This window comes from Bos taurus, chromosome 7 (assembly GCF_002263795.3).
Source record: "Bos taurus isolate L1 Dominette 01449 registration number 42190680 breed Hereford chromosome 7, ARS-UCD2.0, whole genome shotgun sequence".
NCBI lineage: Eukaryota > Metazoa > Chordata > Mammalia > Artiodactyla > Bovidae > Bos > Bos taurus.
Window position 1 is genome coordinate 27,120,167 of NC_037334.1, and position 72,089 is coordinate 27,192,255.

Consider the following 72,089-nt stretch of genomic DNA (forward strand, 5'->3'; position numbering starts at 1 on the left):
AGGCTGAGAGAAATCCCAAAAGGGAAGAACAGCAAAAGGGGATGAACTAATACTCAATGAAATATGAGCATCCAGAATTTTCTTGGTCAAAAACTCTGAGGTGAGAAGAAAATAAATCTGTATCTAAACACAGTAGTGAAACCAGACCACTGAAGACAAGATAAAAGGGGGAAATTCCACCTCGTTATGAAACAGTTCAATAATGCAGCCCTAACCGCCACTGAGGCTAAGTCGCATCTACTGCACAGAGAGGCAGCCCCTGAGTCTCTGTCCCCATGACGCTCTGTGGGAACAGCCGTAGGTGCAGCTCACGTTCAGGAAACTTCTCTTTGGTATAAAGTCTGTCATTTTAAATAGACCCCAAAGTCTCCTGCCACATATTCAGTGGCACCCAACTACGTATTAACTGAGTCCTGGATTTTCAGTCTAAATTTCACGAGCATATATAATACTCCTCTGTATTAAAACTACCCTTCTTAATGCCTATTAAAGTGATTTCTATAACCTAATTTATCCAGCAGTAAAGTACCTAGGTTGGATCCTGATGACGAGAACCCCATCTTGTGGCAACTTTTCACAACCAAGTTGGGCCACACACAGCACTGCCATTCCCGTTCTGAAGACAAATCTGTGTGGAAAAGTTACCATTTTATCTGCTTCACCAGACAGGATTTCTAACCCAGCATTTATCTTGTGTCTGAGACAGCACCAGAGTGTGCAGTAAATCTGCAGAGCACAGAAATTCTGAGACTTCGTGAGTTATTTTCAAGTGTAAGCTGCTAATCTTTGCACAGCTTACTGCAGGAATATTTTAAGAGAAAGGCAAACACTGACTCTGGATTAGCTTCTGAATTGTTATCATCAGCTCAGTCTAGGGAGAATTTGGATATTCTACTTTCTACAAGATGAACTCACTGAGCTAAAGCAATCCCAAGATAAAAATCCCCCAAATGCATAACAAATGACACCCTAGTTATCACCATATAGAACTACCTCACACAGCACACACCTCCCTGCATTCATACCATATTTTAATCAGTGTTGTTCAGTCACTCAGGCGCGCCCAACTCTTTTCGACCTCTTTGTAGCACTCCAGGCTTCCATGTCCTTCACCATCTCCTGGAGCTTGCTCAACTCACGTCCATTGAGTTGGTGATGCCATCCAACCGTCTCATTCTCTGTCGACCACTTCTCCTCCTGCCTTAAATCTTTCTTAGCATCAGGGTCTTTCCCAATGAGTCAGCTCTTCACATCAGGTGGCCAAAGTACTGGAGCTTCAGTTCAGCATCAGTCCTTCCAACGAATATTCAGGGTTGATTTCCTTAAGGATTGACTTATTTGATCTCCATGCAGTCCAAGGTACTCTCAAGAGCCTTCCCCAACACCACAGTTCAAAAGCATCAATTCTTTGGCACTCAGCCTTGTTTATGGTCCAACTCTCATATATATAAACGACTACTGGAAAAATCATAGCTTTGCCTAGATGGACCTTTGTCAGCAAAGTAATGTCTCTGCTTTTTAATATGCTATCTAGGTTTGTCATAGCTCTTCTTCTAAGGAGCAAGCATCTTTTAATTTCATGGCTGAGTCACCATCCACAGTGATTTTGGAGTGCAAGAAAATAAAGTCTTTCACTGTTTCCATTGTTTCCCCATCTATTTGTCATGAATTGATGGGACCAGATGCCATGATTCATTTTTTGAATGTTGAATTTTAAGCCACCCTTTTCACTCTCCTCTTTGCCTTTCATCGAGAGGTTCTTTAGTTCCTGTTTGCTTTCTGCAACAAGGGTGGTGTGTCATCTGTGTATCTGAGGTTATTGATATTTTTCCCAGCTATCTTGATTCCAGCTTGTGATTCCTCCAGCCTGGCATTTTGCATGATGTACTCTGCATATATGTTTAATAAATAGGGTGACAATATACGGCCTTGATGTACTCCTTTCCCAATTTTGAACCGGTCTGTTGTTCCACATTCAGTTCTAATTGTTGCTTCTTGACTTGCATATGGGTTTCTCAGGAGGCAGGTAAGGTGGTCTGTTATTTCCATCTCTTTCAGAATTTTCCAGTTTATTGTGATCCACACAGTCAAAGGCTTTAGCATAGTCAACGAAGCAGATCTTTTTCTAGACTTCTCTAGCTTTTTCTATGATCCAATGGATGTTGGCAATTTGATCTCTGATTCCTGTTTTTTCTAAATCCAGCTTATACATCTGGAAGTTCTTGGTTCATGTACTGTTGAAGCCTAGCTTGGAGGATTTTGAGTATTACCTTGCTAGCATGTGAAATGAGTGCAACTGTGTGATATTTTGAACATTCTTTGGCATTGCCCTTCTTTGGGATTGGAATGAAAACTGACATTTTCCAGTCCTGTGGCCACTGCTGAATATTTCTTCCATATTTTAAGACAGTAAAACTAGATTCTAGAAATATTATCTCCATCTTTTTCCTTTAAAAGGAATATCTTCCCCAATTTCTCCCATAGTCCCTACGTTCCCACATGGCTTTCTTAAAGAGATTTTAAAAGGTCTTACTGTTAATAAGCTAAAAAATATAAATGATAACTGGGCTCCAAAAAAATTAGCTATTATTATTGCTTTTATTTTAAGTGCTATTATTAATGACAGTAGGGTACTGAAAACAGGGGAGACCCCAAAAGAGTCTGTGTGTTTATCTTCCCATTGTCAGAGCCTTAAAGAAAAACCTAGTTCAAACAAGAAGCCAAATTATTTTTATCCCCTCAAAATGTCTTTAAAGTTAAAACAAACAGCAGGTTAATATTAAAACAGCCTTTTATTGTTAATGTCATGTAAGAAATTTAAGCAAGTTACACTATCTTAAAAAACACAACTAATGCGTTTTAGGAGAAACCCTTCCCTTCCCTCTCCTCCCCCTCCCCCCATTCCCCTTGCGAATTAAGAATCTAAGAGAAGAAGTAACCATAAAACAAAGTTTTGTGGAATCCTTCATCCAGAGTGCTTACATGATGATTAGGTTATATTGCCTTCTTACAAAATTTCTCTTTTCTAGTTAAAAAAAATTTTTGTAGCCTTGATTGTTTATTACAAAAAAATTCAGTACAAAAGTTCAATATATTGAAAAATGCCTTTCCCCTCCCTCACAGCACCATTATATATAGCAGAGGATAATCAAGAGCAGATTGCTAATCTAGATGGAGCAATCTTCAAATTAAACCCAGACACACAGTGGTTTATTTACCCTCCCCCTCCGCCTCCTAAGAACTTAAAAAAAAAACACACACATACAAAAAAATGTCAAAAAATTTGAGGGAACCTTTCCAAACAGTACAGTTAATTCAGTGTCAATAATTCACATCTTGCAACAAAGTGTATGGATATGATTTCTTTTACAAAACTTTCAGTGTCAAAAAAGGAAATTAAGGCCATCAGATTCGCAGCTTAAAAATTCACATAAAGGAATATAAAAATATTCTGTGCTTCTGAGAAGGCTCTGCACTGCATGTAGGTAAGGATTACCATACTTCTTTATTCTGAGGAAGACAGTTGACTTGAGTTTACATAATTGCACAGCTTCTGTTGGAACCTCTTGGGGCTCCCTGGTGAGGAAAACAGAAAGAAAACTCTTAGCGCTAAGACAATGGATCACAGTATTTTAAAATAAGGAAGAGATACTACAAATTCATTATCACTTACCTCCAAATGGACCTTTATTACTTCTCACCCTTTCTAACCTTCTCTTATGGACTGCCCCCTAGGATACTGAAACAAACTCCAAAACACTGATTCTCAACTTTAGCTGCATGTACAAATCCTGAGGAGCTTTTAAAGAAAAAGCTGATCTAGGCCTCTAGATTAAATGAGAATTTCTCACTTACCTGGGGAATAGTATCTATTTATAAGTCATTTTAAAGTTCCTGAAGTAGTTCTAATATGCAGCTGAAGCTGAAAACCACTGTTCAATAACATCCTTTTGTAACTTGGTAAACAAGAAATCAGTGGACAGGATTTCTGAACACAGAGAATACGGCTGGCTGGACCCTCAGCTTTCAGATCCTGAAGCATCTGCACTGTATTGATCTTCAAATGAGAAGTCAAAATGGCTCCATCTACCCATTTCTTTCTCACTCACTAATTCCTTAAAATCTCACAACATGACTGTGACTCACCACTTGACTAAACAGAAACTGGTTTCTTAAAGGTCAAACAAAAAGACTTCAAATCAACTCAAAAGGCCACTGGACTTTCTCTAACGTGAAGTGAAAATAGCTGATCCGTCCTTCCATCTTCCTTCTTTTGAACCTCGGTATCATTATTTCTTCTGATCACAGAAGCTAAAAAACCTTGCACATCTTTCTTTTTCCTTCTTGCCCTCAAGTTAGTCACTATGCCTTAATGACATATCCCCTGTGATGAATTAAAAATCCTCATAAATTCACTGCCATTCCTCCCATTATGAGATACCCAGGGTTTACCGCTCCCCCGCCCCTGCCCCGGAACTGGAGATGGCCTATGACTTACTCTGACTGAGAGAATATGGGCTTTTAAGAAATCTAGTGCTCTCTGTTTTTACCTTCTTGGAAACCAGCTGCCATGTTGTAAAGAAGGCTGGGTTAAACCACCAAATGATAAGAAACTGCATGGAAAGAGACATGAAGAGCATTTCAGCCCCAGCCAAGCTTCCAGCTGAATGCAACTGCAAGACTCACTTCATTCTCCATTGTGTTAATCAAAAAAATGCCCAGTTAAGCCCAGTCATAGGAATTAAGAAATCACTGTTTTAACCCACTGAGTTTTAAGGTGGTTTCTTAATGTAGCAACAACAGATAATCTAAACCCCCATAGAACAGCACTGGGTGTGTGTTAGTCACTCAGTTGTGTCTGACTCTTTCTGACCCCATCGACTGTAACTCGTCAGGTTCCTCCGTCCATGGAATTCTCCAGGCAATACTGGAATGGGTTGCCATTCCCTTCTCCAGAAGAGCTTCCCGAGCCAGGGATCAAACCCAGGTCTCCTACATTTCGGGGTAGAGTCTTTACTGTCTGAGCCACCAGGGAAGCCCACAACTCCACTGTCTGACTTTTCATACTCAAATAACTGCCTATCCTTCAAAATACTGGACAGAACCTATTTTCCAGAGATCTTCTCAATTGTTCTGGTGGCTTAAAGAGCCTTCTCCAGCATTTGACCTGCTGTAACTCAAGCTCTGAACCCCTAGTCTCTTATATTATTCTACTACCAGTCATTATAATGCTTCCCATAAGGGCAGGAAATGGATCTCGTGTCTGTTTCTTGTTAAATCTGAGTATAAAATACCTGTTCTTAACACATTACTCACCAGAGATGTATTAATACTATACACCTTAATTTCCACAACCTCCAGACCCCCAGGGCAATAATGTGCTAAATATTCTCCCAAAATGTATGAGGAAGTATCCAGGCCAAAAACCCATCCTACCGTAGCCTAGCTCAAGTGGTTCTCACTCTAGAGAGCAAGCTCCTAACTCCTGACTCTGGAGGCTGAATACATAACAGGATGTTTATTTGGAGCAGGACTGGGGCTAATTAAGGCCAATGAACAGATTTATAAATCTAGAGACATGGTGATAAAGTCTTATAAGGATAAGAGTAGGAATTTTGATTAATGATCAGACTTGAACAGCTTGAGAATATAAACTGAAGGCTTATTACTTATTAATAATTCCAATTTAATTAATTAAAATCAAATTTGGAGTTCCTTTATTTCAAGGGCTCTCAAAAGTCCAAGCATCAGCTAAAATCTAGCTTGCAATTAAATGATTAAAACTTAAGACAGCAAGAATTTTGCTTCACATTGAAATTGAATATTACTCTTTTTTTAAAGTTTATATGTAGATACCTACTCTAACTTAGCCGTCTAAACTCAAAGAACCCTTCAATAAATAATTCTGAGCATGCATTCCAATCCATATATACTTATGCGGCACACATGTCCTGCTATAACATATGACATACATTATAAAACAAAAGACAAAACTGAAATTCAATATAAGAAATAATTTTTTAAAAAGAAGGGCTAACATTTTCTTCCAGTACTCAAACGTACTATATCTTGAACATCCCCTCAGGAAAAACAAACCCCACTTGGTAGATCACTGATTTGGTTCATCAAGTAATAGGGGAAAAGGAAAAAAAAAAAAAAAAAACCAAGCCCCACTATTGGTTTTTGGTCTTCATGTAACTATGTTAATAAAATTTAAAAAGAACTATATTGAAGTAATACCTGCTGGTGGAAAAGTTCCTCCTCGACAGCCACTTCGGCTGCTTCTTCCTCCTCCTCTTCCTCTTCGGGTATGGTTGTTTTGAAGACTGTACTTCTCTGAGCAACCTCCTAAACAAGAGTTTGATTTTAAGTTAAAACACTATACTTAAAACCACCAAGTCTGTGGGAGGACATCCTTTCTTTGCATAAATTTAAGAAACTGTATTCCTACATCAGGGACTTTTTTTTAAGTGGTTCATCAGTACTTCAACTACTAAACAGGAATTTTTGCATAATTAGTAGCAGTTCTTAGATCTTCAATATTCCTTGCAGGGAAGCTACTGGGATCCAATTTGAAATACCCACTGAGAAGTTTCCACGACTTTTTATCCCATTCTGTTACTAAGAATTCTGTAAATGATTTGGCACACTAAATTCTTTATAATACTCAACATGAATTCAGCTTAAAGAGCGTGGCTCCTAGAAAAGAGAGGGTACTAAATAAATGCTGAATAAAATGAAGTCAGAGGCCAACTGCTGTGCTCTCAGGGATCCTGGTAGCAAGAAGACCTCCTGAGACTGAAAAGGACACGCTTTCATCCCTTCAGCAACTAGTTCCTCTTAAAAGAAATGGAATCAAAACACAGGAACAGTATTTATTCATAACATGCTAGTGAAGTCCCAATGAACTCTGCACAAAAAAACTGACTTGTCATTCACTGGTGTAACAGAAAGTAGGCGCAAATACAGATGACTTTCCTATAGAGAATGCTGACTTGCACAAATGCAGCAGCGTTTTTGTTTAAGCACAAGGCTAACCTGATGATCTAGCAGCAAGTAATGGGTCCTAGAGTGCTACAGAGCTTCTAATTTTACTCTGTATTGTGTCTTAAGGTCACTCAAGAAAGGTAAGTCCAGATGAAGATGCAAAAATCATGTGAGTAAAAGCTTATCTGAAACTTAAAACATGGACCAACTAGTTTAAACTGGCAAAGGAAGAAAATCAGAGAACAATGTCAGAAACATGAGACTTCAATTTAAAGTATATCCATGGATATAGTTTATAAATGAAGCTGAGGTAGCACAGTAATGTTTTGTATAGACTTTTGATTTTTGCTGCATGGCCAAGGAAGATAGACCATTTTGAGTCTCAATTAGCCAGAAACTTCTATTCTGTGAGATCAGTCTGTGTCAGATTGCTTAAACCAAATGAGTACTAATAAAAAAGCATGTGAATCCTTAGATCAGTTACAGCTCTTTGAACTAAGATATACACTGAGGTATGGTGGCACACAAAACAGAAAAAGGACTCTCTAAAAGTTTTCAGAGTATCTAGCTTCCCTCAAGTCATCTTAAAATAAGAAAAGTCACACAAAATCAGTTACAGAATTCTCAGACTTCCTGGTTGTCCATCAGTTGAGAATCTGCCTGCCAGTGCAGGGGACACAAGTTCAATCCCTTGTCTGGGAAGATTCCACAGGCCTTGGGGCAACTAAGCCCATGCACCACAGCCACTGAGTCTGTGCGCCCTAGAACCCGTGCTCTGCAACAAAAGGAGCCACTGCCATGAGAAGCCCATGCACAACTAGAGTAGCCCCAGCAAGCTGCAACTAGAGAAAACCCACGCACAGCAACAAAGACCCAACACAGCTGGAAGGAAAGAAGGAAGGTTTTTTTAAAAAAAGATGGTTAAAAAAAAAAGTGTTACAGAATTCTCACATTTCAGCTTCTAGCAGCTCATGACAATGTACACATCCCATATGGAAACACTGGCTCTTAGAGCTTGTGATAAAACACCAGACTATGAGCCTCAAATGAGAAGCTTAGAAAATAGCAATTTGCCCAACTTCATTAATTATGAATTACTTCAGCACAACTGCCTTTAATTTAAGCCTGCTGTTAAGCACTTTTCATTTGACAACATTTAAAAACCAATTAATCTAATGCAGAAAGCCTGTATGGAATATAAGTGAGCTAAATGTCTACAGATTTAAATAAAAAAATAATAAAATTCAGAATCAAAACTTGTTGGGAGGTTTAGGCCCCAAAAGGTACTAAAGATAAATGTCTTTACCAAAAAAATTCCTCTTAGAAGGACACTGAACCGTATCAGTGATCTGAAAGGCACACACAGATGGTTTGCTTCTCTATCAACACGTCACGGGTCTGTCCAGATAAAGCCTGGGTACGTACAGGTACACCATCTACCCAGCAGTGCAGCAGGGCTAGCTCCCATGCTGTCTCTCCAACTCCGCACTCAGTCATGCCATGTGGGTAGCCTGGAATCACCAGTGTGAGTATTCACACCACAGAAACCAGCAATTACCACAAATCAAGGTGGTTTTTATTGATAAAGAGGCTGGCTGTTAAACTATGGGGTCTCAGGACACACAAGTAGTATCTACATGTACAAAAGTTTCAGGGACGCCTGTATTTTAGAGGTACAGAGAGACCGCTTTATTATTTTCCTCATTAAAAAAAAAATAATAATAATCCATGTTTTCTGTGGTGACACTTACTGCTTTTAACCCACCAGCATTCCACCCCACTCATTTCTCATTAAGAATGCAGTTTTACCTGGGTACCCTCTCTCACATGGAGATGTGACGTGTGTGTCACAAGGAGCGGAGTGTGATCTAGCCGTGGAGGTGGAGGAGGGCTCAAGCTCAAATTCTGTCCTCCCAACTCCAGGAACTAGCTAAGAGATGGGCATATGATCCAGGCTGGTAAAACAAGAGTGAAGCCCAGGCGAGGACCTGACCGGGACCATGCTCCTGCCCACAAGAAGTCAATCTGGAATGACGGCACCTCCAGCCAGCAGCTGTCTTGCATCCATGAGGGAGACACTCAGGAAACAGACTGCAGACAGATCCCAGGAAACAGACCGCGGAAAGATCCCAGGAAACAGACCGCGGACAGATCCCAGGAAACAGACCGCGGACAGATCCCAGGAAACAGACCGCGGAAAGATCCCAGGAAACAGACCGCGGACAGATCCCAGGAAACAGACCGCGGACAGATCCCAGGAAACAGACCGCGGACAGATCCCAGGAAACAGACCGCGGACAGATCCCAGGAAACAGACCGCGGACAGATCCCAGGAAACAGACCGCGGACAGATCCCAGGAAACAGACCGCGGACAGATCCCAGGAAACAGACCGCAGAAAGATCCCTGGGGACGCTGGGTGAGCCAGTGGATCAAGTCCACTCTCCCTGGATTGTTGCATTGTGAGCTCACATATCCCCATTACTTTAAAGCCAGTTTAATTGGGTTTCCTGATATCTCCAATGCCTCAGCAAGAAAACATGCATTGAAAAATTAAGTTGACTTAGTAAGTCAGTTACCTACAATGTTATAGAAAAAATGGTCTTTACAGGTGGTAATTATGAATTATGATAAATACAGTCTGGAACCTACTAATGAACATGGCCTTACAGAATGAAATATATAAATGCCAAAAGTACTTGTCTGACAATCACAGAAATAAGAATCGTATTCATACTACTTTGCTCATTTCTGACAGAAGTCACTTTACAGAGTCTAGCAAGCAGAAGACGGAAGTTTGTTAAAAGAACAGGCAAACAAACTCAACAATCTAATATTCAGTGGTTTGGATTATGAAGGGAAACCTAAGCTTCAGTCAGCTATATTGCTACGTCATCAGTAACACTACCTCTAGACATACCCCATGTCATGGTATCTACTTTGTTCACTTGTCCTTGAACCTATTTTGTGGGCTTTTAAACCTCCTGCATCCTGAATTATCTTCCTATAAGATCGTTTCTAAGTTGGAACATGTTTTCACACACAAAAAAGATGGGACTAGATTCCATGGCTCATAAAAACCTATTTCATCTACCATGGCCCCTTATTAACAGCACTTTTCAATCTGTGTGAATCGTCACTCATAACATTTTGAAAAACACATGCGCTCCTCCAGTTTCAGACCTTGCAGAAACTACCAATTTAGAAGCTGCAGTAATTTCAGCACTCGGGCAGCACCAGCTACAGCTGGGAAGAGTTCCAAAGTGCTAAAGGCAATAAGTAAGCAGGGCTCCATGCTGAGAAGAGGAGGAAGATTCGGTTCCTTGAAGTTTGTCAATTACTGAAGGCATTTTTAAACACCCTCCAACCCTGAGAACCTAGGAGGTATTTGGAGGTGAACTGTACTGAGGTCTACAGTGAAAAAAAATCAGATGCCCTTTCATTTTCAGCCTCAGTCTGAGATCAAGGGCATTCTTCTTTCAGCAGACAGTGAGTTCAGTTCCATACGAAGAGAGGTCTAAACACCAGCAGATGTTCACAGTGAAGGACGGGTGGGAAGATGGCTGGGAATAAGGTGCCTCATACGCAAACACCTCAGAACCCATCGTGAATGCAGTTAATAACTTTATTTCTCTGTACTTAAGTGAAGGTCTATGTTTGATTTTTCTAAAATTTTATCTATTAATTCTTACTGAATATGTGCCAGGAAAACTCAGAACAGCTCCTTATCCCTGTGTGCTTATTACTCTAATGAGACACGACAACCTGACAAGCAAGGCAAGGGCTGTAACCTGGCACTATGGGAGCAGAGAAGAACTCCTGACCTGTAACCATGCCTTCCTTTGCAGACACTCTGATCTCTTAGTATGTGTGTGTGGCTGGGGGAACTTAGAGGCGTCTTTATGTGACAACAGGGGTAGGTTAGGTTCTTTGACAAGAATTCTATGACTGATATGTTAAACATACTCATCAAGCAAAGGTACACTCCTCAATCTTTAAACTCAGTTTCACAGGCATGTGGAAAGCTAGTAACAAGGTTAATAATATAAGCATTTACCAGAGGCCAGATACCATTCTGAGCACTTCCCAAGGACTGTTGCATTTATATTACTCTTATTATATTATCATCTCATTTATCGTACTTTGTTATTACCATCTTCACTTTAAAATGATAAAACTAAGAGAGCTGAAGGAACTCACCTAAAGTCACAAGGTCACTGGGCAGTGGAGACAGAAACTGAAAACAGACTGAATTCTGGAATCTGTGCTAACAATCAAAACTACGACAAACTCGTATTTCATTCCTAAAATCTAAAACCTAAAATCTAAAACTACGACAAACTCATATTTCATTCCTAAAATCTAAAACCTGCACTTAGCTTTACTTTGACTGACTCAGCAGCCTTGGTCTGATTTAAGCAATCAGTTACTTCACATTTGATTTCATCCTTGAAAAGAAATCACATTTGCACGATGAACTCTCAAATGAAATTGACACCGTGGTGGGGACATAGATAACAGACTTTTGGTTGTCAAGGGGGAGGGGTTTGGGGGAGGGATGGAATGGGAGGTTGGGGTTAGCAGAAGTACGCTTTTACAGATTGAATGGATAAATAAGGCCCTACTTTATAATAGCACAGAGAAACAATACATTCAATATCCTATGATAAACCATAACGGAAAAGAATATTTTTTTTACAAATATACATATGTGTATAACTGAATCACTTTGTTGTACAGCAGTAATTAACACAACACTATAAATCAACTATACTTCAATTAAAAAAAAAATGACACTTTGGTAAAACCGATACATACTTCTCCCTGAGAATTTTTCAATATAACCTTCACATCTTCGCCAGTGCCCCAAGAGTTCTGGTTCTTCCAGATGAGGTCGGTGGGAGGACTGGCTGTGACACCGGCATTCGCAGCCCAGATCTGGGAAAGAGAAAGGAAATCAAATCAGTCTATGCACAGCCCTGCTCTCCCACGTGCCAATAACATAATGATGAGACTTTTTAACATCTTGTAAGAGGAGTGATTCTAGAATTTCCAGGACTATGGCCTAGCTTCAGCCTTGCTATATTAACCAGTTATGCTTCCAAGAGCCACAGAGCTCATCCAGACCTCAGCTTCCCCATCTAATAAGTAAAAATGCTGCTACAAGGACTAGATTCATATCCTAGCTCTCCTAACGTGTCAGCTCACCTTGATCAAGCTACCTTACTTTTACCCTCCAATGGGACAGAAATGGTCCTGTTAATACATGGGACTACTGTGAAGGAAAATGATGACCCAGAAAGAGGAGCTGAAGCTGAAACCCCAATACTTGGGCCACCTGATGCAAAGAGCTGACTCATTTGAAAAGACCCTGATGCTGGGAAAGATTGAGGGCAGGAGGAGAAGGGGACGACAGATGATGAGATGGTTGGATGGCATCACCGACTCAATGGATATGGGTTTGGGTAGACTCCGGGAGTTGGTGATGGACAGGGAGGCCTGGTCTGCTGCGGTTCATGGGGTCGCAAAGAATCACACACGACTGAGCAACTGAACTGATAAAGAGGAGGTGGCTGACTCAATGAATATAAGCTCTCACTGCCAGCACTCTATTATTCTACGGGTCTTATGAGCCATCCTTCCATGTAGAGCCTTCTGCCCTGCTCCAGTGGGATTCTCTAGCTGCCTACAGCAGGAACTGAGGAGATGACTAACTTCTCTAGCAATCTCTGCAGCAGACAGCCTATCTAGAATACGGTAATGGAAAGTGGTACATACCCAACTAGGGACACTGTCATAATATCCCAGAATGTCTGAGACTGAATTCCAAAAAGAAGTCAGGAAACAGAAAATCACTCATTATTCAATGGAAAACATGACTGCTATCGAAACAGACAAAACAAACAAAAGAAATATTTCCCTTTTCCTAAACAAGGAAATTCTGCAATATTTTAATGTATTTACTGGCAGAAGAGTACTGGTAGAATAGAGAAAACTTGAAAGTTAGAAAACCTGGGTTTGAATTATGGACATATATGTGTGATATGTGATGTGATAGTCCCTCAATCATGTCTGACTCTTTGCGACCCCATGGATTGTAGCCTGCCAGGCTCCTCTGTCCATGGAATTCTCCAGGCAAGAATACTGGAGTAGGTAGCCATTGCCTTCTCCATGGGATCTTTTGACCCAGGGATCAAACCCAGGTCTCCTATGTCTCCTGCATTGCAGGCAGATTCTTTACCAGTGAGCATAACACTACACCTCTACAAACCTCTGTAGGGACACTATGACCAGTCCTGATCTTTCCAAAAGACCATATGAAAACAGATAGCAAAGTTTTGTACTCCATACATTGTTTAGGAACATAAAGGGCCATACAATGGCAAAATGAAGACTGGAGATGGTATAAGCTGGTATCTTTTTAAATGGGGAGAAAACTTTATCAACTACTAATTAGGAGAAACCCCTTTCCTCTTTAGCTCCTTTGAAGCTTCCAAATCTTCCATCAGCTTTATAAATGGAAAAGGGCAGAGAGCATTTACTAGGATAAAACTGAAAAAAAGAACTGGATCCAGGCTGACCTTCGGGTTTTGTGGAATATTAATCTAACCTCAAGCTATACTTTTCACTATTCCATATGGAATCATACACTTGATCTAGTGTTAATAATAATAATAACACATCAGTAACCTTACTGGGTAATTTAACCTAAAACTAATATGTCCTAGAGCTGTACTGTTCAACATGGTAGTCATATGAAGCTTTTGAGCACTTGAAACATGGCTAGTAAGTATAAAGATTTAGTAAAAAAAAAAAGTAAAATATCTAGTAATTTTTTCTATTGATTATGATATAATAATGAATTGGTGAAATGATAATATTTTAGACACTGAGTTAAATAAAAGATAGTTCTAAAATTAATTTCACCTTTCTTTTTCACTTGTTTTAAATGTGGCTACATGAAAATTTCAAATTACGTATGTAGTTCCCTTACTTCGGGTCTAGAGTTTTAAACTGATCTTTGCTATTGCCTTGTCTTGTACAATTTTACAGGAAGATTACTTATCACTACCATGTTCCACAGAGCTTAGTAACACATTTAATGCCAGTTAACAAATGAAAAAAAAAGAAGTATTACTTTTTTATGTGAAAACTGATTTCTCCCCTAGATCCACAGAATATATATATATATATATATATATATATATATATATATATTTAGTCACTGAGGAACTACATTCAGTGGAAAAAGCAGATGACTGGCCTAACGGTTTTATACTACTTTAAAGAGATAAAGAGCACACTCAAAATCTGAAAATTCTGAATTAAAATGTCAGATTCTTTCCAACACATTATGCAGCTTCCACATGACACACAATAGGACTGAGCAATTTTGTCTCACTATAGTAATCACAGAAGAGAAGAAAAGACAGTGTGGTTAGGGTATGTTCCCATTTTCACCAATTATTACAAAATTAGCATCTGATATTTTCATAATGTGGTGGCAAGTTCTATGAATACATTTTTTAAAAGAGAAGTTCTAACCTATTTGAAGCTTTGATATTCAACACTAAGTAAGGTTTGCATCAATCATAAAATATTAAACATTTAATATTTTTTAAAAAGAACTGATAAAAGGACAGCCACTTCAACATTCTTTACAGATGAAAACAGTGACTTCTTTAAAATCTGTATCAAACTTAACATATTTTGTTTGCTAAGTCTCCTTACTGAGTAAAAACAAAGGAATTGTGTGTTTGCTCAAGGGAAAATATTTCTCTAAAAAGTGAGTCAGTAATACTTAGTAATGATTACATACGTGCAACTGCAGAACACAACCACAAAGCACCATTTAGAATTCAAAGCAGAGTCAGAAGGACACGAAGCCCGTCGCCCTCTAAATCTTGACAGCTTAGATAATCTGAAAGACCACGCTGATCTTGCTAAAATATTATGTCTAGAGAATGATACTTAACAGTACCTATCACCTAGCTGTGTTCAGTCGCTAAGTGGTGTCCAACTCTTTGTGACCCTGTGAACCGCAGCATGCCAAGCTTCCTGTCCTTCACTATCTCCTGGAGTTTGCTCAAACTCATATCCACTGAGTCAGTGATGTTATCCAACCATCTCATCCTCTGTTGCCCCCTTCTCTTGCCCTCAATCTTTCCCAACATCAGAGTCTTTTCCAATGAGTCCACTCTTCTTTGGCGCTGAAGTGCCAAAGTATTGGAGCTTCAGCACCAGACCTTCCAATGAATATTCAGGGTTGATTTCCTTTGGGATTGACTGGTTTGATCTCCTTGGAGTCTCCAAGGGACTCTCAAGAATCTTCTCCAACACCACAGTTTGAAAGCATCAATTCCTTGGCGTTCAGCCTTCTTTATGATCCAACTCTCACATTCATACATGACAATGGAAAAACCATAGCTTTGACTAAACAGACCTTTGTGGGCAAAGTGAAGTCTCTGCTTTTTAATACACTGCCTAGGTTTGACATAGCTATTCTTCCAAGGAGCAGGCACCTTTTAATTTCATGGCTACAGTCACCATCCACACTGATCTTGGAGCCCTAGTAACTTTTGTTAAAACAAGTCCGTACACCAACCTCAGAGATGGTAACTAAGAGTGAGGTAGACACCACCAGTCTAGACACCAAAACACTATCCAGATGATACTGATCCTCACCTAAGGCTAAAGACTGCTGATTTAAGGCATACCTCAGCATTAATAGATCACCTCCTAACAGTTCTTTATGCCAAGTAGTATCTCCTGCATTACACTGGGCTACCAGGTAACACTCAAGAAGCAACAGTTTTTTTTGTTTTGTTTTTCTTTCGTGGGGAGACAAGCAGGGAGGGGTGGGGGGAATCAGCTGGTAATATCTGCTAGAGTAGATAAAACTATTTCAGAGGCCAATTCTTTCACTTTTAACAGTCAATTACCATCTCAAAAACACAGAATTTTTTAAATCTTTGGTAGCACTTGTAATTTCCTAATAATGTCAAAAACGTTTTAATGCCCATATCTAAACTGTCTCTTTAAACCAAAATGGTTTCAATTACTTTAATTATTGGTTAAGATAATGAAATTAAGTGATGACTAAATTAACTTACTGTAACAGTCTGGCCTGCCTTCAGCACATATCTTGAGGTATATTTGTAACTCACTGATGTGTCTCCAATTTTTCTGATCATCTCCCAGCCTCCCATTGGTTGGTCCTATTGAAAAAAAAAAAAACCAAGGTCACCTCAAATATACAAAAAGTTAGGGAATAATCAAATAAATCAATCCATAGGCAGTTAAACTAAGACAACTTTATGACTGTCTTCCCATGGTTCCTATTTTCCCTCCTATAAAAAGAAAACATGGTTTTGTCATTCAGCAAAACAGAAACTTTGACAATGCTGCAATCTTAATTATTAAGGTGTGTGATCTTAAAGAGGGCAAAACTGGAAGAAAAGAGATGTAAACCAAACTAAATGCTCATATTCAATGCTAGATTAGGTGCATAATTTAAATTTACAACATCATCTCGCTGAATAACTACCATTTCACACATCGAATTTTTGACCACCATAAGCTTTTATTTATTTATTTATTTTTAAAAATCACTTATTTATTTGGCTGTGCCGGATGTTAGTTGCATGTAGGATCTTTAGTTGTGGCATGTGAGCTATTAGATGTAGCATATGGGATCTAGTTCCTTGATGAGGGATTGAACCTGGGCCCCCTGCATTGGGAACACAGAGTCTTAGCCACTAGACCACCAGGGAAGTCCCTGCCATAAGTTTTTAAAATATAGACACATAAAGCCTAGAAAGAGAAGGAAGAAAATACACCCTTTTTCTTCCACATCTGTACCACTTGTGCCCATATTTAACACTTATCTTAAAGCATAAGAGGCTCAAAAAGAGTTAATAACATAATGAGCCAGTCCCAAGCGCTGGCTTTCAATGTTAGCCCGTAGGCTGCCCAGAGCTGCCTGACTCCTAAGGAGCAGTTCAGGGTATTAAAGCAATTAGCTGCACTAATTTATTTATATCCATCTCTTACTCAAAGACAGGAATAAACGAGGCTCAGAGCCAGCTCCAGAACAGCTCCAAAAAGGGCGGCGATGCCTCCTGTAACACAGCCAAACTACTACAATGGAGCAGCAGAGGCTCCCCCGTCCTTCAGTTTCTAAAGTCGTGACTGAGAGGGCCTAGAGCCTGTGCTGCTCTGTATCAGAACCACTAAAGCTCCTTTGCCCATCCCAAGTATGTATTCATCCACACACAAGACAGTTTTAATAGCTTTGAGGAGAAAAGAAGTCATTTCACAGACATTTTACAAATCCTGAACGTGCTTCTGAAAGTGCAGTCCATTCCACTGTACCTGCCTCTGGTATCACCTGACAACCCTTCATGGCCCCAGCTCAAAAGTTCAGGATTCCCTGCTATGAATATTTTATGTTTACTTTTAAATAATTTCAAGATTGGGCTTCATACTATTCCTAGTGCATATTAAATCAACAGTGTTCATTCATTTATTTACAGAGAAAAACACTCCTAACATGTGTCAGAGCCTGGGCTCATATTTCCTCCCTTTCATAAAGCTAACAGCTGTGAAAGAATATCAATGCAATCTATCTTCTTCACAATTCTGGCTAGGACAGAGAATATTAATAATTCATCCTTAGGAAGGCCACGGTGACAAAATGACCGGGTAAGAAAAAAATCCCTGGCTCTCTAAAGAAGAGCTAATGAATAAAATTTTTAAACCACCAAGTGCACCATCCCTCTTCCTTTTCCTATTCAAGTTTATGCTACACTTCATGAATTTGGGTTAAAAAGGAGAGGGAAACTCTTATATCATGAAGATGACTGAATACAAATAAAGGCTGAGGAGTTATTACAATTGCGACATACCCCCAATTAGCAAAGCCTCTCTGGACAAAAAGGGGGTCTGTGTTTTCACCTGTTCCGAAGTGTTCTTCAAGCGGATAAATTTTCCATCAACATCTATCTCTTCAATGCAGACATTCCCTGTGGCTGAGGCAGAATGGGAGATGCTGACACTACTGCTGGCCTCGGATTCTTCCACGTCCACTCTCTTCCGCTTTCCTCTGGTGGTACGCACGCTGCGACTCGAGGATGCGCGTGACACTGTTACACGGGAAGAAGGGCTTGGAGAGAGCTTCAATCTACATGGGAGAAATAAAACGTTCCAATTATGAAACACATATGCTCTTCCTATCTTAATGCACATGCATTACTAAAGCACAACATTAATGACGATCTGCAAAAGCCAACGTACATCTTAACAAAAAGAAACTTATTTGTGCTACAATGTCCACTATCAACATTCTTTTTAAAAATTATTATCTGAATGTTTTAGCTAAGAAAAGACCACAATCATAATGCACAAAGTTTAGAAAACTGGGAGAGGGGTTGGTGAGAGGTTGGGGGGAACAACTCATCCACCATCACCCCACCACAACCACTGTTACATTTAGTATACTTTCCGTAATTTTTTCAAACCTGCATTTTCTGTTTACAAAATTACAATCACAGTGTGTGCAATATTGAAATTAAATGTCTTTTTGTTCTAAGTGAGATACTTGCCCTTTGGAACTTTTTCTCAGAAAAGGTTTAAAAGGATTTATACACTAACCAGATTTGAAAAGTACACAGTCTCTTTCAGCAAATCTGGTATTTTGCAGCATCCCTGCGTGCGTGCTCAGTCATGTCTGACTCTCTGCAACCCCATGGACTGCAGCCCGCCAAGATCCTCTGTCCATGGGATTTCCCAGGCAAGAATCCTGGAGTGAGGTGCCATTTCCTACTCCAGGAGATCCTCCCAACCCAGGGGTTGAACCCATGTCTTCTGCAGCTCCTGCACTGGCAGTGGGATTCTTCACCACTGAGCCACCTGGAAGTCATTTTGCAGCATATTAAATTATCAAAACATTTAAAATCCCAAAAGAGAAATGGTATCCTTTCACGGTTCATCATTTAAAATAATAATAATACTAAGACTGCTTGTACATCTTCTGTTGTTGATGAAGAAGTAAGATCTATTACTACCTATCTCTACACCTAGATATTAAAAAAAAAAAGAGAGAGAGAGAAAATATTTAGAGTTGTCCTAATTGTTTTTTTTTTTTTTAAATCCTATTTACTTTTCTTCAAATAGAAAGGGTGGGGACAAAAAGTAGACTATGAGGCAGAGTGACAAGCAAGTTACATACCTCTCTTCTTCACCTTCTAGGAGTTTCCTATAAGCACTAATTTCCATGTCCAGGGCTAACTTGACATCAAGAAGTTGTTCATAATCGTTCAACTGTTGCTGCATCTGATCACGTATTTCCGCCATCTCTCTCTCTTTGTCAGACAGCATGCGGCGAGAGTTGTCTCTTTCTTTAGCAAGCAAGTCCTCCAACTCTTGAATCCTCTCCAAACATGCTCTAGACTGAAGATTCAAGGGAACACATTTACTTTCTAGGAACATTCCAACATTAGCACAACCCTAGCACAGCTATTTTAAAACATTTCCTGACCTGGAACAAATCCAATCTCTTAACATCAGAATTCAAGAACATTTTTATTTTAAGAAATTAAAAAACAAAATTCCTCCAATACAAAATACAACTCTTAGGAAAGTTTTGTCTTATAAAAAGGCTAGGAAAAGACATTCATCTAATGTGTCATAAATATACATATAATTTTTGTTTGACCAAATGAAACAAAATTTTAAGCTGTAGTTTTAGTAAAACAGTCTGGCTCCCCTACAAAGCATTCGGCTCAAAAGTATAAAGTAACAAAAACAAAGAATTAAAAGAAAACTCATTGACAAAAGAAACTGAGTATCTTAATTCAGAAACTTAACAAAAGAGATTCTAGTTACCACTTCAGAAATGGTGTGCTTTCCCACACTCTATCAGCATGCAAATACCATATGATATAATATAGTCTGTAAATATTATTGTAAACATGGAAACCTCATATTTGGTATTAAAAAAAATGAAAAATTACACCTCCTACACAAGAAGGTTCATCTTAGAAACCTTGTCGTTCACCAGGTAATCACTCATCTGCACATCTCCAAAACAGAATTCATCTCCCTAACCTCAGAAAACGACCACGGTAATCAACTCCAAAAGACTTATGTAGAGCTTAGGCCCTTAAATCACAAGTAGTATGCATCAAAGCAGGAGGGAAAGGGCACATACTGTGCAGAAGTGAAATCTGGAAGGCTAAAGACAAAAAGGATCTCTATTCCTTGCAGAAACATTACACTCTAGCTAGTGAATTTATTTCACACAGGGATATAGGTTAAATAATTTGAAACTGCTTTACATATATACTGAAGCTGGACAAATAAGCAAACGGGATGGCAGAAACCAGGCTTCTTACTCTCAGAGAAAGAAGTTATAGGTAAGCAAGGAAGGACGCCTAAAGTGAACCCAGTGGTACAGGGTTAGAGTCCCAGACATCTGTGTAAATGCGTGGTTACCTTAATATAAATACAAGTGGACAGAGATACAATCACAGATAAGCATGTAAACATGGGTTAGCATATACACATTTACCTAGCTCTGCCCACAGCAGGCCTAGAAACAATGACACCCCAATACCAATGAGCATACCCAGGGCCCAGAACTTGCTTTCTAGATACCACTCTCCAGTAAAAAGAACCAGAGCTCCCTAAAGAAACAGCTGATACCAGTGCTGAGATAGGGAAAATACACGATGAGCATGGAGCATATTACAGAACCATAAAAAAAAGAAGTGCTCCAAAAAGTGGGGAACATGGTAACCAATCTGACAAAACTCCTCAAAGCCAAAGCGGAAACAATCTGAGCCAATAATCTAGTATCCACATATAATCCAAATTATAAAAAGATTTCCCTGAGCCCATACTGACAGAAACCAAGGAATGCATAAATAAATACACAAATAGGGGAAGAAGAGATGAATCTTCACAAAAGCATTCCATTTAACAAAGGTGAATACTCTCTTCAGAATGTGACGCATAATTCCTGCTCTTTATCCTTGAAAACAGGCTGGACTTGGTGACTTACTTCCTAAAAGCAGAGTAGGGAAACACAAAAATACTAACTTACAGTTGGGAAACCTGGCAAACGTCTTAGCCAATGATGAAGGTTATCACCATCAATGATGTGTGTATGTCACGTAATCCCTGATATGATGTAACAAGAAGGGCACTTAAAATCCGTATCTCCAGGCTAATCATAAGAAAAGCATCAGATAAACTTAAGATTGGGGGACAGCCTACAGGATACCTGGCCAGCTCTTCTTAAGATGTCAAGGTCATGAAAAACAAAAAAAGTCTAAAAAAAAACTGTCACTGACTAGAGGAGACTAGGGAGATCTGTGGTATTCTAAAACAGAAAAAGAACAGTAACAGAAAATCTGGTAAAATCCAAATAGTCTAGAGTCTAGTTGACAATAATGTACCAATGGCAATGTCTCAGTTTTGACAAATGAACCACAGCCATCTAAGATAACTAACAAAGAAGGAAGACTGGGGAGGGAGCTAAGGGAGCTGTGTGCACCAGCTTTCCAACTTCCCTACAAATTTACAATTATGCCAAAATAAAAATGTTATTTAAAAAATAATCAACCAATGAATTCATTAAAATCCAGAGACATTCTATATCAGAAGCTCTCAAGAGAGATGCTAAACAAAATTCTGCCTCAGAGAACTGTATTTGCAAAAAAAAAAGGCTATAAATTGAGAAATCCATTTTTTCCCTTTCTCAGGGTTCTTATATTTTCTTTCCTCCAAAATAAAAAACAGTTAAGTGTAAAATGTATGTTCTTTGGGAATTTCCTGGCACCCCAGTGATTAGGACTCTATGCTTCCATTGCAGGCGGCACAGGTGTGATCCTGGGTCAGGGAACAAAGCTTTCTCATGCAGCGCAGCCTAAAAATAAGCTAAGTAAAATGTCTCCTCTTCAATCAATCTCTTTATTTTTATGTATCAGGTGGGAGAGACAGATGGGCAACAATGTCTAATCTGAAGAGACATAAATCACCCAAGATTCAGAGAAAACTTTCAGCCTCCATCTGTAAAGGCCAAAATGTACTCTATTTGTCCACCTTAGATGTTACAGGGTTCTGTAAGAGGGAAAAATCAAAATCTAGGTATAAATAAGCTTTAAAGTTACTCTGAATCATTTTGTATTTTTAAACAGAAATATTTAAATGTAATTTAAATAGCTGCACTACACCTGCTTCATAGTGAAATACAAAGAATACAACAGGAGAGATAGATCTAGATCCTTCTTCCTGATTCTGCCACTAAATAACACACCTCACTAAACTGGTACCATTAGGAAAACGAAGAGGTCCAACTAGACTATCTGTAAGATTCTGCCTCAAAACTCTAAATCTGTACTACTCAATTCTAATGGTGTCGGGTTCTCTTTGTTTTAAAATACATAATTGTACCAGTTTATTATAATCTAGCTCTGGCAGAAATTTCCAGAATGTGGGTGTTAGAAAAACAAAAAATAAAGGTGCTTTCAAAGTGCCAGTAAATTCTTCTGCAACTCAAACAGACCCTGACCAACTCAATAATTTGGCCAAAGTCAAAAATCTAAATAGAAATGAAAGAAAAGCTGTAAACAATATATGAAATGCCTAATTACAAAACATAATACTGCTGCTATATTACGTAAAAATATTTTCTAAGTCACCATTTTAAAGGCTATATCAATTGTAAGTAAAACTAAGAACTACTTTATTAACATGAGTCACATAACCAAAGAGGAAATTCTATGGCCTAACATGCAGCATGATGAAATCGATGACTCCACAACAAATACTCTAAAACAAAAATTTAGAGATGTCTTTTTCTTTTTAATGATCTAAGGCTAAAATTCATCAACCAAAGAAGATATCCCTCAAGATATATTATTTATCATAAAATTTGATACCAGAAAGGATCACTCTCCACCCCCCTGACAGAGAAATTTAAAACTATCTGGCTGAAGCAGGCACTCCTCTCCTATTTCCTAAGGAAGGAGCTCTTCAAAACACTGAGGGCCCTGCCTAACACTGTTTAAGAGCTGCTAACCTGATGCGAAGAAATGACTCATTGGAAAAGACCCTGATGTTGGGGAAGATTGAAGGCAGGAGGAGAAGGAAGGGGATGACAGAGGATAAGATGGTTGGATGGCATCACTGACTCAATGGACATGAGTTTGAGCAAGATCTGGGAGTTGGTGATGGACAGGGAAGCCTGGTGTCCTGCAGTCCACGGGGTCACAAAGAGTCAGACATGACTGAACTAAACTCAACTGAACCTGAAGTTAACCAAAAAACTTGCAATGATAGGAACATAACTAACAGGCAAACAGGGAAAGAGCCCTGGACCTGAGCCAGAAGACACAGTTACCAAATTTCAGAGCCTATTGCTATTCACTACAGATGATGACTGCAGCCATGAAATTAAAAGACGCTTACTCCTTGGAAGGAAAGTTATGACCAACCTAGATAGCATATTGAAAAGCAGAGACATTACTTTGCCAACAAAGGTTCGTCTAGTCAAGGCTATGGTTTTTCCTGTGGGCATGTATGGATGTGAGAGTTGGACTGTGAAGAAGGCTGAGCACCGAAGAATTGATGCTTTTGAACTGTGGTGTTGGAGAAGACTCTTGAGAGTCCCTTGGACTGCAAGAAGATCCATCCAGTCCGTTCTGAAGGAGATCAGCCCTGGGATTTCTTTGGAAGGAATGATGCTAAAGCTGAAACTCCAGTACTTTGGCCACTTCATGCGAAGAGTTGACTCACTGGAAAAGACTCTGATGCTGGGAGGGATTGGGGGCAGGAGGAGAAGGGGACGACAGAGGATGAGATGGCTGGATGGCATCATTGACTCGATGGACGTGAGTCTGAGTGAACTCCGGGAGTTGGTGATGGACAGGGAGGCCTGGCATGCTGCGATTCTTGGGGTCACAAAGAGTAGGACACGACTGAGCTACTGATCTGATCTGATCTGAAGTGCCATTCACCTCACCTGTAAAACATCCACACCTAGCATAAGTGCATTAAGCATCAGCCCCTGCCCCAACCTCCTAAAAGATAGGGAAATGTAAAACTGAGGGAGAGGGAATAACCAGAATACCATTTATTAAATGGAGAAAAGTAGTAAATATCAACTCAGAGTAAAAACAGACAGGACTATCTTTGGAAAAGTACCTATTAAATGCGGCAATGGAAAAAAGATGATTAATTCTTAAAAGAAAATCTTTGAAGAGAGTAAGGTATAAAAAGAAAAACTACGAACAGTAGAAGAAACCCATTTGTCAGCTTACAGTCTCTGGGCTGGTCATTAAACTCACCCAGGTCTGTGGTCAGACTGAGTGAACTTAAAAGGCCCTTGTCCTTCCAGCTCTTTAACTTTATGTTGTGAATAATGAAGTACATATGATAACAGCAAAGTAAAAACTTCTGTTTTAATCAAGTTCTTTTTACATCACCTCGTTTTACACAATAAGGTGTCTTCTAAATTCCTACAATAAATGTCTTCAATTTTGTAATCAGAAAAGGATACGACTAAAAACAAAATATTAAAAAAGAAGAAAGCTTATTTAATGAATAAAAAAGTTGACTCTTATATGAAAAATTTAAAACAACAAAACTCCCTCCCTTAAGGAAAACAGAAACTGAAGTTACTGCCTAAGTCTTTAAGATGAGTGGTAGATTATCAACATATCCTGCACACTTATATGGCTGTACATGTACTTTGCATGCATATCGGCATCACCCTTGAACCAAAACCCAGATCTCAGGCAGTGTCCACACCTGCTCATGCAGCCCCTCGAGTGCACTACCACGTACTGACAGCACCCATCAACACACCACAACAGTCCTAAGAAGGTGTGCCAAAGAATGAATGAGTCACTAAATTCTTAGCCAAGATACAAACTGATGCTGCTTCCTAAGCTACTAACTACTGAGTATTCTAAGCACCAAGGGAGTTTGTCTAGAAACACAAAGCGTTTACCACCCACAAAGAAAGTCCGCAGGCTTTCCTTCATAACAGTTTCTAAATGTGATGAAAACGAGTATGTTGGGAAGAGCACTGTGTGGAGATCAGACTGCTGGCTGGGTCAGAAAACCAGGCTCCTGGGTTAAGTCCAGAGAATAAGCCGGCAGGTCGTTCCCTCAAAGGCAATTCCCTTAGCTCCAGGTAATCTATTAGGTTAGGAACAACAGTCTCTGCCCAGAGGATGCTTATGCAGTGAGAAATAGAAAAAAACTCTGGGGAGCACTGTGAAACCAGAATTCAAGAAAATACTATCCTCTCTGAAAAGTGATTTCAGGAGGAGCCAAGCAGGTCGACTACCGTGGTGGAGGTAGCCTTCAAGTACAACTCTGAAGCTTAGTTACCTCTTTCTGTAGATTAGAAAGCTGAGACGAGAGGCTCTCAATTCTCATACGACTTTCCATCAGTTCTTCTCTGGCACTATTGACAGTAGAAGTATTCATCTCTGATGACAGTCTGGCATTTTCAAGCTAAGAAAAGAAGCAAACCACAGTCAGTCTTATCTAGTGAATTAGAACAAACAAATGAGGAAGCATGAATCGTCTCAAGATATTTCATTTCAAACCTAAGCCTTGTCAGTAACTAGCTGATGAAACAGGAAAAGCATCATGAAGTTTGCTGATGTGGTATGAATTACCTTAGAAGTTTTTCTGCTTTTTCAGCTCAGTTTCCAATATGGGAGCTTAACAATGCTGATATACGTGGGTTTACCCAAAATTTAGTGCTTCGATATTTCATCCATTATATGTCTAATGTCTCAGATAATGCTGCTAGTAAGCAGACTGAACAGGGGCAATTTAGCCATGGTGGTGTCTGTAGGAAAACAAGCGTCACATATCCCTAACCCACCAAATCTGATACAGAATATAAAGCAATAAACAGAAAGTACTAATTAAGAGATTATCTCAAACCAAATGGAAATACTTCCTTTCAGAAGCAAAAAAAAAGCTCCTCTGGTAGAAACAATAGCCCATTCCTCCAAATGCCCATAGCATTCTGTCCTGCCTGTCTTCAGGAATGTCTTCTATGTGTCTCTTCCCTGACTCCCTCTGAGGCCAGAGTCTATGTGACCAACCCATCCTTAGCTTAGCTTCTTCAGTGCCCAGCACGGTGCCAGCACCAAGTAAGGGCTGAACAACTAAACGTAGGGATTAAAAGATCACCCTCTCATCAGCCAACTACTACTTCATAAAGTGGATTAAAAGCAATACGACCAATTTGAGGCCATGCAATGGAAATTATTTTCAACACCTCTATGACTTATTTTCTAAGTCTTCCACTAACTTTTTAATCAAATCATGTAACATTTAACATATTGGGGTAAAATTATTTACTATGAAAGCCTGTACTCGGTGATTTAATAAATTTTTGCATGGTCTCCTGATATAAGAGAGAAGTTTCTATAGTCTTTTTTAAATGAATAATTAGTGGCCAAGGAAGAAATATCAGAGACTGTCCATTTGGCCTTTGTTCAAAACAGCCCAAAGTGTGGTGGTCACAATCCATCTACAATGATGACATGCATTCAGAATTAGACACAGTCCAACAAGGTTAGTACTTGTCATTGAATGAAAAGTTACTTTTAGGTGGCTGGAGTTTAACTAATATAACTTTGACACAAATGATCACTTGGACAAAGAGGTTAAAGACCATACCTTTGGTAAAAATGGAATAATCCTACTTTCTCTGAATAATTTCTATTACTTTATAAAAAATTGCTTTCTTAAAGAAAAAAATGAATGTTCTTGGAGACCGCAGGAATTCATTTAATAATACTAGAACAAGCCAAACATCAAGCTATGTTCTCAGGGACACTCCGAAACAAACGCATTCAGTGTTTCCCGCCGTCCCGGGCAGCCTGCTCACTTTGGCGTGGTACGTCTGCTCCAGCTCTTCTTTGTACAGCTTGACTTGGGCATCATGTTGCTCTCTCATCTCATGAAGGGCTTGAGCCAGCTTGTACTCGTACTCAATCTGACGCCCAGAATCCACCTCTACCAAGCGAGTTTCATGCTTCCTTCTGGTCTCATTAATCTCCTAGGAAGAAAACAATGACATAAAACCAAGTTACTTACCATGGCGGACATCAAGACCATCTGAAGTTTTACACACCAACCTCCTCATGTCTGTCCTGACAAGTGTGTGAAGAGACACTTTTTTGCCTTCATTTTTATGAGAAGATTTCTGAGACAGAACTAATGACAGAAATGGTAGCATCTCAAACCCTAGGAATTTTATGTTTATTTTCAGTAGCACAGCTTTTTATTTCTCTTAAGGCAAGGAATGGCTGGAAGGCTTTACCATGCAATCATGGATAACTAGGTATACTGAACAGCAGGTAATTATTTTTCTAAATTGTACTGACAGTAGTACTAAGAATAACTCTGAAAAAAAAATTCCACACAAAAAGTTAGAAACTTATCAGTAAAACTTCAACTAGAAGATTAATGCATAAAATAAAACTTGTCTTAGACATACTAAGAGGCAATGGACAGAGCAAACCAATTTACATGACTCACCCTAATAGCTGGTGATGCTAAGGTATCAACATCAATTGATACAGAATCTTACTGACCATATTACTTTTCTATCTCAAATACAAATGACAATTTACTATCAAAGAATAAACATAATAGGCATAATCCTTCACATTAGGTTTTAAGGAATTATCCAAACTAGAATGGCTAGGAACACAAATCCAAGAATAAAATTTCCATTCTAACGTCTAGCTCTGAAAATACAATAGATCTGTCCTTAATGGCAATAATTAAAGAGGCCACAAGAGGGGGATATAAGAACTTCTTGTTCCTGCATCCTCTTGCAGCATGCGGTTTTTCTGTGCATGTCCTCATCTTTCTCTTAACCACAGGAAGATGAGCTGGACAGAATCAGAAAACCAGGGATCAAATTCCAGTTCCGCTACTAGTCTCCTAGGGCTCATATCTATATGAAGTGAATGCTACTTAAATCATAAAAATATGCAAATGAAAGGTTTAGTTCAACCAGTATCAGGTACCTACTAGCCATTTTGCCCTTCATCTGCCTCCCTTCCTCTTCTTGCTGCTTTTCTCCTTCCTCTTACCCCTTAACTGTTCATAATAAGAAACCTAGGTATATTGACTGAATAGAATTTGACCCTCCATGTGAAAAAAAAAGAAATGAGGAATATTTTTTTAATTCATTCTCAAAAAGGCAAAACCCCAAAATTCAAAGTTGCTACCCAAACATTCTAAAAATACTAAATTACTTTTTACTGATGTCGTTTTTCACTTAGTATTTTACATGAAATAAATGACTTGCAAAGAAAAAACTTCTCAACCTCTGTTTTAAAGATGCAGGAATCCACACAGCTTCAAAACTAAGAAATAATAGATCATGGGCAATTTTAACAAAATGAAACAAAAATGTAAGTCAAGGTAGAGACACTTCAATTTATGAACTGTAGTGAATAATTCTATGATAGCAGTCACTAATTTATAAGGAGCTTTCACACATAGTATTTGACTTTGATCCTCACCACTTCTTGGGAAAATAACAGCAAGCACTGATATTTCATTTTTAAATAAGAAACTGACTCAAGAACTGTCCAAAGTCTGGCTGCTTATCCAATGAGTGCGCTTTGTCCCCACAATACCCAGTAAAAATGGTCAATTTCTATTAAATTACTTTTCTCAAACTAAAATTATTTAAGTTCTATAATAAATTCCTATTTTAAAATTGTTAGTCACCATTTTTACATTCAGTTCAGTTCAGTTCAGTCGCTCAGTTGTGTCTGACTCTTTGCGACCCCATGAGTCCCAGCACTCCAGGCCTCCCTGTCCATCTCCAACTCCTGGAGTTCACTCAAACTCATGTCCATTGAGTCGGTGATGCCATCCAGTCATCTCATCCTCTGTCGTCCCCTTCTTCTCCTGCCCCCAATCCCTCCCAGCATCAGGGTCTTTTCCAATGAGTCAACTCTTCGAATGAAGTGGCCAAAGTACTGGAGTTTCAGTTTCAGCATCAGTCCTTCCAATGAACACTCAGGGCTGATCTCCTTCAGAATGGACTGGTTGGATCTCCTTTCAGTCCAAGGGACTCTCAAGAGTCTTCTCCAACACCACAGTTCAAAAGCAGCAATTCTTCGGCGCTCAGCCTTCTTCACAGTCCAACTCTCACATCCATACATGACCACTGGAAAAACCATAGCCTTGACTAGACGGACCTTTGTTGGAAAAGTAATATCTCTGCTTTTCAATATGCTATCTAGGTTGGTCATAACTTTCTTTCCAAGGAGTAAGCGTCTTTTAATTTCACGGCTGCAATCACCATCTGCAGTCATTTTGGAGCCCAAAAAAATAAAGTCTGACACTGTTTCCACTGTTTCCCCATCTATTTCCCATGAAGCGATGGGACCAGATGCCATGATCTTTGTTTTCTGAATGTTGAGCTTTAAGCCAACTTTTTCACTCTCCTCTTTCACTTTTATCAAGAGGCTTTTTAGCTCCTCTTCACTTTCTGCCATAAGGGTGGTATTATCTGCATATCTGAGGTTATTGATATTTCTCCCGGCAATCTTGAATCCAGCTTGTGCTTCTTCCAGACCAGCATTTCTCATGATGTACTTTGCATATAAGTTAAAGAAACAGGGTGACAATACACAGCCTTGACGTACTCCTTTTCCTATTTGGAACCAGTCTGTTATTACATGTCCAGTTCTAACTGTTGCTTCCTGATCTGCATATGGGTTTCTCAAGAGGCAGGTCAGGTGGTCTGGTATTCCCATCTCTTTCAGAATTTTCTACAGTTTATTGTGATCCACAGTCAAAGGCTTTGGCATAGTCAATAAAGTAGAAATAGATGTTTTTCTGGAACTCTCTTGCTTTTTCCATGATCCAGCGGATGTTGGCAATTTTATCTCTGGTTCCTCTGCCTTTTCTAAAACCAGCTTGAACATCTGGAAGTTCACGGTTCATGTATTACTGAAGTCTGGCTTGGAGAATTTTGAGCATTACTTTACTAGAGTGTGAGATGAGTGCAATTGTGCAGTAGTTTGAGCATTCTTTGGCATTGCCTTTCTTTGGGATTGGAATGAAAACTGACCTTTTCCAGTCCTGTGGCCACTTCTGAGTTTTCCAAATTTGCTGGCATACTGAGTGCAGCACTTTCACAGCATCATCTTTCAGGATTTGCAATAGCTCAACTGGAATTCCATCACCTCCACTAGCTTTGTTCATAGTGGTGCTTTCTAAGGGCCACTTGACTTCGCATTCCATAATGTCTGGCTCTAGGTGAGTGATCACACCATCGTGATTATCTGGGTCATGAAGCTCTTTTTTGCATAGTCATTTAAGTATTTAACTGCATATTCTTTAACCTGCATGTTCTCAAACTCTCTTCAATTTTGAGAAAATACACATGTGCCTTTCTTCAACTGTATTACACTATACGTCTTTTCTGGTAACAGCTGTTACTTTTACCCCTCAAGGCAGAACCACGGAAGTTATGGCCAATAGATGATATTTTTTAATATACACATATAACTATAAACGCTGTGGGTAGCCAGCCCCCAATGACTGCTGTGTTCACCTCCTATGTGAGCCCCCTTCCATACTGTATTGTGGTCCGTCTGTGTGATGGGGAGTTACAGTATATCACTTAGGGATTTAGTCTCTACAAGACAATATGGCTTGCCTTGCTCTCTCTCTCATTCATCATCCACTCTTCAGGAATCCCATCATAAGCAGCTCTGACAAAAGAGCCTGGTGGGCTACAGTCCATAAGGTTGCAAAGACTGGGCGACTAATATATACACATAAGGAAGCAGATGCTGAACTGGTATCTCCAGACAACAGTTGTGAATGAACTCTGAAGTGTTCCTCCAGACCAGGCTGAAAGCCTGACTGTAACCACATGAGACCCTGAAGACAACCATCTAAGTTAAACAGCTCTTAGATCCCTGACCTTGAGAAACTGTAAGATAGTAAAAGTCTGTGATTTTAAGATACTAAATTTTGAAGTAATATATCACTAACACAAACGCTTAAAGAGGTTGATAATTAATTAACAGCTGTGGCCAGACCTTTTTAAGTTAGATGAAGTAAGTTAAGTTATATTATTGCACAAGCGAAAGTCGCTCAGTCGTGTCCAATCCTTTGTGACCCCATACAGTTTCCATACAGTCCATGGTATTCTCTGGGCCAAAATACTGGAGTGGGTAGCTGTTCCCTCATCCAAGGGATCTTCCCAACCTAGGGATCAAACCCAAGTCTCCCCCATTGCAGGCGGATTGTTTATCAGCTGAGCCACCAGGGAAATCCAAGAATACTGGAGTGGGTAGCCTATCCCTTCTCCAAGCTGATCTTCCCAACCCAGGAATCAAACCAGGGTCTCCTGCGCAGGTGGATTCTTAACCAACTGAGCTATCAGGGAAACCCTAAATGAAGTAAAAGCTTATAAATTTACCATAACACTTTCAATTCTTACATGCAGCCTTTTTAGCAACAGTGCCTTAAATCCTTTGCCTACAGAATTCTTCCCATTTTTTCACGTGTATGGTTTATAACAAAGCCTTTTGGGATCCCTCCATTCCTTAAAGAAGAAAAATTATATATAATTACCTCCTCATACATGTTTTTACGAAACTCCAAGTCCTCAGTAAGGCTCTGACAGCGATTCTCCAAATCCACTTTAAGTAAAGTTTCATCTGCTAACTGTTTCTTCGCAGCAGCTAAAGAGGCTTCCAACTAATAGAAGGAAAAAGAACTAATGAAAATTATACAGCAATCATTTAGTAATGAATTTAATAGATACCGATGGATTGAATCAAGTCAAGTATTACAATTTCTATATATTTGTCAATCTATGAGAGTCCCTCATGATAATCTTTATCACAGAACTGTGGGTTCAACTGCTGGTCCCACCCACAGAGTGTCACATCAAAACACCCCTCAAATCTGGTAAATAGCAACAGGGGATGAAGAGATACCTATGGCTTACGTTTCAAAACTCAAACGAATGATTTTATCTACCAATTTGATTTTTTTCCTGTGTGGAGAGCACCATTAAGACATCTTCTCTCTTTTTACCCTACATTTTGGTACAATAATGAAATAAGCTGTGAGATCGAGAAACGAATGAGCACAAGCACAACAGAGAGGAGGAACAGCAGCAACAAGATCTGCACAGGCCAGACACAGTGACTGAGAGGTGAGGGCGCTTCACATGCCAAATAGCTCAGGTCTATGCAGGGGTAACCACCACTCCCCCGCCCCCGACCAAAATAACTCAATACATTTTTTAAGATAAAAAGCATAAAACAAGTTTTACAATCAAGACAGATGGGGCATTTAACCTGCGAAATACAGCTCAAGAGTAGAGTCTAACTTACCTGGGCGATCTGATCCTTCAGATCTTCCAAATCACTCTCTAAACTTTTCTTATCACCAAGTGCAGTTGCCAAAGCTGCATCTTTCGAATTCAGCGCTGCTTCATATTCTCGAAGCTTGATCTGGGCTCCATTAAGATCAGATTCTTTCTTAGCATAACTGCAAAACATTTGAGAAAGTGCAAGACATCATATTATAGCCCAACTGAACCATTCTCCCTCCCTGTTTAAGGGGGAAACAAAAGAGGAGGCAATTTAAATAAAGGCTGCCATAAGCTACTAAAATCACAGGAATGATTGGGGAACACTCTATCTAGAGTGCTATCTTTGGTGGATAACAACTTCTTGCTTCAACGACCGCCCTTCTCTGATTAGCAATGACTCTAGGTGTAAGATGTCCAGAGGCCCAATGTATCAGAATCTGGTTGTCTCTGAGGGAGAACACAAGCCTTCTTGTTTTATAAAGAGGTGTCTATATGGTTCACTAAAACTTTTCTGAAGAAATGAAAACTTGCTATTTTTAAATACAATGAATATTAAAAATCAAGACATACAGGAGACAAATCAAGATAAATGATGAGATTTTAAATAAATGAAAAGTTACTTCAAAAAGTAATGTTATGACTTGTTAATATATATTGATAGATACTTCTTTGACATTACCTAAGAACTGATCCCAAGCTTGCAAGTAGTTTCCATTTCTTACACAAGAGGTGGTTTTAAAACTTCCTTAACTACAAACGAGGGCCTTCCTAGTATTTTGAAGAAAATAATTTTTTCAGTTTATACTAATAACTATCCAAAATGAAACTAGAATGAAGGTGTATTTTACTTCTAATTATCACTTTTTATTAAGTGGAGTTCTACATTATAAAATTAAAATTCCTTTAGGATATAGTTTGTCAAATAATTATATTATAAAGATCAGTATTTTTTAATGCAAATAATTCCATTATCATTAACAGGTCATATTGGAAAAGTCTTAATAATATAAAAACTCTCAATATATATTCTTAATTAAAACTGCTATTATAGAGAAGTACTTCTAATACTGATGTTTGAGAGTGGGCTCAACAGAGGAACCTTTAATTAACAGAAATCCTTAAAATATTATTATATCAATACCATAATAAAATTAAGAAAAAACTATCCAAAGGATAAGCAAAGGTAGTGTAAAGAGAAGATTTAATAGTACTCAGTTTTTACTCATTTTGGTATTATAAAGCAACTACATACACATATAAAATCTCAGCAGTCACATAACAAGAATATTTTTTTCTTAAATTCTGTATTTTTAAAAACCACAAGATGGCAGTCTTTCCCTGAAGACTTTGTTTAGAAAGGCGGGGGAAAAAAATCAACTGTAGGAGAAAAAAAAAATTTCCCATACAGTCATTAATTTGTAACAAAAATGCCTAATTCATAAAAGTGCTGGGTCCTAAAGCTAGGAACACCATAGAAAAGAATCAATACTTGTGGAAGAGCCATTACTTTACCCCACAATATAAATGACCAGAGCTGGAAGGGAGAAATAGTGCAATACATTGGATTTTAAAACACAATCATATTTTATAGCGAATTGCACAATATTTACAAAAGCTACTGACTCAAAATTACTTAACAGTTACAAAATTCTTCTGCATCACTGACTAATATTTAAGTCAGTAAATATTAGGAGGGGCTTCCCTGGTGGCTCAGTAGTAGTAAAGAATTCACCTGCCAATGCAGGAGACATAGGTTTGATCCCTGGTCCGAGAAGATCCCACATGCCACGGAGCCAACAGCCCCTGCGTCACAACTACTAAGCCAGTGCTCTAAAGGCCGGGAACCTCAACTGAAGCCTGCGCCCTAAAGCCCCTGCTCCGCAACAAAGAGAAGTCACTGCAGTGAGAAGCTTGCACATGGCAACTACAGAGAACCCCTCCTCGCCACAACTAGAGAAAAGTCCACACAGCAATGAAGACCCAGCACAGCCGAAAATAAATAAATAAAATTATTTTTAAAGATCATGCAGGAAGTCTTGGTCTAACTACCAGCACACGGTCAAAGTCCAGAAACCTGCAAAACTGACATCATATAATATACACATGTGAGCATGCATCACCTAAGCACAGAATAACATCTGACAATGCTCTTAACAAAGAATAATTTAGACAGGAATCCAAAGCTACGAGGAAGTATCACTTAAGGCATTGGTGGGCATTTTTCTGCAACTATACTTCCTAACTGAATTTCTTCAGTTACTGACCTGCTTATTCAAAGGAGATTTTCTCATACATGCACATGCTGAGTATAAGTCAGAACACACCCATTTACTGGAGGTGTTTACCTAAGAACCAAAACTTTAAATTGCAACAACAAAAAAAAAAGGTTTATAAAACACAGCTAACGCTCTAATTAAGAATCTCCTCCCTTAACAAACAAAATTACTTTCATTTCAAGTAAGCTTGAATTTCAGTCATAGAGAAGGAAATAGCAACCCACTCCAATATTCTTGCCTGGGAAATCCCTTGGACAGAGGAGCCTGACAGGATGCAGTCTGTGGAGTTGCAAAGAGTCAGACACAACTTAGGGACTAAATAAGCTTGAATTTCATTCATAGCAAGTAACCAGGTCTAATCAAATATCTGACCATTAAAAAAATAATCAGCTGGAAAGGCTACATTTACAGTACTGTTATTCCATCTCAGTGGATCAAGAGAAACAGACATAACTTCAATAATGGACTTCCCAATAGAACCTGGTACCTAAATCTGGGACCTGTTCTTATAATCGCCTGAGGCTTGTAGGACTAAATAACCTAAATACAATTCATTACCTGCTACTTTCTGAATTACTCCTGACCACCTCTGCCTACCAAGAAAACCACTGCTTTAATCATCTTGGTTTTTCAACCTGCCAACTCTTTGAACTTGGCTAGTTTTAGGACCAGCATTTCAACCCTGGCTTCGGCACTGAGCTGCCTGGCTCTCGAACTCTGTGTCTGTTTGCTGAGGACTCTGCACTACCTTTTCTCCTCGGATGACAAGTATCCCACTCCCTCAGTAGCCTTCATTTGTTTAAGTGGACTCCATTCCAGACTACTCCCACCAATAAATAAATGGAGATTAGAAAATGCAACCAATTACATAATTGCTGGAAAACGAATGCTTAACTGAGCTCCTAGGGGATATCCATTATTGGCAGGCAATAACTGTAGAGCACATTCTAACTAAAGTCACATCACATACCCACAACACACAGAAAATCACTAGTAAGACCTAGTATGTATATAATAATGACTTAAAAGTCAATTATGAATCACACTGTAGTTGTAAAACCTGAAAAATTAAGTTGACCACTTAAATAGGGAATAAAGAATTAGTCTGAACCAGAAATTAAGCAGAACTAGAGGGACAAATACATACTAGAACGTGATCTGAAACTTGTTACAGAACAGCTTTAATTAGTCAGGTATTGGCAACTTCCCTGGTGGCTCAGACAGTAAAGCGTCTGCCTATAATGTGGGAGACCCAGGTTCAATCCCTGGGTCGGGAAGATCTCCTGGAGAAGGAAATGGCAACCCACTCCAGTATTCTTGCCTGGAAAATCCCATGGACGGAGGAGCCTGGTAGGCTACAGTCCATGGGGTCGCTAAGAGTCGGACGCGACTGAGCGACTTCACTTCACTTGGCAACCTACTGCCGTTTCGTTAACATTTCACCGGTCAGTTTACACATATAGCACAATGCTCAGCTGAATGAATTCTCTAGCTTGACTAGTAACACAACCCCAAAAGTCCCTGAATTCAGGTTCTCTAAATCACCTACTACATACCCATGAATGAAGAATCCATGTTCATTTTCAGGACAGGATTTATACATTTGGGTTTGGCTTCCTTCTTTCACAAGTGCCATTAATTTTCCATTTTTCCACAAATACTTTTGTCCTTATTCATTGATTCTCATATATGGAAATATAAGTAACAAAGTGTTACATTAAGCAATTCAAAATAAGAGACCTAAACGGTAAGATGGTCTCTTAGTTGATAGAATAGTTACATAACTAGAAGAAGGTATACAAAATTACTTTCTGGATATTAAATGGCATTTCCATTAAATTTACCAAAGGTTATTATACTGCAAGTATACAAGAATAGATAAGGGCAAGAAAACTAGGGGATTCCCTAGTGGCTCAGATGGTAAAGAGTCTGCTTGCAATGACAGAGAACTGGGTTTAATCCCTGGGTTGGGAAGATGCCCTGGAGAAGGGAATGGCTACCCACTCCAGTATTCTTACCTGGAAAATCCCATGGACAGAGGAGCCTTGGAGGGCTATAGTCCATGAGGTCGCAAACAATCAGACACGACTGAGCAACTAACGCACACACACACACAAATGTTTGCTAAATTAATAAAATCTGTTGAAGATGTGTATTCTTACGAAAAAATACATCCAAACTGTAATAATTATAGACTTTAGAATACTGATTTTAAAAAGCCACACATCTTGGAGGGGGGCGGAGGTGGCAGGGAACAGGCAAGAAACACTCATGTTTCTAAAGATAAAAACAGAAATACAAGTATTGGGTCTTTTTATTTACTGCCTTCACATGTCAGACAACAGCTTACGGAAACCAGAAAGGAACCACTCTCAGGCATGTTTTAAACCCCACTCATAATATTCCATAGCAAAATACTAGGCAACTCTGGTTGCTCAGATTACTTAGTTGGATTTTGAAAAGCTATTACAGATTGTCAGGTTCATCTTATTTAAGAGTAGCTACTGAACAAATTCAGACTGAATAATGTTCCTGATTTTTAATCTCCTAGATGGAAATGAGACTACGAAGGAAGATGAAAGACCAACAAAAACAAAACACGCCAATGATTTCTCAGCAGGTGTCCAGCTACCTTTCTTAACTCAGCACTCTTCACTAGCATTTACTTCAGGACCACTCTTACTTAGAAAAACAAATTACAGGGAATGAAAGGGAAAAGTCATTTAGTTTTTTACCTTCAATCAGGTAACAAGAACGATTCTTTATAAAATTATTTTTAGTCATATCCACAAAGGCTTTTTAAATCCCTCAAAATAGACCCATTCTACATGGAGAGTCAGGCTGATCAGGCCCAGCTCTTCGAGCTCTGGTGTTAATATACAGTAAGGTTCTTCTTAACGGCTTGTCTGATGGCAGCTGAATACCGCTTAACACTAATGCAATTATTCAATGACTATCAAATAATCCAGCTTCTAAGGCGCTTTTCATCCCAGAGTTCAGAATCAACATGCCCCATATTATGTAGCCATGGTTCAGACTTTTAGTGCAAAAATAAACTTTATTTGGGTCTTCAGTTCAGTTCAGTTGCTCAGTTGTGTTCGACTCTTTGCGACCCCATAGACTGCAGCACGCCAGGCCTCCCTGTCCATCGCCAACTCCCAGAGCTTACTCAAACTCATGTCCATTGAGTGGGTGATGCCACTCAACCATGTCATCCTCTGTCATCCCCTTCTCCTCCTGCCTTCAATCTTTCCCAGCATCAGGGTCTTTTCAAATAAGTTGGCGTGGGAGCAACTGTGAGGAGATACCCCACATCCAAGGGCAGAGAAGGCCCAGCAAGATGGTAGGTGCTGGAGCGGAGGCTCCATGGCGGCTGTGCGGCTGGAGAGTGGCTCTGAGGGGATACCCCACGTCCAAGAACAAAGGAGACGCCCCAGCAAGATGGTAGGAGGGGCAAAATTGCATTTAGAATCAAACCCCATACCCGCCAGAAACGCTCAGAGGGCTCAAACCTTTTGCGCACCAGGGCCCAGAGACCCCACAGAGACTGAGACAGAACTGTGTTTGGGCTTAAGATAAAGGTTATTAATATGCCCAAACAAAAACCTTCTGTCCTGAAACTGAGTAATCTATCTAAAGTAATAGACTCAAACTGCATATTAAATGCATCTGCCCCAACATTCATTCATCAGCCTCAATACTGTCCTCAAAGTATCTTCCCCTCCAAAGGGAGAAGGGATGTGATCCACAATATTTCTACCAAGGAAAATTAATTACAAACTAAGTATAATTTAATATACCATGTCACCAAAGTCATGTGATCACAATTTCCATTAATAAGGGTATCCTCGGACACTAGCAAAAAGACTAAGATGCTTCTGCACAAACCCAAAATGGATAATTTCTGGTGGTAATAAAATTCTGCTTCTCATTCAATAAACTGAGAACCTGGGAATTCTCTGGTGGTCCAGTGGTTAGGACTCCATGCGTCTACCGTAGGGGGCATGGGTTCCATCCCTGGTCAGGGACCTAAGATCCCACAAGCCAAGTGGCGTGGCCAAAAAATAAACATAAATAAATAAACTGAGCAGTCAACAGATTAGCAACAACCCAATCAAAATCAGGTAAACTCTAATTGCAATCAGATTAAAATTAGGAAAAACATTAAGCAAGATCAACACTGGACCACAGAATTTCTCTGAACAAAAGAAATCCACTGACATAAAGAGACACAAGAGAGAGGAATGGACAAATACAGTTTAAGTTCTAACAAAAAAGTGACTTACTGGGGAAAAAACAACCAAAATCACAACTTTGTTATGCTAGGTCACTGATCTGGGTGTGTGGAGACTAGTAATGAACAAAACATATCGAGTCCCTGATCTTAAGGAAGGTACATTATACTGGTGCTAAGTGCTAAGTCGCTTCAGTCGTGTCCTACTGCTCGACCCCATAGACAGCAGCCAGCCAGGCTCCCCCGTCCCTGGGATTCTCCAGGCAAGAACACTGGAGTGGGTTGCCATTTCCTTCTCCAATGCATGAAAGTGAAAAGTGAAAGTGAAGTCGCTCAGTCGTGTCTGACTCTTAGCGACCCCATGGACTTCAGCCTACCAGGCTCTTCCGTCCACGGGATTTTCCAGGCAAGAGTACTAGAGTGGGGTGCCACTGCCTTCTCTGAAAATGGTTATTACTAAGTCAATAATTATTTTGGGGAAGCCTAGAGAGTGCTAGGAAATGTGCTGATACAAGAAGAAGCAAAATCAGACTCCATCCCTGTGCACAAAGAGATTCCAGTCCAGTAGGGGAACCAATGAATCACATAAAATTGTCTTAACAAATCAAACCTATCAGCAACATCCCTAAGAAACAGAAAAAAGTACACAGTGCTGATAGAGTACATAATGTAACTTCCAAGTAAAAATGGCACATTAAACATGGCTCCACTATTACCCCATCCAGAAACACAACAACTGAGTAACAAACTGACAAGGAAAGAACAAAATTTTAGAAGCTAAAATCAGATGAGTGAAAATGAGCTTAGCCAACCCTAGAGGGCCAAATCTCAAGCCAGACGCAGGGCTATGTGAGAAATAACCTAATTTATACTGCAGATACTGTTGATACCCCAGTAACCTGAAGTAGGACTAGATGAAAATCTATTTGAGAGGCTAAGCAGACCATACTCTATGTTCCTGGGCCAATGGCTCCTCATTCACCAGGATGAAAAAGGGAAAGTTTACTCTCTGAGAAGTAAAACAGAACCTCAGACCTGGCGCCACCTGAACAGCCAAAGGCAGCACTATCATACTGAAAAGGCAGAATTCCAGTGGACTTTTACAGACACTGATGTTGCCTCTCAATCTCCCTCAACTTAAAACACACTGTACAGACAAAACCCAAAACAGAAGACTTGAAGACACTGACACTAGTGTTTCCAGCTAAATGACTGCACTGTTACACAATGATGGTTAGTCAAGAAGCCCCATTCATGTATACAGCTTCCCACTTTTAGAGCCCTGCTTCTGAATATGAAGGACATGTAACAGTCATCAGACCTTTGAGAAAAGCTCTCACTGTAAACTGACTCACCCAGTGTCCATTCCACCCTCCTAGTTGTAAACTACATTTGCCAGAATCTCTTGCAGCTAGGATTCTGGATGCAAAGTATATACTCTCGCTGCTGCTGCTGCTGCTGCTGCTAAGTCACTTCAGTCGTGTCTGACTCGGTGCGACCCCATAGATAGCAGCCCACCAGACTCCCCCATCCCTGGGATTCTCCAGGCAAGAACACTGGAGTGGGTTGCCATACATCCATAATATAAAAGAAGGAAGTATCATGGGGCTACCTTCCTAGTATTTGTGGCAATTTCTCTGCTGACAAGCACGGTCAACACCACATACATTACTATAGTAATTTTGAAATCAGGAACTCGTTCCTCCAATTTTGAGACTGTTTTGGCTATTCTGGATACCATGGATTTCCATTTACATTTTAGGCTTAGCATGACAATTTCTACAAAAGAGACAAATGTGATCCTGAGAAGAGATTGCATTGAATCTGTGGGTCAGTTTGGGGAGAATTGCCAGCTTAACAATATTAAAGTCTCCAGAGACAGCTGTGGGCTTAGGAAGCCTTTGGGCAACCTGTCTGCTGATGGGTGGGGCTGTGTGCCCCACTGGTTATTTGCTAGGCCTAAGGAGTCAGAGCTTACAGGCTGCTGAGTGGGGCCAAGCCTTGGTGATGGCGACCCAGGCAAGATGTCCACCTCAAGGAGAGTTTGTGCAGACGGATACTCCTGATATGTTCACCATCAGATTTTATGACTCCAGAGTGAACCACAGGAGGCCCCCATCTCCACAGGAGACCCTTCAAGACCAGCAGCCTCAGATTCAAGATGTCCAGCTCCCCACGGCAGACAGTGGCTGAGATGGTCATCACCTTCCACAAGTACTCCAAAACAAAAGGATATGTCCTATAAACTCTTTAACTTTTCAGTCATTAGTACTTCTTAGTAACAACAAAAGCTAGAAAACTGTACAGCATGCTTTCAAAATCCTGAGGCAATATTCTTTACAACTTAGAATTCTACACCCAAAGTATCAATGCTTATGCAATGCAACTAGACAAGAAAAAAGCACAGATGCCAAATTATATTTCTATAATAAGATAAAACTAATAGAAAGCCTCCTGATTCCTACTGACTCGATGTCTTAACAACTGATATCATCTTTCTTTATAATTAAAACTAAATAAGTTGGGGGGGGAGGGCCGGAAAGCAAGGGAATTCCAAAAAAAAAAAAAATCTACTTCTGCTTCATTGACTATGCTAAAGTCTTTGATTGTGTGGATCACAACAAACTGTGGAATATTCTTAAAGATAAGAATACCAAACCACCTTACCTGCCTCCTGAGAAACTGGTATGCAGGACAAGAAGCAACAGTTAGAACCAGACATGGAACAATGGACTGGTTCCAAATTGGGAAAGGAGTACGTCAGGGCTGTATATTGTCACCCTGCTTATTTAACTTATATACAGAGTACATCATGCAAAATGCCAGGCTAGAGGAATCACAAGCTGGAATCAAGATTGCTGGGAGAAATAGCAACAACCTCAGATATGCAGATGACACCACCCATATGGCAGAAAGAGAAGAGAAACTAAAGAACCTCTTGATGAAGGTGAAAGAGGACAGTGAAAAAGCTGGCTTAAAACTCAAACATTCAAAAAACTAAGTTCATGGCATCTGGTCCTATCACTTCAAAGCAAATAGACTGGGAAAATGCGGAAACAGTGTCAGATTTCATTTTCTTGAGCTCAAAAATCACTGCAGACGGTGACTGCAGCCATGAAATTAAAAGGCGTTTGTTCCTTGAAACAATAGCTATGTCAAACCTAGATGGTGTTTCAAAAAGCAAAGACATCACTTTGCCCACAAAGGTCCGTATGGTCGAAGCTATGTTTTCCCAGTAGTCATGTATGGATGTGAGAGATGAACCATAAAGAAGGCTGAATGCCAAAGAACAGACACTTTTGAACTGTGGTGCTGGAGAAGACTCCTGAGAGACCCTTGGACAGCAAGGAGATCAAACCAGTCAATCCTAAAGGAAATCAACCCTGAATATTCATTGGAAAGGCTGGTGCTGAAGCTGAGGCTCCAATACTTTGGCCACCTGATGTGAAAAGGCTGACTCACTGGAAAAGACCTTGATACTATGAAAAATCAAGGGCAAGAGAAGGGGCCACAGAGGATGAGATGGCTGAATGGTTTCACTGACTCAAGGGACATGAGTTTGAGCAAACTCAGGGAGATAGTGATGCATGGACACAGAAGCCTGGTGTGCTGCAGTTCATGGGTTCAAAAAGAGTCTGATATAACTTAGTGACTGAACAGCAACAACAAGTAAGTGGGGAAAATACTATTTTCATAGGTAATCAAAAGGAAAAGCGGTACAGGAAAGGAAAACTATAGAACACTACTGAGTTCTGTTGAGGATTATGTTCACAGAATATAGGCCTCTCTGCTGTAACACAGTATGTGTTTCTGAAAACTCTTGCACATTAAAAATAAGAGAATGGGGAAAATAAGGTTGGAACCAGTCATTCAAAAGTTACACAGCCATGTAACCAACGCACCAGGAGTAACATAATTAGTACCCCAGGAGATAGATGGCTTGGGCAATGCAAACAGTCAGTTTAGTGCGGCCAGAGCTGCCTCAAGAGATCTCAGAGATGCACAACATCAGAGAGGCCTTGCTGATCTGCAGGAACTGAGACATTAGAGACAGAAATAGACTGAAAACAACCAAGGCTATAAGAACAAAGGTAGAGTACCTCTAGGGGAGGGAATCCTGGGTGCAAGATCCTTAACTTTGTTAAAATGGAATTGAAGTCAGAGCATTCTTTTCTTCTGAACGCTACTCTTGATATTCTGACTCTCCTTTACTAGGAAAAGTCACATATAAATCAATACAACCTCCAATTATAATTATACCATTTCTCTATTTACCAGGCTGCTGCTGCTGCTGCTAAGTCGCTTCAGTCATGTCCGACTCTGTGCGACCCCAGAGACGGCAGCCCACCAGGCTTCCCACATACGAGCAAATTGGTGCTCCAGTAGCATTTGCAGCAGAACACCATTCATTCATACTTTATATACCAAAAGCTGACCTAAAGCTAATCTCAACTAAAATATAATGCATGATTATTAGGAGGAAAAGAGGAAGAAAAATTTCTATTATGAAGAACAGAATGAGAAAACTCAATTCTTCATCTTCCATAGACGGGACTGAATAAAAAACTTCATGTTTGGAGGGGAGGAAGCAAAGCCAAGTACGGTATATGCTGAAGCCAGAGAGTCACTCAGGAGCCAGCTCATGAAGGGCAGAACATTTAGGTAGAATGACCATTATGTCCAAGTCTGTCTAGGGCAATTTCCATGGGCACCAGTTGTCCCAGCATAATTATCAATAGCTCTCTCTTTCACACACAGAAAGAAGTATCCCTGTTTGGATGCTAAATTATATGTCAATCTATTAGGTGATACTGAGGAGTTTACTCTTTACTCTAGAAGCCAGTCCTGGAAGCTACTTAAAAGTGTCTTAGACAAAGGCCATGAAACAATCACATTTTTTAGTGCAGAATCTTAGAGGGATAAGTGTTCTGGTACCCTATCCAATGTTTCACTACATAAACATCAAGTAAAAATCTACTTTAAATCGACCTCTAAGAACGTCTTCTTCCTTTCACATCAAGCAGCTTTTGTGACCTATATGTTTATTCCCATTTCTTCCTTAATAATGGTCAGTGGCCTTTGACTAGCATTAGATGCTTCTCAGTCAACAATACGCTCCCATGAACGAAAGTCAATGGATACTTTTTAGGCCTTATCAAACCAGCACTGCACTAACATTCCTTTGTAAATCTCCTTGTTCCATGACTCAAGTCTGGGCCTAATTCTCTTGCTATTACTTATTATCTTAGCTGTAGGTTTTCCATCCTCTACCTCATCCTCACATGTAGACGTTTTCCATGTCTGACTTTGTCCTTCTCTCTCTTTACCCCTCACTATCAGGCTCCAAAAACCGTATCTCCAATCAAGTCTCTCCTCAGAGCTCCAGAGAAGTCCTCCAAATTGCTGGCATCTCCACCTAGCAATCTAGCAAAAACTAACTGACTAACACCATTAACTTCTCATTAATTCTGAGTAGGACGCTTCACATCTGGTCCTTTCCTGCCAGCCTCTGTTAAGAGCAACTCCATCACACCAAGCGCCCATGCATGGAAGCCATCACCCAAGACTCCAATTTCCCTAACCTCGCACACTCAGTACCTCTTCAATCCACCTCTGCCCTTTCCCACTTCCTACCTCAGTTCAGGAGCCATGACCCCACATGCTCATACTCGTATTTCTACCTCTACTCTTTTTTTCCTCCACACAAAAGGCAGACTGATCATGTCAGTCTTCTGCCTGAAATTCTTGAGGCTCTTCACTACCTGAAGTCAAACCCTCCCTCACCTTGTTTTTATATACATCTATACAGCTCGAGTTTGCCCTTCTAAAGTCTTCCATTTAGAAGTCAATTCTACTCAGATCTCAACATTCAGCTCAGATTTCCCTGCCTCCCCCAATTCTACTTAGATCTCAAAATTCAGCTCAGATTTCCCTGCCTCCCCCAATTCTCCTCAGCAGCAGCTTTACAAGCTCCTACTCTGCCCTGGGTGGTTGGCAGCCCCATCCCCCACAGCATGAGGATACTGCTATCACAGCACTGATTACATCGTATTAGCACACGCTTATGTGCTCAGTCGCTAAGTCATGTCCGAATCTTTTGTGACCCCATGGACTGTGGCCCACCAAGTTCCTCTGTCCATGGGATTTCTCAGACAAGAATACTAGAGTGGGTTGCAATTTCCTCCTCCAGGGGATCTTCCCACCCCAGGGATCCAACCTGTGTCTCCTACATTGGCAGGCACATTCTTTACAACTGAGCCGCCAGGGAAGCCTGGATATGGTATTAGCATATCGCCTTAGTATGTCAAACAGCTGCCTCAGTTACTTCACCAGTTTCCTCATCCTTTGAACAAGGTTATCGTAAGGCTTAAAAGACAGTATTTGTAAAGCATCTAGCACAGTATCTGGCAAACACAAGAAGCACAAAACAAACATTAGCTCTTTTCGTCCTGCATCTTGCACATGTATTCTAATCTCTCTAGGTCTCAATTTCCGAACCCACCAAGTGGGCTGGATAAACCTGATGATCCAAGTCTCCTCCTAGCAGTAAAAATGCTGTAATTCTATAAATGCAATAAATGCAAATGCAGTAAAGGGAAAATTTTATTTTAAAAGGACCAAGTAAACATACTAGCTAGGGATAGTCTCACTTTCATTCAGGTCTACAGCAAAGACATCAGCAAAAACCTAAGACTGTGACCCAAATGTGAATCTTTACTCCTTTATGCTTGCAACATGACCATAATAATAAAAATGATCAAGAACTAAAAGAAACCCCCAGAAACTAAAAATAAATTCTCTGAAACAAGAAAAGTACACCCATATACTGTCAGCGGAATCAAAAATTGGCAAAGTTGTAATTACTTTATGCAGTGGTTAACATTTAACCAATAAATTAGTTAACATTTAACCATTTTTAGGTTAACCAGGAGGAAAAAAAATCTTACACTGTCAGCAAGTGAGAAGATAAATCATGGCCCTCTATGACCTCTCAAAAATTAGGTAGATATAGCCACTGCAAACCCTACATCCTTGGTCACAGTAAACTAATCCTACCCTAAAGGCTGTTGATGTATCTTTAAAATGATGATACAGCACATGTACTGACATGTAAAGAAGTTCACAAAGCAGTGTAGCATGAAAGAAGGTTACGCATCAATATTTATCATGAACCCATTTTTTTAATTATATGGATATAAACAGGAAAATTTATTTTCCAGAGTACATATAATTTTTGTGTAGCAAAATATATATACATATATATATATAAATTCCCCAACAATAACTGCCAAAGCACAAACCATTTTATCAGAAAGATATACTGGGGGAGGTAGAGAGTTAAAAACTCCGATTAGGAAACCCTGGACCCCAGAAATAACTGGCAACTTCAGTTAAAGGGGGTCCTGTCACACAATTGATACTTAGGGCTCATTCTTACTGTGCGTGCAAGAAATACATCTTCAGTGATGATATAAAAGTCTGCTGCTGCTGCTGCTAAGTCGCTTCAGTCGTGTCCGACTCTGTGCGACCCCATAGACGGCAGCCCACCAGGCTCCCCCGTCCCTGGGATTCTCCAGGCAAGAACACTGGAGTGGATTGCCATTTCCTTCTCCAATGCTTGAAAGTGAAAAGTTAAAGTGAAGTCGCTCAGTCGTGTCTGACTCCTAGCGACCCCATGGACGGCAGCCCACCAGGCTCCTCCATCCATGGGATTTTCCAGGCAACAGTACTGGAGTGGGGTGCCATTGCCTTCTCTGATAAAAGTCTAAAGATACCTAATTCAAAAATACCTGCGGTGACGTCATCTGGACAAATGAAAAGAACAAGCATATGGAGCGTATAGAGGGGAAAAACACGGAGCACGTTTTTATAGAGCTTCATCTTTCATTCCGTGTGTTTACTTCCTTGAATCTGGGTACACCAAAAGAATACCTAGTCCATCCTCCTAGTTTAAATAAACAACTCCAAAAGTTATCTTGCTTTACCAAACATCCTTTGAAAGCATGGGAAGGAAGCATCATGATGGTTTCATTACTTAGAACCTGCCGCCTAGACTTTAATACCAATTCTAGGCAGCAATCCTTCCCATTCTTCCCTTGAAAATTAAAGTGATATTTACCATGAAGTTGTATACCTCTCATATTAAGGCTAGGGAGTTACTGGCAACTTGTTTCTACCAGGGCAAAATCAGGACATAAACAGAAGACCAAGTAATACATGAGATCAAGGTTTTTGGAGTTTTTTTTTTTTCAATTAACTATACTACATACAAAGAAAAGTTCCTAGAGCAGATTAGCATTTATTATTTTAGATTTGAAAACTAGAAAATATGAATTTTAAAACAACCCGCAAGATTGTTTAGTCTATGCACCTAAATTTTATTCTGTGACCAAAATATGTATAACGTCAACAGAATGAATACATACAGTAAGTCCAATATACAGTAAGTTCCTTTTCCCCTGAGAAAAGTAAGAGAAAAATAAATAGCTTATGTGATTTACATTGAATTTCAGTATGCTTCCTAATTTCTTCAAATTGCCAATCCTGCTAAAAACCCACCCATTAATATAAGACAAGTAAATGAAATACTAGAAAAAGGTCTGAGTTTCTTCATTCTTCCTGAGATTCAGAAAACGACTACTTACATCTTATCCCAATTATTCAGATGAGGAAATGAAGGTTCAAAGAACTGAAGTTATCTGTCCCAAATCACAAAAAGTAAGAAGTACTACTGTATCTCAGGCTATCATGAGACACATGATTGACAAGTGTCCCAATCATACTTGTAAGTAGCACATCAGCACCTGTACACAATTTTTAATGAAGACACACAAATCCAAATTTTCCAACAGAAGTTTCCTTACTAATGTACTGACAAAGCAAAAGTCAGAGGAATGTCATTTTCCTGAAGGAATATACTATGTAGGCTTGATCCCCTCAACCTGAAACCTATCCCACTCAAAATTTGCTTGGGGATGGAAGTAGGAAGCCTACATATTTTCAGATGCATATGCAGCATGAAAAAATACAATCAACATTAAACTTTATTCTGTTTGGAGAAAAGACATTCTTTTCACAAAATTATATTTAAAAAGCACCAACTTTTGAAAAGATATGAAATTCCACTTTAACAAAACATTTGTCCAGTACCTCAAAGATTAATATGAAAACACGCTGGCTTTGAAGCCTAATATCTATAATATACTAAACTAAGTTTCCTGGGATATCCTTTTAAATTTTTTTTTTAAATGAAGAAATGTAAGTTGACTTGCTCAGCATCTCAAACAATCCTACAGCATCCATTGTATTAGTTACATTCCAGTGAGAAAGCTGAGCGCAGAAGAATTGATGCTTTTGAACTGTGGTGTTGGAAAACTCTTGAGAGTCCCTTGGACTGCAAGGAGATCCAACCAGTCCATCCTAAAGGAAATCAGTCCTCGGTGTTCACTGGAAGGACTGATGTTGAAGCGAAACTCCAATATTTTGGCCACCTGATGTGACAAGCTGACTCATTTGAAAAGACCCTGATGTTGGGAAAGACCGAAGGCAGGAGAAGGGGATGACAGAGGATGAGATGGTTAGATGGCATCACTGACTCAATGGACATGAGTCTGGGTGAACTCCGGGAGTTAGTGATGGACAGGGAGGCCTGGCATGCTGCTACTCATGGGGTCGCAAAGACTCGGATATGACTGAGCGACTGAACTGAGCTCGCATTTCCACTTTCCTAATTATTCATAATTCTCAAAAAAGAGAAAATCACTATAGAGTTAATTTTGCATTGTTTGAATATCTACTATGAATCAATCAATCAAATTTGTGTTTGATGAATAGAGTACAACTTCTAGAACCTGATAAGCCAAGTGAAGTTACTAAGCAGTCAATTAAAAAACATAAATCATTCCTTTCCTATAACTAAGTCCAGAGCTCTAATGCTTATGTTTTCATTAATTCATTTGGTGACAAAATTTGACCTGAATGGATATGAGGCTATTTTTAGACATTTTTCTCCACTTACTGTGACTATTAATATCTTTCCTTGCAGAAATATCTATTTCACAGAGTGCTACCCCAGACCCCACTGGGGGTGTCATATACAGTACATGCCTATTACCTTCTTACATTTGGAATTGCTTTTAATTCCAAACTCATGTGGCCATGTGAGTTTTACATGAAAGACTGTGGACTTATACCACTGAAGGAAAAAAAAGTATGTATCCATGTAATTAGTTACTAAACAATCATTCAACATTATTATCTCTTATATTTAGTTTTTCTGCATAATTAGCTAATACTGAAATTCTCAATTAAATCCATTTTTTATTTTTTGTTTAAAGTGTTGATTGATGGTATGCATCATCATTTTTTGCAAGTGTTCCCCAAAAACCTTCCAATGAAACATACTAAATAATTAGGCTTTAAGTTCAGTTTGGTAGCTCAGTCGTGTCCGACTCTTTGCAACTCCATGGACTGCAGCACACCAGGCTTCCCTGTCCATCACCAACTCCCGGAGCCTACTCAAACTCATGTCCATCGTGTCAGTGATGCCATCCAACCATCTTATCCTCTTGTCGTTCCCTTCTCCTCCCGCCTTCAATCTTTCCCAGCATCAGGGTCTTTTCCAATGCATCAGTTCTTCACATCAGGTGGCCAATCACTCCTTCCAATGAATATTCAGGACTGATTTCCTTTAAGATGGACTGGTTGGATCTCTTTGTAGTCCAAGGGATTCTTGGAGTGAATCAAAGTAGCTGTATCTGAGATATGAGATCAGTTTCCATGCAAGAGACCACCTGCACAGAAACTGTTGTCAAATTCTTTCTAACAGGACAAGCGTCTCCAAGAATTCTTCTGTCTTTGGACTTCCTTGGCAGTCCAGTGGTCAAGACTCCATGTTTCCACTGCAGGGCACATGGGTTCATCCCTGGTTGGGGACCCACACATGGAGAGGTGAGACTAAAACAAAGAATGCTAAAAATCAAAAAGGAACTAAGTAATTTTTGAATGTATAATTCTCTTGAGAGTTGTTTTCCTAACCTAAATACACCCAAATGATAAGACTAATTACAAAGACTTTGACTCCAAATAAGTTAGAGAAAATTATTCATAAATAAAAGAGTTCAATGGACCCAGATAATAAAACATTACTTCTTTGTCATCCTACAAATTATACTTCAATTACATTGCTCAAAATTAAATGATTTCCAAGACTTCCATGCATTGATCTCCCCACTATACTCTTGACCAAAAAAGCAGTTAACAACAAATAAACCCACAGGATCAAACTGAACAGAAAAGGGCTCATTAGCAAACATTTCAACAAATTTCTAGTAGATGAAATGTAGACAAATGTACCTATCACAGACCATGCACACAAAGGCTACAAGAGAAAGTGAAGCAGAATTAAAATGATGATTAACCCATGAAACAGCTTTGCACCTCACCCTCTTGGGCACACCTTAACATAAATGCAGGCTTTCCAACAAGTGGGCCAAGAGTACATTCCATTCATATATAAAGAAGTCCTAATTTGCTCTTTCACTCAGAAAAGTACGAAGGAGCTACCTAAACAATCCAACATTCATTTTAAAGCATTACCTAGTCCTTCACTTGAAAATGTAGACTACCAGGGATCAGCAATTGACAAAAATTAGTAGGGGAAAAAAAAAACCAACCAAAACAAAAGAACAAGTAACCAGGGAAGAAAAACAGATAATCCAATGAGCAGAAGAGAATTTTAAAAAGAAAACTAAATATTACCCTCAGACAGATAAAAGAAAATAATACATCTTTAAACAGATACAAGTTGAATACAGAGAAATATCTGTATAAAGATTTCTTGGAATTAAAAGTATGACTCTGCCTTTAAAATGTCACTACCGAGCTAGAGAAAAGCAAAGTGATCTCCAGAACAAAAAAATGATTATGAGAAAACAAGATACCCAAGACTTCAACATTCTAACAAGAGAGAACTAAGAAAATAGAACTCAAAAAACATATGGAATAAAGGTCCCAGAGCTAAATAAAGATCAAGCCTTGAAATAGAAAAGATGCATAACAACTACAATGCAAAAGAGGATATCCATATCTAAGACCTATCACCATGCAATCCCAGAAAACCAGGATAAAAGAAAATCCCAAAGCTTTCAGAGAGGAAAAGAAAATCAAAAGCAATTACCAAAAAAAAAAAAAAATACTGTGACTGGCATTAGATAGACAATAACAACTGGGGGCTAGAAGACAATGGGTCAGTATGATACCTTCCAAGCTGTGAGGAAAAATTCTGAAGTGCAATTTTATACCTAGCCCAACTATCAATCACGCATGAGACAAAAATTAGTTATTTTCAGATGTACAAGACTTGGAAAGTTTAACTCTTGCCATCTTTTCTGAATAAGTAACTTAAAGCTTCTCCCAACAAAATGCATGAAGGAACCAAGGAACCAAAAATATGTGACACAGGAGGAAACTGGATCTAAATCAGGTATATTAGTCTGTTAGTTGCACACCATGTCTTAGGAGCAGGGAAAGGAAGTAGCCTCGAATAATAAATATTATAACTGCCGCTGCTGCTAAGTCGCTTCAGTCATGTCCGACTCTGTGTGACCCCATAGACAGCAGCCCACCAGGCTCCCCCATCCCTGGGATTCTCCAGGCAAGAACACTGCAGTGGGTTGCCATTTCCTTCTCCAATGCATGAAAGTGAAAAGTGAAAGTGAAGTCGCTCAGTCGTGTCCGACTCTTAGGGACCCCATGGACTGCAGACTACCAGGCTCCTCCATCCATGGGATTTTCCAGGCAAGAGTACTGGAGTGGGGTGCCATTGCCTTCTCCAGATATCATAACTAGGTATCTTCAAAACATCTGAAGATACACTAAAGGAAAATTTCTCTTTAATCAGCAAGAAAGATGGAAGGCTATTTATTTAAGAACAAAAGGATTGAAATATCAAAGTAAAATGTGGCATGTTTTGAGTTGATACTTACTAAAAAAGAAAATATATCTGGCTCTGACAAAAAAAATATATGCATAGGCTCTACATATATAAATATACAATAGATATATATCAAGCAATTTTTCTACCAAATCCCAGTAGACATCTAAAATACTGTTTTCAGTTGTCAAGTCCTCAGCGGAGAAGGCAATGGCACCCCACTCCAGTACCCTTGCTTGGAAAATCCTATGGACAGAGGGGCCTGGTGGGCTGCAGTCCATGAGGTTGCTAGGAGTCAGACACGACTGAGCGACTTCACTTTCACTTTTCACTTTCATGCATTGGAGAAAGAAATGGCAACCCACTCCAGTGTTCTTGCCTGGAGAATCCCAGGGACGGGGGAGCCTGGTGGGCTGCCGTCTATGGAGTCGCACAGAGTCGGACACAACTAAAGCGACTTAGCAGCAGCAGCAGCAGCAGTATCTGTTTGGCCACCTCATGCGAAGAGTTGACTCATTGGAAAAGACTCTGATGCTGGGAGGGATTGGGGGCAGGAGGAGAAGGGGATGACAGAGGATGAGATGGCTGGATGGCATCACCCATTCAATGGATGCGAGTTTGAGTGAACTCTGAGAGTTGGTGATGGACAGGGAGGCCTGGCGTGCTGCGATTCATGGGGTCTCGAAGAGTTGGACACGACTGAGCGACTGAACTGAACTGAACTGAGTATCTGTTACCCTAGCATTATATCACATACACTGATTTCATTGATTCTACTAATAATACACATATTCTTCACTTTCTCATCTTGCTGAAACCAGCATGCATTTTACAATCCATGCAGAGCCTTCTACCACTACAGTCAGCCAGGTGGCAGTCTTGTTACTACGTAAAAAAAACCCTTCCAGGTGGATGCCTTCTGGAAAGATAATAAAAGCACCAAAAATGTTTCAGATTATATGAAACACAATTCTTACTTACTTGCTGAGTATCTCCCCTACATTAACATAAGAGCAGTAACTTTTTTTTTTTAATCCCTGTATCCTCCACATAAAACAGTGACTGGCACATAACAGATACTTGATCTGTGTCACAGTTAACATCCCTGAAACCAGGATGGGTACAACAGGATATGTCCTACATATTTGGCCCTGAAATTTCTTTTTTCTTAGTGGTACATATGATACTGGTGAATCACATAAGCAATAGCATCCAAGATAAGAAATTCAGTAACAACAAATTTGGAGGAAGAGGGGGGCAGCAGTGAGATTACTGACCCATTTCAAAAGCTGACTCCAAAGGATGAAAAATCCAGGAAACAGAAATACAAGTTTTTTTTTTTTTTTTGGCTGAGAGGCAAGCGGGGATAATAGTTACCAGACCATCTCCCACCGAGGATGGAACCCATGTGTGCCCCATGCATTCTGCCATATTCAGCAGGATCTTAACCCCTGGACTGCCCAGGAAGTCCCAGCTTATTATTTTTATTTTGTGGAACTAAATATTCAAAGAAATAAAAACAAAAAGAGCTAAATGTGATTTGTCTCCTGAAAAGAGTCAGGAGACATCATTTATCACTATAAGCCAATCTATATAGGATTTTAGTTTTACCAAGTGTACATACTCTTTCTGAACCGTTTTTCAAATATCTAACATAGGGGAAGTTGAAATTCACATATACAAAAACACAGGGACCCAGACAGGGATATTTACATGGATGGAGACAGAAAGACACTCAGGGGAACACAAAGTAAAAGTCAGAACCAGGTATCTCCAGAAATTTCAATTGGCAAGAGGGGATGGAGACCAACGGAATTCTGGTGGCAAACAGTAATACTCTAAAGCGTGACATCAACACTAACTGCCTACTGGTGATAATTATGCCATTATTTTTTGCCTCACAAAGGCAAGGTAGGATCGGCAAAGTTTATCTCTGTGCCCTGGACTGATAATTCACACTCTCTTACGAGAATTAATTACAAGCTTTCCTTCGTTCGATCCCTGGATTGAGAAGATCCCCTGGAGAAAGAAACAGCAACCCACTCCAGTATTCTTGCCCCTGGGAAATCCCATGGACAGAGGAGCCCGACGGGCTACAGTCCACCGGCTCGCAGAAGAGTCCGACACGAGTTAGCGATTAAACAGCAACAACTACAAACTCCCTCACCACAACTCTCCACATTTATACAACACCCCTTTCACCTCTCTGGCCTGTCAACACGACAGTTGAGGGGACTGTGCTAGGTCTATCTTACATTCGAAAAATCAAGTGACTATTGCTTGGCGATGCAAAAGTTAGGCGAGAGGACTGTCGCCGGGGGGCGAGTAGGTGGTCCGGCGATCGGAGAGCAGTAGCCACACAGACAAGAACCCAGTTTGCGAAGTCCTGTGCAAAGCATCCAAGGACCCGCTTCTGTCTCCACAGAAAGGACACCTTTCCCCAAAGCTAACCAGCTTGAAAAACCCAACTTGCCAGGAGCAGACAGTGGCGCGCGGTTCAGACTCCTCCCCTCCCTCCGTGCGCAAGGCAGGCGCAGAACGAGAGCAAAATGTCACAGGGCCAAGACTAAGCGCGCCAAAGCGGGTCCCACCCCCGGGAGACCGGGACGCCGGAGGCAGGTCCCTCCCCTTCCTCTCTCTCGGCCCGCGCAGAGCTCATTCATTCTCCAAGCGGGCAGCGGGATCTCCCCAGACAGCCATTCCTGCACCGCAAACCCACCAGACGCTTTGTCTCCGGCCTGGCCGGAAACCGGGGCGCGCATTCAAGCGCGCGCCCTGACGCCACCTCCCCGCACCTGGCGCCCGCCGAGTCCCGGGGCGGAAAAGCCTTCTGGATCTTACGGTCCAAATCCCCAAGCCGGGCGCTCGTCGTTGGCGGGCCCACGCACGCACTTCGCCGGGTCCTACTAGGAATCCAAGATCGGGAAATGTGCATCCCCGTCCCACTATCACTACTGCTTGAGGGCTCTGCGCTTTTGCCCAGAATGAAAAACACTAGATTCTTTCTTCTTGGAGACCGAGACCCTGCCCGTTCCGAGCGGCGTGGGCATGCCGGCCCTCGCCTCCCGCCCGAGCTGCACCCCCCGGTCCGTGTGTGAGGTACAGCGGCCGCCAGGAGAGCACTCACTTGAGGAGCAGCTGGTCGTGCTCGGCCTTAAACTTGCCCAGCTCGATCTGCAGCTTCGCGCGCTCGCGGGCCGTGTCGTCGAGCGCGCGTCGCGCGTCGGCCAGCTCGGTCTCGTAGAGCGCCTTGAGGCCGGTGAGCTCGCGGCCGCGCACCTCCTCACGCTCCGTCACCTGCAGCTGCAGCGCGCTGTTCTCCGTCTCCAGACTGCGCACCTTGTCGATGTACACGGCCAGCCGATCGTTGAGCTCGCGCAGCTCTTCCTTCTCTTGGAGTCGCGACAGCCGCGTGGGGCTCAGCGGCGTGGCGGGGCCGCCGGCGCGACTGCCGCTCCGCGGCGGCACGGGGGTCGCTGTCGCCATGGCGATCGGCGGGGAGAGCGGAGCGCGGAGGCCGCGGGCAGCGCCGGGACACGGAGGGGGCTGCAGAAGGCGAAGCGGGAAGGAAGGCACGAACCGGCGACCCGCGCTCGCGGAGAGGCCGCCGTGGGGAGGAAAGACGGAGGACTCGGGGGTGGCGGGAGACGGGTTACAACACAAAGGGCAAAGGGGGAGGACCGCGAATCAATCAAACATAAAACGCCCTTTATAAAAAAAAAACAATCACACACACACACGCGCGCACACACACACACACGCTCGGGAAATACGGGACGAGGGTGCCCGAAAGGGCCGAGCAGAGTCCGCGCGCCGCCGCCACCGCCGAGTCTCCCGCCCGCAGCACTTTGTTTCCTCTCAGGCGGCGCAGAGCCGCGGGCGGGGGGAGGAGGGCGGAGGAGCGGGCTGGCTGCGAGCCGCTGGGGGCGGAGGTGGCGGGGGCGGCGGCGCCGCGCTCCCTCCCCAAGATGGCCGGCGCGCTCCGGCATCGCCACGTGACCGTTGCTGGCCAACGAGGAGTCCGCAGCTCGGGGGCCGGGCCTGTAAATTCAAAATCGGGCCCTCAGGCAACCGTCGGCTCCGCGCGCCTGGCTGGGCGTGGCTGGGGAAAGGGCCGAGGGCGGCAGGGAGGGGCAACGGGGACTGCTCGCGCCGCGGCCCTGGGCCCAGCGCTGGCCGGGCCTTCCCACCACCCCGCGGGGACCCCCTGGCGGGGCAGGGCCAGCGGATGGCGGGAAGGGGCCTAGAGGTTTCCGGGGCGGGTCCGTGCCACCACCCACACCCGGCAGTTCAGGGAAATTCAAAAGTAAACGTTTCTAATAGCCACACACAGAACTCGCAGAGGCTGGGATGACCGCGGGCGTTGTAACCTTATCCCGCCCCGCGAAGAAGGTTCGGAAAACGGTCTTGAGGCCGGACCGCGGTGGAGTTACGTAATGGGCGCTGACGACTCGCGTGCGGGTTCCAAGTGCAAACCTGTGCTTTTCTCAGTGGAAAACGTATCTGAACACCTTCCCATCAAATTGACACACGTGCGTCTTGAAGACAAGATAAAAACCGAAGAAGTGCTGACAGGCGGTCCCTGTTCCGTTTCATTTCTTAACAACTTAGGGCCTTATAAAATCAAAACCTCACGTGATATGATTAACACGTTACTAAGTATTTGAGTGAGTCTGAGTGAACTCCTGGAGTTGGTGATGGACAGGGAGGCCTGGCGTGCTGCGATTCATGAGGTCGCAAAGAGTCGGACACGACTGAGCGACTGATCTGATCTGAAGTATTTAACACAAGCTGTTCATGCTCACGCTTCAGTAAAATCCAATGCATCGAAATCTAAACTTGTGAAAATATAAGTACTTTTTGCCTTAAAAGGGGAGCCCCTAAACTGTTGACCACAGTTCTAACAGAACGTCCATTAATCCCTTTGAGAGTTTTAAACTTTCATGTTTAACGTTTATTGAAATTTACTATGTCCCCTGTCCTGGGCTTTTCGTGGATTATCGGTCCAGACATTATGTGGTACAGAAACTAGATTCTTTGCATTTGAAAATGTCTCCACTTAATACTTGAATTTCCCTACAATCTCCTGGCAGGCGACTATATAGTATTTGAACCCAGGCGGTTCCGCTATAACCTAGAAGGCCATCTCATAACCCTTTAGAGACGTATCTGTAGAGTAATTACAGGTTGTGCGAAGTCGCTCAATCGTGTCAGACTCTTTGCGACCCCATGGACTGCAGTCCGCCAGGCTCCTCTGTCCGTGGAATTTTCCAGGCAAGAATACTGGAGGACTTTCCCATTTTCTACTCCAGGGGATCTTTCCCACCCAGAGATCAAACTCTTGTCTCCTGCATTAGCAGGCGGATTCTTTACCACTGTGCCTGCCACGTGGGAAGCCCCCCAAATTACTGGTTAGTTACCTTAATAATGGCAGGAATGAAGACTAGAATGTTCTTTAAGTATTAATCAAGTCATATACATAAGAATTAGTCAAGGGCACCAGGCTGAGTATCATCTGTCAATTTCCTGGCACTCTGAGTGACAACACTCTCCTTATTAGTGGTTCTGTTTCCTGCCCTGTTATCTAAAATACTTCCTTACTTAACCTCCTTGATAATTAAAAAAATTGAAAAGGTTCTAGTTTAAAGTTGGTGTTAGGAGTTTATAAATGAGTATTAAAATAATTTTAATAAAAGGATCTTGAAAGTCTAGGTTATTTATAAGAAATGAGGCCTACAGAAGGTGAATACTGGGCCCAAGATGGTAGAATCTGGATTGCAATGTAAATCCATTCTCCTTGGGGCCCTTTCCCACTGATGACTTGACTTTCACTCCATACCTTCCTTTAACACCTCAGCCGTTAAAAAAAAAATGGAAATTTTAAAAAATTATTTTCTTCCCATTTTTGAAGTTTCAAGATTGAATGTGATTTCAGGCATGGTCTTTACTGCTCTCAATGCTTTTAAGCTGTCTCTTGAAAATTTGGGAATTCCTCAGTCTCATTGGCTTAGGAAACAGATTATATCCTATTAGCTGAAATAATACATACCCTGGAGTCAGACAGTTAAGGTTTTGCTGTTGCTAGCAGTGTTAACTGTATGGAAATTATTCCTTGGTTTCCTCATAGGAAAATGTAGATGATTCCTACCTAGCAGGGGTTTGCAATAATTAAAGTAACATTAAGTAATATGTGTAGTGTTTAGACATAATATGGGATGGCTAAATAGTAATCCTTACTAATAGTTATCCTGTGTCTCCAATCAAAAGCAATGAAAACAATGAAATTTTAGCTTTAGAATTAGTTAATTGTGCAAACATTTGATCAGGCACTTTACCAAATGTACACATTCCTTACTTATTCTCTTGGCTTTTCCCATGCCTACTCCATACTTGGAGTAAGAGTTGTTTCTTCCCTGATCTTTCATACTAAATGTGTCCAGCCCTCTTCTTTTAAGCATTTCCTGCAATCCCATTACCTCCAACGTTTTTCCCAGTAAATGAGAAGTAAATACTATATGGTGACAAGAACAGCCATGATTTCAAATATTCTGCCTGATTTTTTTCTGTGAACCTTTACTTGTTAGTGCACATGTTCTGACTCAGATCAGTCGCTCAGTCGTGTCTGACTCTTTGCAACCCCATGAATCGCAGCACGCCAGGCCTCCCTGTCCATCACCAACTCCCGGAGTTCACTCAGACTCACGTCCATCGAGTCAGTGACGTCATCCAGCCATCTCATCCTCTGTCGTCCCCTTCTCCTCCTGCCCCCAATCCCTCCCAGCATCAGAGTCTTTTCCAATGAATCAACTCTTCGCATGAGGTGGCCAAAGTACTGGAGTTTCAGCTTTAGCATCATTCCTTCCAAAGAAACCCCAGGGCTGATCTCCTTCAGAATGGACTGGTTGGATCTCCTTGCAGTCCAAGGGACTCTCAAGAGTCTTCTCCAACACCACAGGTCAAAAGCATCAATTCTTTGGCTCTCAGCCTTCTTCAAAGTCCAACTCTCACATCCATACATGCCCACTGGAAAAACCATAGCCTTGACTAGACAGACTTTTGTTGGCAAAGTAATGTCTCTGCTTTTCAATATGCTGTCTAGGTTGGTCATAACTTTTCTTCCAAGGAGTAAGCGTCTTTAGTGGTTAGCCATATACATCGCCACCAAACTTCAACTTCTCAGGGCATCCTTTATCTCTGTAAAACCCCTGCCACAGCACACAGCTACCTCACCACATACAGAGACCTTTGCCTTCCTTTTTTTGTATGTTATGTGGATCTGGGACAGATAAATATAGGATACCTATCATAGCTGGGCAGAAGGGACCCAGACTAGGATGAGGGTGGGAAGGAAGGGAGAAGAAAAGGAGAGACTGAAAGCTAGCAGTAATCCAATTTTGTCCCAGGAGAGGGTGGTGACAGCTGGCAGATAGCTGAGTATACAGTGTAAACACATGGGGTAGCTAGGGATTCAATACAAAATGAAAGTATTGCTAAGAGGTGTCTCTCTTTTTAACTGATGTATGTTTTCTGAATATTTGAATGGTGAAAAAATTAATATATGATCTTACATTAAACTAGATTGTTTCTATTTAATATAGAAAAGAAATTGCAAAAAACAAATTGCAAAAAATGTATATAATTGCAAAGTTAATACTTTTCCAATTATCGTAGAAACATAATAAATCATGTTTCAGAAGATTGTTACAGAATGTTACAGAATCCCTTCCAACTCTGATAATAATATTTGTGTTTTTAAAACCACCTAAGGGTTTTGTAGTTGTTGTTTTGTTTCTTTTTTGTGTGTTGTTTGGTGGTTTTTTTGGCCATATCACCTGTGGATCTTAATTCCCAGAGCAGGATTTGAACTTGTGCCCCTTGCAGTGGGAGTGCAGAGTCTAGCAGGTTTACTAATGGTTACCCTGTATCTCCACAGCCTAAGAGTTTTAGAGGGTATTTATCACCTTCAGTAGAATTGTTCTCTTAGCATAGCCCCTTGAAGTTTATATACTGCTGAAAATTGTCTTCCAAATTGCTTGTTAAAATCTGGACACAGGGCAAAGTAGAAGTGACAGGATTATTTTAACTCTGCTTCCATCCGAGAGCTTGTGATTTAGTCAAAAAGAAAAACCAATTTGCAGTTTTGTATTTTAGTTTTATTTTATGCCAAAATATGTTCATGATACAGCGTTGTTGTTTTTTTAATTATTTTTAAAAGTTATCTTTAAACCATTTGTTAAACTGATACCTGGCTTTTAACAGCTTCTTTTTTTTTTTTTTTTTACTCTTACAAAAGTATCCCCCTTCACCCTATATTCTGCATCTTTGCCTTTAAATGGTAAAAATAGCAAAAGACTAGAGTCCAAGTGTAGGATTTACAAGTAATTTAGCTGTTTCTGCTCTGATTGGAACTGACCCCACTCAGTTTTTCATGATCAGTCTTTAGTCCCTTTATCTTGATGTATGGTTTATCCTTCCCAATTATACTTTAATTTACTCATTTAGTTCTTAGTCTATTGAGCTGAGACTTTCCTTGCCTAGACTTTCCCCGCCAGTCTGCCTCTTTCGTTTTGCCTGAGATTTCCCCATAAAACTTAATCTTTCAGGTCAGTCTAGAAAAGTTAGGGCACTGTTTCCAGACCCCACAGCTGAGTTCAGGAAAGCAGAGGAAAAAGGAAGACACAGTATCTGCATAGCTGAAACAGGAAAATAGAAGAATGAAGCTTCAACCAGGTATCAGTGTGTTCTTTTCTTCTTCCTCATTACCACAATTTTGGGGTGCTGTTCTTCCCAGAATGGCACAGTAAACCAGAATTAAAGATAATTACACCATTCTCAGCTTCTACATTCAGTAGCTTTGACATTGGTATAAGAAAAGATTTGAAAAAAAATGTAATATGGCTGGACCTCCACCCCATTTCTCATCCTTACCGTCTCAACCCCAATAAATGCCTCCTGGCTAGGAAAGGAAGGAGAATTTGAAGCCAGATACACTGTGAGAGTCATGGTCCCTTGTCCCATCCCTGAGCTGAGTTCAGGATAGGGGTGGAGGATATCCAAGAGTGAAGATGGTTTGTGCCTCACAACAAAGTCTCCTGTTTGCTTCTATCTCAAGGCAACAGAACAGAAGCCAAGAGCAGCCTTCCTTAAAACCACTCTAGTGAGCAGCCTCAAAAAAAAAAAAAAAAAATGGCCAAAGGGGTGGGAGAGGCAAGAAAGCAAGTGCAGAACAGCCAGGAAAGCTAGCCTAAAATTCTCTAGAGATTTGCACATTAAATATATATATATAATATATATAAATATATATATATATTTAAGTAGAAACAAAGGTTCAGGATACCTAAAGAGTTATGCTCATTTGCTCATTCATTAATCCATGCATTTATTCATCAGACATTTGTGGAGGACTTTAACTATGTGCAGAGCAGGGATGACTAAAGTCCAGGCATGATCCCTGCTGGAGCTCCGCAGTCCAGTGGGGAGAAGGCAATGGCACCCCACTCCAGTACTCTTGCCTGGAAAATCCCATGGACCGAGGTGCCTGGTGGGCTGCATGCAGTCCATGGGGTCGCTAAGAGTCGGACACAACTGAGCAACTTCACTTTCACTTTTCACTTTCATGCATTGGAGAAGGAAATGGCAACCCACTCCAGTGTTCTTGCCTGGAGAATCCCAGGGACAGTGGAGCCTGATGGGCTGCCGTCTATGGGGTCGCACAGAGTCGGACACAACTGAAGCGACTTAGCAGCAGCAGCAGCAGTCCAGTGGTGGACAGGCAAGCATTTGTGCAAATAAATCCCACCCCACAGTGCCCCGTGCTAAAACTGAGGCATGAACAAGGTAATGTAGGTTCATTAAGGACCAAACAGGCCTCTGTGTTGGGAGGAGGAAAACACTTGGAGCCACATGATCTTTGAGCTGGGCTGGGAAGAATGTCGGCCTCCAGGGACTGCAAAATATATCGGGGACTTAGTAGAGACCGGTAAATGGCAACCCACACCTCCAGGGAGAATTAGGGGGAAACCCTAGATGGAATCCTAACCTCCTTATGTTGCGCTTTTTATTTCAAACCACACTGCATATGGTAAGGGAAGCAGATGTTGGTCAACAATCTTAACTTCAGGCACAGCTTACATTGTCAGGAAAAATCGGAAATTGAGGAAATTACGGAAAAATTAAAACAATTACATTACTTAAGCTGAGTTGTAAAAGAACAGTTATGTAAAACAAAAATAGATAATCAACTAAGCAGGAAAGTTTGAGTAACTCCTTTGTGCAAAGCACAGCACCACGTGCTTTCAAAGAAATGTTTTAAAGTATGATACGTGGTTCATTCCCTCCATAAAGGTATCGTCTTGTGTTTGTGGAAATAAAATGTATACATGCAAATAAATAGGTTAGGCAACTAAATCGTGAGTGACAAAGGCCTCAAAGAATGACATCATTGACAAGTGTTAAATCTCTACTAAAACATAGAGAATGAAGAAATTAGAGAATTAGAGGACGGTGTGAAAAAAAGATTTAACTAGACATTGAAGTAGAGAAAATCTTATTTAGTAAGAGATTTGATTTATAAAAAAATTATCTTGACACACAATTTTTCAGGAGTAAAACTGTTCCATAAAGTGAGATGATTCTATATTTTTGATTGTATGAAACATTTGTATTTGTCTATGTTTAGCATGTATATTAGAAACTGGGCAAGAAGTATCCAGAATTTGGATCCCCACATGCTTGAGTTTTAACAATACCAAAAATATTCTATTAAAGTCACTGAAAGGAAGTGACATTCAAAAGTAAATAGCAGCCTCTCTGATTTACATGTATATTGTGAAAAGTAGGAAGTGAAACGTTCATAGATTGCTGATGGGAGTGTAAATAGTACCACCACTTCAGAAAACTGTTTGCTCCTTATGAAGTTAAAAATGCTCCTATGCTGCATTCCAACAATTCTATTTCCAAAACAAAGGAAAGCACATGTCTACGGAATGACTTACACAATAAGTTCATAGTAGCTTTATTCACACTAGCCCAAACTGGAGACAATCCAAATGCCAGTCAACAGAATAGGCAAATAAATCATGGTAAAGTACTGTTGAGCAATAAAGAGGAATAAGCTACAGATACATGTAACAAGGTGATGAATCTCACAAGCAATAGTTTATGTGATTCATTTATATGAAATTCAAAAACAAATTAAGTGTAATCTATGTGAAAGGAGTCAGAACACTGGTTGTGTACTGTGGTGAGAAGTGATTAGAAAGGGACATGAAGGAACTTTCTGGAATGACAGGAGCATAGGCACATGCATAAATACAGTAATCTGATCTCATTAAATTGTACATTTCAGATCTGTGCATTTTGCTATATGTAAATTTTACAAGGATGAAAACATAACCCAGTCTCCTTTAGATTAAATTGAAAAATTCGTGAGGTATACCTGGAAGGTTTTTTTTTTTTTTTTTTTTTGGTAAGTGAATACCATTCCCATCTTATTTGTTGCTTGAATTCTAAATTTTTTGTGAACTGTTCGTGTTTACACCTGTGCTATAAATCTCCGTGATTTCTTCAGGAGTCAAAAAATTGTATAAATCCTTTTTTAAAAAAAAGTCTATTACTTAATCAAATTTAAACGATGTGTTTGAGTAATGAAGCCAGATGTTAAGGGTAAAACTGGTGACTTGAAGAGAGCTACTGCCAACTTTTGTCTTAAAAAGTTTGGAATACAGACACTAAAAAACTGAGGATTTAATAAAGGAAGTTCTAAATAAAGAAACCTAAAACGGTAGTTTCTACCTATGAAATTCTGTTTTTCACTCCTATATTGGTTTAATTTTATAAGATGACATATTTGGACACTGATCATTCTGTTGATCAGACACAAATACTGAACTCTAGTAATCCAAGGTCCTAAATTCTTCTATTAATGTACCAACTTTCTAAACACTAAAGACACACTACCATTTAATTAATAAGGATAGAGAAGAAATTTTCAAAGGGGATGGGGATCAGGAAGAAGGGAAGAAAAGGGGGTTATCAAAATCTAGGACAGCAAAAAAAATTATCTGTTGTTTTAATAAAAGTATTTAAAAGTCTGACTAAATCTTTTTGGCCAGACAGGTTTTGAAAGAGCTGTGATGCTTAACTGAGTGTTGGGGGGAAGGACAGAAGGCACCCTGTTTATAAGGGGCTTTCTCAATTTGGTTGGGCAGATGAGATTTTTATGCTTATCAAAAGAGATTGTTGGAGAAGGAAATGGCAACCTACTCCAGTATTCTTGCCTGGGAAATCCCATGGACAGAGGACTGAAGGGCTGCAGTCCATGGGGTCACAAAAGAGTCGGACACGACTTAGCAACTAAACAACAATGACGTCTTCACAAGCTTGTTTAACTCTTCCTGATATGAGTTTTGGGGTTTCCAAATACTTTCTTAATTTTTTCACCAGGCAAAACATAGCAGAGGCCCCTTTGGAGAGAAACAGCATTTTGAGAGAATGCTTAGGGAAAACACTTTTGGGGGAGTCCACAAGGGGGACTTTACTCACAGTGGGAGCCAACCGCTATACCTAAGGCTTGATTCCCACTGGGAGATAGATGTTTCTAATGATCTGGTTCATCACGGTACGTGTCCTTTCCAGCGACCTTGGGTCGGCATTGCAGAGGAATTTTGCTGGTGCCTGAGCTCTAAGCTAAAAAGCAAGGAAATCTGCCCCCCACCCCACCGCCAACCCAAGTGAAATAAAGGCAAACTGAACATTGGGAAAAAAAAAAAGAGATTGTGGGATGATAAAGTTATGAGACACTGCGGTGGAGAATGCAGAGGATGTATACCGCATAGTTCCTGCCCTTGCTCTAGCTGGGGCTCTTGAGTCATATCCAGAACCACGCACACCTGTATACCATTACAAACTAAGTCAGACACCCCACCATGACGACCATGACTGCAGACAAGTTCTTTCCCTGTGACATTCACTTGAAAAAAATCACCCTGTGGTAACTTGAATCAACCTTTTCACAAGGTTTTCAGAAATGTGTTGTCATTTAAAAGAAGTTGGTTTCATTTCTCTAAACTTCTTAGTTCTTTTCATTTACTACACACTTCCCTTAAGGGAGTTAAGTTGGGTTGATCTCAAAATGAGGGATGCAGAAACAAAATCTCAACTGTCATTGGAAAAACAGAAGTTACAGGGGTGAGCCCAGCACCGTTATTTTTAAAAGTGAAGTGAATCTAAAAGATCTGCTGCACCCCAAAATAATTAAGATGGCATTCCTCCATGAACCCCCCTGGCATGATCACCTCCAGCAGTCACTTGGAACCAAGCATACTGCTTTTTGGTTTATCATTTTGACCAAATCATAAAACTCTTCACCAGTGGAGTAATTCCCTGAGGGACAGTGCAAATGATGAAATGTTGTCCCCTTTCTTTCCACAACACCCAACTGGGAGTGGAGCAATACACAACAGTGGATAATCTAAGCCCCCTGGTGTCAGGAAGCATTTAACAGGAGGCTTCCAGTGTGCTGTTCTGGATCTGTCAGGAATCCTCTGTTCCTTATTAATTCCTGAATATTCAGGAATTAAGAGGAGAGGCAAGCCTCTCCTAGGCTGAGGGATCCGGGCATTTCCTTCGTTAGTTTTTCAATATGGTAGTTTTTCAATATGGTGATAAGTACCCTCTTCCTTCTTGGGAACCATATGGTAAAAGTGATTGTTTACAACTCTTTATCTATTTAATATGAATTGCCTATGTTTTGTAAGTCTGGAATTTTAACCTTTATCTGAGAATAACTACCTTGTAAAACAGTATATATGTCCACACCATGTTGATTAAAACACCTTTGCTCCATCAGAGCTTGGGTTCCCGTGTCTTTCTTTCTTTCTCTCTCTCTCTATTTCTGGCTGATTTCCTGGAACGTGAAAGCCGGCTATGTAACGCAGGAAATATTAGCCTCTCTCCTTCTTTCACTTTCTCATCATCAACTCTGGACCACCAGGTTCCAGTCCATTAAAGGACCTCAACACCCTGGCCTTTCATCAATCTCTCATTTCTCATAATAAGTCTACCTCATCTAAGAAGTGAGCAAAAACCCTAATAGGCATGAGTCAAGAGATTTTTATTTCAAGATTTTTCCAGTAGTCATGTATGGATGTGAGAGTTGGACCATAAAGAAGGCTGAACAGTGAAGAATTGATGCTTTCGAACTGTGGTGTTGGAGAAGACTCTTGAAAGTCCCTTGGACTACAAGGAGATCCAACCAGTCAATCCTAAAGGAGATCAACTCTGAATATTCTTTGGAAGGCTTGGTGCTTCAGTACTTTGGCCACCTGATGTGAAGAGCCAACTTATTGGAGAAGACCCTGATGCTGGGAAAGATTGAGGGCAAGAGGAAAAAGGGGGCGACAGAAAATGAGATGGTTGGATGGTATCACTGACTCAAAGGACATGAGTTTGAGCAAACTCCAGGAGATAGTGATGGACAGGAAAGCCTGGCATGCTGCGGTTCATGGGGTTGTGGAGAGTAGGACATGACTTAATGATGAACAACAACAAAAATCCTTTTACAGTCTTTATTGAATTTTGCTACAACATCCGTTCTGTTTCTGTGGTTGGGTTTCTTCAGATCAGATCAGTCGCTCAGTTGTGTCCGACTCTTTGCGACCCCATGAATCACAGCACGCCAGGCCTCCCTGTCCATCACTAACTCCCAGAGTTCACTGAGACTCACATCCATCAAGTCAGTGATGCCATCCAACCATCTCATCCTCTGTCGTCCCCTTCTCCTCCTGCCCCCAATCCCTCCCAGCATCACAGTCTTTTCCAATGAGTCAACTCTTCGCATCAGGTGGCCAAAGTACTGGAGTTTCAGCTTTAGCATCATTCCTTCCAAAGAAATCCCAGGGCTGATCTCCTTCAGAATGGACTGGTTGGATCTCCTTGCAGTCCAAGGGACTCTCAAGAGTCTTCTCCAACACCACAGTTCAAAAGCAGCAATTCTTCGGCGCTCAGCCCTTCTTCACAGTCCAACTCTCACATCCATACATGACCACAGGAAAAACCATAGCCTTGACTAGACGGACCTTTGTTGGCAAAGTAATGTCTCTGCTTTTGAATATGCTATCTAGGTTGGTCATAACTTTCCTTCCAAGGAGTAAGCGTCTTTTAATTTCATGGCTTCAGTCACCATCTGCAGTGATTTTGGACACCAGAAAAATAAAGTCTGACACTGTTTCCACTGTTTCCCCATCTATTTCCCATGAAGTGGTGGGACCGGATGCCATGATCTTCATTTTCTGAATGTTGAGCTTTAAGCCAACTTTTTCACTCTCCACTTCACTTTCATCAAGAGGCTTTTGAGTTCCTCTTCACTTTCTTCCGTAAGAGTGGTGTCATCTGCATATCTGAGGTTATTGATATTTCTCCCGGCAATCTTGATTCCAGCTTGTGTTTCTTCCAGTCCAGCGTTTCTCATGATGTACTCTGCATATAAGTTAAATAAACAGGGTGACAATATACAGCCTTGATGGACTCCTTTTCCTATTTGGAACCAGTCTGTTGTTCCATGTCCAGTTCTGTCTGTTGCTTCCTGACCTGCATACAAATTTCTCAAGAGGCAGATCAGGTGGTCTGCTATTCCCATCTCTTTCAGAATTTTCCACAGTTTATTGTGGTCCACACAGTCAAAGGCTTTGGCATAGTCAATAAAGCAGAAATAGACATTTTTCTGGAACTCTCTTGCTTTTTCTATGATCCAGCGGATGTTGGCAATTTGATCTCTGGTTCCTCTGCCTTTTCTAAAACCAGCTTGGGTTTCTTGGTCCCATCTAAAAAACATCTTGGCTTCCCAACAAGGAATCAAAACCTGAACCCTCACCTGCATTGGGAGGTAAAGTCTTAACCACCAAACCACCAGGAAAGTCCCAAGAGACACTCTTAAAACTTCAAAAAACAATTACTTAAAAACTTAGTAAGAATTCCATTTGGAAAATTTCTTATTTTCTATAACTTTTGCCTGAAAATGAATCTGATTTGTATGTGTATTTCATAACTATCTACCTATTATTGATAAAATAGTACCAAATATAGTAAATGACAATATATAAGGTAAGACTTTTTTTCCTTAAATACCAGCAGCCTATCTCAGTTTCAGATTTACTATGTAATCTCAAATGCTTCCAGTAAACTTCATTATGAAGAAATTGGAGGAAATCAACCACTTGATTTAAAATGCATATGTATATATTTATTTATATTTAAATATAAATTTAATTTATATTTAAATAAATATATGTTTATTTAAATATTAATATATTATTTATATTAGGAGGGAGGTTCAAAAGGGAGGGGCTATATGTATACCTATGGCTGATTCATGTTGAGGTTTGACAGAAAACACAATTTTGTAAAGCAGTTCAGTTCAGTCACTCAGTCGTGTCCAACTTTGTGATTCCATGGATTGCACCATGCCAGGCCGCCCTGTCCATCACCAACTCCTGGAGCTTACCCAAACTCATGTCCATTGAGTTGGTGATGCCATCCAACCATCTCATCCTCTGTCATCCCCTTCTCCTCCCACCTTCAATCTTTCCCAGCATCAGGGTCTTTTCCAATGAGTCAGTTCTTCACATCAGGTGGCCAAAGTATTGGAGTTTCAGCTTGAGCATCACCCCTTCCAATGAATATTCAGGACTGATTTCCTTTAAGATGGACTGGTTGGATCTCTTTGCCGTCCAAGGGACTCTAAAGAGTCTTCTCCAACACCACAGTTCAAAAGCATCAATTCTTTGGTGCTCAGCTTTCTTTATAGTCCAACTCTCATATCCATACATGACTACTGGAAAAACCATAGCTTTGACTAGATGGACCTTGGTTTGCAAAGTAATGTCTCTTCTTTTTAATATGCTGTCTAGGTTGGTCACAGTGTTTCTTCCAAGGAGCAAGTGTCTTTTAATTTCATGGCTGTAATCACCATCAGTGGTGATTTTGGAGCCCCCCAAAATAAAGTCTGCCACTGTTTCCCCATCTATTTGCCATGAAGTGATGGGACCAGATGCCATGATCTTAGTTTTCTGAATGTTGAGCTTTAAGCCAACTTCACTTTCCTCTTCCACTTTCATCAAGAGGCTCTTTAGTTCTTGGCTATCTGCCATAAGGGAGGTGTCATCTGCATATCTGAGATTATTGATATTTCGCCTGGCACTTGATTCCAACTTGGGGTTTATCCAGTCCAGCATTTCTCATGTACTCTGTATATAAGTTAAATAAGCAGGATGAGAATATACAGCCTTGACATACTCCTTTTCGTATCTGGAACCAGTCTGTTGTTCCATGTCCAGTTCTAACTGTTGCTTCCTGACCTGCATACAGATTTCTCAGAAAACAGATCAGGTGGTCTGGTATTCCCATCTCTTTCAGAATTTTCCATAGTTTGTTGTGATCCACACAGAGGCTTCGGCATATTCAAAAAAGCAGAAGTAGATGCTTTTCTGGAACTCTCTTGCTTTTTCAATGATCCAGTGGATGTTGGCAGTTTGATCTCCGATTCCTCTGCCTAAAACCAGCTTGAACATCAGGAAGTTCACAGTTCAAGTACTGTTGAAGCCTGGCTTGGAGAATTTTGAGCATTACTTTGCTAGCATGTGAGATGAGTGCAATTGTGCAGTAGTTTGAGCATTCTTTGGCATTGCCTTTCTTTGGGATTGGAATGAAAACTGACCTTTTCCAGTCCTGTGGCCACTGCTGAGTTTTCCAAATTTGCTGGCATATTTAGTGTAGCACTTTCACAGCATCATCTTTTAGGATTTGAAATAGCTCCACTAGAATCCCATCACCTCCCTAGCTTTGTTCACAGCAATGCTTCTTAAGTCCTGCTTGACTTCACATTCCAGGATGTCTGGCTCTAGGTGAGTGATTACACCATTGTGATTATCTGGGTCGTGAAGATCTTTTTTGTATACTTCTTCTCTGTATTCGTGCCATCTCTTCTTAATATCTTTTTGCTTCTGTTAGGTCCATTTCTTTCAATTAAAAAATAAATAAATTTTAAACATAATAAAATGCATGTATACATATATGTATCATGTGTACATATAAGTGTATTTTGACACACTGTATGGCTTGAGGGATCTTAGTTCCCTAATCAGGGACTGAACCTGGATCTTGGCACTGAAAGCTCAGAGTCCTGACTACTGGACTGACAGGGAACTCCCTAAAATGCATATTTTAAAAACTGAGTGTAGTATACCAAGCAATGAGAAAGAGAACCATAGATGTATCACCTGTCTCAAATATCAAATGCAGATACAAAAATGTGACATGTGTATCACATATTAGCAAGAACAAAGTGAATGTGAAGTGTGGAAATTTGGTAGAATTCCACAATTGTACATTAGGATTAAATTAATGCTCTGGGACATCCCTGGTGTTCCAGTGGTTGACTCCACACTTCCATCGTAGAAGCCACAGGTTCAATCCCTAATCAGGGAACTAAGATTCCACGTGCCACTCCATGCAGCCAAAAAATAAATTTTTTTTCTGTCCTGGATTACCACCAATATACTATTTCACTTCCCATTTGTCTTTTAAAGCTGTAAAAGTGATTTAGTTTTAAGAGTTAAGCAGTTGCCCTGGAGAAAGGAAAAGACTACCCACGCCAGTATTCTAGCCTAGAGAATTCCATGGACTGTATATCCATGGGGTCGCAAAGAGTCAAGCAGGACTGATCGATTTTCACTTTCACTAAGCAGTTGAAGATCTGGATGCCAGATCTCTTTCTGTCATTGGGGCAGGGCCAAGAAAGAATGTGGAGACTACTTGGAGACTACTTCAGAGATAGAGGTGCCCTGTGTGCTCAGTCATGTCCAACTCTTTGCAACCCCATGGACTATAGCCCGCCAGGCTCCTGTGTTCATTGAATTTTCCAGGTAAGAATACTGGAGCGGGTTGCCATTTCCTTCCCCAAAGGATCTTCCTGACTCAGGTATCCAACCTGTCTCTCTTGCATCTCCTGAGTCTTCTGCATTGGCAGGTGGATTCTTCACCACTAGTGCCACCTGGGAATCCCACTTTAGAGGTAAAGAGTAGGGTGATTTGACCAATCACTGGACAGATAAAACTGAGAATATTGGGGGACCGATGAAGATATTGGGGTTCAGGGAAAGTAAAGGCAGGACAATAAAGACAGGAATACCCGAGTGTGTATCCTTCTCAGTCACTATATGACCTCTAGCAGTTAACATCTGTGAACTTCCATTTCCACATCTGTAAAAAGCAGAGAAAAGTACCCTATAGGGATGTTGAAATAAATGGATATGTTAATGTATCTAAAGTATATCTGTTACATAGGCAATGCTTAGTAAATATTTTTCCTTTCCCTTCCTCAAAAACAGATATCAGGATATTAACTTCTCAGTTTTGAAAGCGATTTAATTTGGCATATAAAGCACTATACCAGCACTGAGAAAAATCTGTACCTGTTACAATACCACATTTTCAAAATGTAAACTGTTAAACTTTGTCATGCTTACCAATGTTTATCTTGACATAAAGTCAATAATTATACAAATATTGAATAGTACATATAATACGGTTGACTTACTATAACTTCATTTCATTTCATAAACTTCCAGTGAATATCATTATGGCCAGTGTAAAAGAAATTACTAAATGATCAAGCCACAATCCCCGCCCCACAGAAACTGCCAGGGTCCAAGGGGAGAGGTCAATGTCGGTACTTTTGATATATGCACTGCTGAATCTTCTGACAGTTGTCCACAAGCCAGCCTCTCTCCAAACACAAAATGCTGTGGTATTGAGTTTGAACTTCATAGCCGATGTTATCATTTTACAGATTATCTTTCAGACATCCAGGCACAGTTTGATTAGTTTAGATTGATTTTTGTAATAGAACAAATCACTCTCAGTTGTTCTCAGAATATGAAGGCACATCTCCTTATTGCAAAAGATGGAAAGAGATAAGTTCTATTTTTCTTAGATACGTATAACATTTAAATCTAGATTTTTCCCTTTGTATGTTTCTTCACCACTTACACATTCTGAAGAGGAAAAAAAACGAAAGTGCATGCTTTCTGCCTGCCCAAAAGATACTGACTGCCTGCTGGGCCAAAAAAAAAAAAAAAGGTGGTATTAAGGGTGCAGCCATCTGCTTGCCACTGGCTCTGGGTGAGCCAAGTAAAGCTAATTAACACCTCAGCCCTTCCTCCTGGTGATGTTCCCTTCCCTCCCATACCAGCTT

The 72,089-nt window shown here is 40.5% G+C and overlaps 1 protein-coding gene across 1 annotated transcript; it reads right to left on the reverse strand.

Annotated features, from left to right (window-relative positions):
* Nucleotides 1–2,773: 2,773 nt before the first annotated feature.
* LMNB1 (lamin B1) lies at nucleotides 2,774–55,692 on the reverse strand. The gene is made up of 11 exons (NM_001103295.1): nucleotides 54,966–55,692; nucleotides 32,414–32,570; nucleotides 31,644–31,769; nucleotides 26,911–27,081; nucleotides 25,389–25,514; nucleotides 19,216–19,436; nucleotides 17,943–18,168; nucleotides 16,100–16,204; nucleotides 11,805–11,924; nucleotides 6,241–6,348; nucleotides 2,774–3,576 (listed from the first exon to the last, which is right to left on the reverse strand). The coding sequence occupies exons 1-11, from the start codon at nucleotides 55,322–55,324 to the stop codon at nucleotides 3,535–3,537; spliced, it is 1,761 nt and encodes a 586-aa protein (NP_001096765.1). The 5' UTR covers nucleotides 55,325–55,692; the 3' UTR covers nucleotides 2,774–3,534.
* Nucleotides 55,693–72,089: the final 16,397 nt, after the last annotated feature.

Excerpts from the sequence above, each read along its gene's own strand:
- LMNB1 (NM_001103295.1), bottom strand. The coding sequence starts at position 55,324 with ATGGCGACAGCGACCCCCGTGCCGCCGCGGAGCGGCAGTCGCGCCGGC. Across the intron at positions 32,571-54,965 it reads CACGACCAGCTGCTCCTCAA|TTATGCTAAGAAAGAATCTG; the intron begins GTGAGTGCTCTC and ends AATGTTTTGCAG. Across the intron at positions 3,577-6,240 it reads AGGAACTTTTCCACCAGCAG|GGAGCCCCAAGAGGTTCCAA; the intron begins GTATTACTTCAA and ends TTTCCTCACCAG.